The sequence below is a fragment of the Pongo abelii genome, chromosome 11 (assembly GCF_028885655.2).
Source record: "Pongo abelii isolate AG06213 chromosome 11, NHGRI_mPonAbe1-v2.0_pri, whole genome shotgun sequence".
Taxonomy (NCBI): domain Eukaryota; kingdom Metazoa; phylum Chordata; class Mammalia; order Primates; family Hominidae; genus Pongo; species Pongo abelii.
This window is the reverse complement of record NC_071996.2, coordinates 28,891,403-28,962,354: the sequence shown is the minus strand read 5'-3', so window position 1 is coordinate 28,962,354 and position 70,952 is coordinate 28,891,403. Positions and strand designations below refer to the sequence as shown.

The window sequence follows — 70,952 nt, the reverse complement described above, 5'->3', positions numbered from 1 at the left end:
AAGCCCTGGCCATGGTCCATGAGAAACCAAGGGAAAAGGTAGGGTCTGAGAACAACTTATATGTTAATGGGAAAGGAGCAGGGCAGGATGGTCCTATGGTAAGGTTTCAGCTAAGAAGCAGACAGTATTCAGTAACATCTACTGTGAGCAACAGATTCTGACTGGATGGGCTGCACCAGCAAGAGAACGTACGTGCAACTGATGTGTTCCAGCAGCTCACAAGAGGGCTCTACCATGTCCTGATGACTCCAGCGTAGCTTTCTCTGTCCTTTCATCTCACTAACCATACAGAAAGCCACTAATGTGTGTACACAAGCATATTGCTTTCATTTTTTAGTTGCATGACATGTGTTTTAATAGACATGAAATGCAGATGGGATGAGGAAAAACTGCTTCTGTAAAAATTCCTCCTTTCTCCATTACTGGCTTGCTTACTCAACTTGCATCTCTATTTCTAGTAAATTGTTTTGCTCTGTGTTTAACAAAAAAATTCCTTTCTTATCATGTTTGGAGAATTGCAATGGTTTTCATTTTTTGTAAAACCAAGGACACTCTTATAATTCATTTTGCATGTAGCTGCTTCATGTATGACAATCTGTCTTTAGGGAGGGATACAGCACTTTAAATAGAGTTTTCCCTTCAAGTCAAGCATCTAGTTATTTAAAGAAAGTTATTGATTCTGGGGATTTAGGTTCTGTGGCTCGGGGGGAGGCCCTGGCACCTGTATTTTGAACAAGTGAGTTAAGTGAGTGCAATGCCGCAGACACCCACGAGCCTTTGGGACACACGGTTCTCATCTAGAATGGAGAAACTGAGTGGCAATCTTGCATGTTTGACCGAACTTGGGAGGCTTCATTTTGGGGTGCCCCAACTTGTTTTTTTAGAGAAATAGAAAATGTTTTAAACACCAGCAGGCATCTAATACAGCTTGCAGACAAGAAGTTACAAGGAAAGTCAAAAGCACAGCTTCTGCTTTGATGCATTTTGCAATCCAGGGTGGGGAGGGTGCAGAATGGGAGCTTAGGCTGAGTGCCTGTGGGGGTCGGGGGTGGGGCTGAGGTCAAAGTCCAGGCCTGAAGCTGCTGAGAGGCACATCTGATTGGCATTTTGACTCAACACTATGGAGTTTTTGCTGAAGGATTTGCGGGGACAGGGAAGGGATGGCTCCCTCCATCCTCCCCTCACCCCCTCCACCAGAAAACCAGTTCTTCACCTCAGGGCTCTGTCTTAGACAATCATCACTCCAACTTTCTGCCCATCAGGGTGCAAGGAGGAGCTTGGTTTGGTGGGTGTGCTGAGGGTTGAATGGGAGGATGTAAATTGCAGCGACCAAGACATGGATGGATGCTCTTGCAGGCAAAAACATGTGGTCTTCACACTTTCCCCCTCCTCCAGCCTCCCACTGCCTGAGGACCAGCCTCATCATCCCAGACCCTGGCAGAACCAGGATCCTTCCCTGGCCAGTGCCCCCAACTTGGAAAGACACTGGGGTCCTGGGTTTGACATTCTGTGACTTGAGACTGCCCTCCTGTCTTCCATCTCCTCCGGCCCCAGAGAAGATTCAGATTCTTTTTCCTCTCTCTGTTCAGGATACAAAGGCTTTTCCATTGTCATGGGTAATTTTGAGCTCTTTTCAACTGTAAGTTTCTCATCAGCCCTAAGCCTGACATCCTTCCTTGCCTGGCTCGGCAGATTACTCAGAAAGCAGGATGCCGGACAACAATAGCCCCGGGAACAATTCCACTCCTTCCAGGCAGGGATCCATTTTCCAATTATTTCTTTATCCTATTTACTTAATGACCAAATCTAGTGTCATCCCATGTTTCACAGCCACGAGCAGCCCCATGATGAGGGGAAATGGTTCACACCACTGCCAATGCGGAGCCCTGCCTCTGCCAGCCTAGAGGGACCCAGGGAGGCTTCCAGGCTCTCCTCTCCATGCACCTGGGCATGGGCCACTGCTTCCAGCAGCAGCTTTCCCCTTCCCATGTTCAAACCTGCCCTGCCTACTCCTGAGCTCCTGCCTCCATAGCAGACCCAACACAGTGGTCCCAGCCTTACAAAGCCCTTCTCATTCTGGCCCCTTTCCCTCACCTGCACGGGGCTTTCCCCTGCAGTCACACCTGTTGCCGGTGGCTGGCACTCCCCACAGCAAGCTGAAAAGTTCTGTGCCAAGCATTTTCCCAAGGATTGTGTCCTTTAGTCCTTACAGCAACCACAGAGATCAGAGAGGTTAAATGACCTCTCTGAGACCACACAGAATCTACAGCACAAACTCAGCTCAGATTATAAAACTTGCACTCTCAATGACTGCCCTGGCCAGCCCCACCGAGGTCATGAGGGGCCTCCCAGAGCCAAGTGCAACGGCTTCTCTTGGCCTCTGCCTCCTTGACCTGCAAGCAATATTTGACCCCACTTCCCTTCCCGTCTCACACCCTCCTGACCTCCTCAGCTCTCCTTCTTGGTCTCTCTTCCCCTCTCCTCACACCTCCAATTGGATCTTCAGCCTTCCTCTCCTCTCACTCCACATTTTTCAGCTGGATTCCTGTGGTTTTCACTCTTATCTCTCCCTATGCCTGCCAAATCTGTGTGTTCAGCTGTCCGAACTTCTCAGCTCCACATGTGTGTTTGCAAAGGCTTCACCATCCTCCCCACACTTCCTCTACCGAGGCTGCACCATGGGTCACTGGGCCTCAATCTTTCTGCCCACTCAGGTGGAGGCTCTAGGGTCAGCTTTGCCTCCTGCCGGACCCTGCACTGCTGGAATCAGCTGCCCACACTTCTCTTCTTTTGTATCGTGTCCTCACTGAAACTTGGGAGGTGTCCCTTGGAGTGCCTTGAGAGCTGATGATTGCCACCCTCTCTAAGAGCCTACAGACCCCTGATGGATATGTGTCCTGGAGCCCCTCACACAAGCCCAGCCCTCTGTGTTAGCTAGCCAGTCAAGTGGGTGCACACAGGGCTAGCACCACCGCGGCTCAGAAGCCGCCTTCCCCTGGAAGCTACTCCTTATATCTGGGCACTTTCTCCTCCGGACTACCCTTGCATTGTGTTGTTCTATAGTAGGTGCTGGAGACAGTGATAAGAACCAATGGCCCCTGCCCTCAAAAAGTTCTCCAGTTTTATTGGTGGGAGCAAACAAGTAAACAGACAGACATGGAGAAAATGCATCAGGTCGGGTTTGCGTGCAGGAAGTTGTCACTTGCGAGGGAATGACAGAAGCATAAGTGGGCAGAGGGAGAAGTTAAACCAAGGTGCAGTCCCACCAGAGGCCTCAGAAGAACCCATGAGAAGCTCTGAAACTGGATGGGCTTTCAGACTTGTACCAAATGGAGGCAAGAGGACTGGCCTCCACCCCTGTCTCATCCACTAGAATGTGGGCTGCTCCCAGAGAGGGTGTGAGTGAGTTTGGGCAATACATCTGCCTTCAATGGAAAACAATTAATTCCCAGAAAGGGTTGCAGCCATTGCTCCTCCAGCAGCCAGGGATATGAGTACCTGTGTGCAGATGGGGACCTGGGCAACATGCCACACACAGCACCCACGACACGGCATAGACAGGGATGCCCAAAGTGGGGGCTGGCCAAGTCAAAGATGGGGGAAGTAATGAGGTGATCATCAGATCTTCCCATTTCACCTGGGCATTGACCCTACATGTAGGTGTTTTTCAAGTGGACAATCTTTAGTTCCCTCAGCTCCTCATCATACAAATGTACCAGCAATGGCTAATGTTATCTTTGCACTTGCTGCATGCCCAGCCATGTCTTAGCTCTTCACATGCATAGCTTATTTAATATTCACAAGAATCCTATGAATTAAGTAATACTGGCCAGGCACAGTGGGTCATGCCTGAAATCCCAGCACTTTGGAAGGCCAAGTTTGGAGAATTGCTAGAGCCCAGGAGTTCAAGACCAACCTGGGCAACATGGTGAAACCTCATCTCTACAAAAAATACAAAAAATTAGCTTAGCATGATGGCAGACGCCTATAGTACCAGCTACTCAGGACCCTGAGGTGGGAAGATCACTTGAGCCTGGGAGGCAGAGTCTACAGTGAGCCAGGATCGCACCACTGCACTCCATCCAGCCTGGGTGACAGAATGAGATCCTGTCTCAAAATAATAAATAAATAAGTGGGCCAGGCACGGTGGCTCATGCCTATAATCCCAGCACTTTGGGAGGCCAAGGCGGGTAGATCACTTGAGGTCAGGAGTTCAAGACCAGCCTGGCCAACATGGTGAAACCCCATCTCAACTAAAAAGACAAAAACTAGCCAGGCATGGTGGCACACTTCTTTAATCCCAACTACTTGGGAGGCTGAGACAGGAGAATCACTTGAACCTGGGAGGCGGAGGTTGCAGTGAGCTGAGATCATGCCACTGCACTCCAGCCTGGGCAACAGAGCAAGACTTCATCTGAATAAATAAGTAAACAAGTAAATAAATATATAAATAAATAAATAAAACTATTGCCCCTATCTTATGTAAATGGAACATGAGGCTTAGAGAGGTAAAATGACTCAAGGTCACACAGTAAGTCAAAGGCTAAGCTATCTCTGCCCTTTCTTCTTCCTGGTGTACACCTTTCATCCTGCAAAGCTCAGTGCCTACCTTACTTGCTCTATCAAGCCTTCCCCATTTCCCTCAGAAAGACCAAGTCCCCCTCCTGGTCTCTAGAGAACAAGCTGCCCTGGACCACACACCTTGGCTTCCAGCCCCTTCACCATCCTAGACAAGGTCACCTAGAAGGTTCCATCCAGACTGTGAATGTCTCTCTTTAACTACAGTCTCCAGTGAACCCACAACCTCAGGGACCTATGACCTTGGAGGGTTCAGTGGGATTTCATTTCCCTGATTCTGGACCTGGGCTTTGCTAGCATGCCTTTTCCACTATGATGGCATTCGCTTAAGGCAACTGAGCCCCATCAGGGGCTCCCTGAGCTTGTGGTCAGCTCAAGCCAACATGTCTTTCTCATCTGTGCTCTGAGAAGCTGCCTCCGTTTGGTCTACATAGCTGAGACAATGGAGCCTGGGTGGGCTCAGGGGCCCCTTCTGCTGGGAACCTGCTTTGAAACAACATATTCATTGCATTCACTGGAGGAGCATCAGAAGTAGACAGCAATTTGTTCTTTTTCTTCACTGGATGCCCTAGGGTGGGTTCCCCCGAAGCAGACCCTGAGATGGGCATTTATGTGACTGATTGAGGATGTGCCCAGGAGAACCCAATAAGGGACCCAGAGTGGGAGGGAAGAAACTAAGAAAATCATGCACCAGGCAAGGTCCCACCCTCAGCTTGATATAAATTACACTGACTTGAGGCAAGGGAGCTGGGCTCTCACACCCCGGCTCCAGTCAGCCACTGTTTCAGCGCTGCCCCAGGAGGACACCAGCTCCCAGCACTCTTGCCGTCTGTGCATGCATTCAGCACACTGGCACCCCCTCAAAGGCCAGCCATTTAAGAGGGGCACAGGTGCTGGGGCCACAAAGCACCCAGAGCCCAGCGATGGGTGCACAGGCACCGTAAAAGGGATATGAGGGCCGGGTGCAGTGGCTCATGCCTGTAATCCCAGCACTTTGGGAGGCTGAGGCAGGTGGATCACCAGGTCAGGAGATTGAGACTATTCTGGTTAACGCAGTGAAACCCTGTCTCTACTAAAAATACAAAAAATTAGCTGGGTGTGGTGGCACAGGCCTGTAGTCCCAGCTACTCGGGAGGCTGAGGCAGGAGAATCACTTGAACTCGGGAGGCGGAGGTTGCAGTGAGCTGAGATTGCACCACCTCACTCCAGCCTGGGTGACAGAGTGAGACTCTGTCTCAAAACAAAAGAAAAGAAAACAAAATAAAACAAAAAAAGGGATATGAGAGGACCAGAGCAGCGTCCCCTGTGCTACTGGAGGTGTTTTTGCCTCCTGTTACCAAGAAAGTACCAAGCCGTTGTTCCCTCAGGTTGCTCCCCATGACATGTTGCTCAGCCAGCCAAAATCAGAAGTTGCCAAGGCATCCAGGGAAACAAAGCACCCACCGAAGCTCTTGTTTTCAAAAGTTTGAGCTAATTAAAGTTGATGGAGCTGGATTTCCCCAGAAGGAAAGGATACCAATGTCTGGGAAGGTTAGGATCCAGAGAAAGAAGCATTTGAAATCTTTCCCAGGGCCTAGAAATTAAAGTTTAGAGATTTGGGAGGGTCTCTAGAAGGGCAGGAACCCAGGCTTTCACCGGAACCACTTCCTAAGCAGATAGCCAACCTCATATTGGAGGTTCCTAAAGGGGCTGACATCAAATCCTGAGGCTCCATAGTGAAGACCCCAAGCTGCAGCCTCGCCTGGAAGCAGAGTGACACACCCACTAGAATAGGAACTTATCAGAGTATCCAATGACAGGAGAAGTCCAGAGGGCTCTACCCTGAATGTTCACCGTGGATGAGTCCTGCCCCAAACCTTACAGATACAGATTTCTCATCTGTCTTGACAAATGGGAACTTGCAGTCAGTTTAATTTGACTTAAAGAAAATAAAATAATGTGACATTCCTTCACCCCCAGCAAGAACTAATCCCTTTCTCCAGTGCTCCTACAACGGGGAGGACATTTCCCTGATATTGATTTTTCATGACTGTCCTTCCTCCCTAGGAGACCCTGATCTCCTTAGGGAAGAGGTGGTGCTTTTTAAACCATTTCTGCAGCCCAGGTGCCTATCAAGGCCCCAGCATCCAGTGGGTCTCAATAAATGGGACCTATCATAATTAACATTCCCCCACCCCAGCACATGACTCATCAAAGTATTACATGTTGTTTGCACTTCTCTACCCCCTCCCCATTCCCATCACCTCAAAGCTCTCCAAGCACACATGAGCCACTGCTCATAAATGTTGAATGAAAGAAGGGGCAGATGGATGGATGGATGGATGGATGGACAGACAGATGGCCTGATGGATGAGGCTGGTGAGCAAGTGAAGGAGTGCTTGTTTTAGAATAAGCTATTTAGGCCACTGCCATTTCCTGTTGGCTGAGCAATGAGCATGCCACAGGGCCAATCAGCTCTAAATGCAAGGCGGTGCATGGCCAGAGGAGAGTTCCTGCTGTCTCTCCTTCACCCTGACAGCCATGGCCCCAAGGGCTAACAGAGGCCCTTGAGATCAATTCTGCCATCAGGAAGGAAAAGCCCTGCCAAAACATTTGCATTCAGAAAATTAGCATTTATAACACAGCCAGGGAACTATGAAATATCTTCCAGGCCAAGCACTGGGCAATGCCGTGTTGGTGGGTTCTGATGAGCCCTGGGAAACTTACTTGCACCTTTTCAGCCCCTAACCCTATTACACAGGCCCCTGCGTGGAACAAACGCCCTCATCCTCACATGTTGCTATTGGGAGTGCACTTTGATACGGCCTCTACTCAAGAGCAATTTGGGAATACCTATAGACATTTTATTAACAAATGTGCACGCCGTTTGACCCAGGAATTCTACTCCCAGGAATTAATCCTGCACATACACTCACGTATATATACAAAACCCCCATAGACAATGTTTGTAAAAAGCACGGCATGAAAGCCATCTAACACTTCATCAGAGGGGCTGGGTAAATAAAGGATGTTCTGCAGCCATCAAAAAGAATGAAAGTTCTACATGTTCTGATATGGAACAATCCCCAAAATATATTGCTAAGAAGGAAAAAACAAGGTGCAGATCAGTGTGCATCATTTACTACCATTTGTGGTGGTCTTATATAGCACAGATCAGCTCTGGAAGGACCCATAAGAATGGGTCCCAGGGGCCGGGTGCGATGCCTCATGCCTGGAATCCCAGCACTCTGGGAGGCCTTGGCGGGCAGATCACCTGGGGTTGGGAGTTTGAGACCAGCCTGACCAACATGGAGATATCTCGTCTCTACTAAAAATACAAAATTAGCCGGGCCTGGTGGCACATGCCTGTGGTCCCAGCTACTCAGGAGGCTGAGGCAGGAGAATTGCTTGAACCTGGGAGGCAGAGGTTGCAGTGAGCCAAGATCGAGCCATTGCACTCCAGCCTGGGCAACAAGAGTGAAACTCGGTCTCAAAAAAAAAAAAAAAAGAAGAAGAAGAATAGGTCCCAGGAGTTGCCTCCAAGGAACGGCCCATGGGGACTGGGGACTGGGAGACAAGAGTAGAGAAATGCTTCTCGTGTTGCACAATTTTGAATTTTTTTTGTATCATGTGTATGTATTACTTATGTGTAATCAAATACTCAATTTTAATATTAATTTAAAAAAATAATAATATCCCCATCCACCCAGCCAGGTGCCATAGTGTCTGACATTCTGCCAATAGGGAAGGTTAAAGTCTTAGATTGAACATTGTTTCAACATTGTTTCTCACTGGAAGCTGTTTATAATGCAAGCCTTACTAGAAATGGTCTAAGTGTGATCCAACCTATCAGACCAACTTTCCTCTTTCAGGCATACAAAAAACTTCACTGGGCATTGACTTTGTCCTACACACTTGCCCAGGCACTGGAGAGACAGGGAGAACAGGGCTGACCTCACAGTCAGCCAGGTGGACAGCTGCACGCACAGAGTGGTGGCAGTGCACAGGGAGTGGTGGCTCTGCACGTGGACTGTGGGCCCTGCATGGGACTGGTGGCACTGCGTACAGAGTGATGGCCCTGTACAAGGAGTGGCAGCCCTGCACAGGGACCTGTGGCCCTGTACAGGGAGTTGTGGCCTTGCATGAGGCCGGTGGCGGCCCTGCACGGGACTGGTGGCACTGCACAGAGAGTGTGGCCCTGCACAAGGAGTGGCGGCCCTGCACAGGGATGGGACAGATATACCCTGACATTTGAGGAGACTGAGGCAAGAATAGAAGTGGGAGAGAGTTAGAATTTAGAATTCTCAGACTCCTTGGGTTTCACACTGGAACATGCTGGCATGAGAGAGCCAGGCCTTGGTCTGTGGCCCAGCTCCCTCCTCTTCCCACCCCCTGCCCTGTCCCACCCCATGAGAGGCTTGCACACACACACAGAGACCCTTCAGCCCTCATAGCCAAGCTCCTTGCACGCAGACTCTTTCCACAGTCAGTGCCCTTACCTCCTCTTAAGCCTCCAGGTGCACACAAACCTGTGTCTCTGCTCGCCTGCAGAAGGAAGGACCCAGCCAAGTGTCCTAATAGGGCCTGGAAGCGATCTTGATGCCACCCGGGAAGAAAATCCCAGATGGAGTACAGCCGGATAAAGATCTAGAAGGGAGAGCCCAGGTTTCAGGTTGGCATGTTCCTCGGGTTCTGCAGATCCCTCGGGCCCTGGAGAAGGTGATGGCCAGAGGAGGATAGCAAGGCCTTCCAAAGTGCAATCCCGGGTCACAGCCCACTTGCCTGGATCTAAGGACTGTGTGCTGAGGCTCTGGCAGTGGGAGATTGCAAGACACGGTGAAGGCCTGAAGGAGGGGGTGGCCCTTGCTAAGACCTGTGGCTGGCTGAGAGGGCTTCCTGGCACTCTGTCAGTTAGGCCCTTCCAGGAAGAGGGAGTGGCTGGACAAGAAGCTGTGTGTGGAGCAAAGGGAAGAAGGGAGAGAGGGGGCTGGTAACCCAATTCCTCTTCCTGCCTCCCTACTTCAGCATCGGCCCTGCTCACGCCCCTTGCAGATCTCCCACAGTGCTCCCTGTGTACACCTTTGCTGCTCAAAGGGTCTGCACTAGCCAAGCACAGTGGCTTTTGCAAAGGTAGGAAGATGTCTTGAGGCCAGGAGTTTGAGACCACCCTAGGCAACATAGTGAGACTCTGTCTCTATTAAAAATAATAATAATTTTTTTTTTGGAGACAGAGTCTGCTCTGTCACCCAGGCTGGAGTGCAGTGGCGTGATCTCAGCTCACTGCAACCTCCCCTTCCCCAGTTCAAGCTATTCCCCTGCCTCAGCCTCCCTGGTAGCTGGGATTACAGGCGCCCGCCATCACACCCAGCTAATTTTTGTATTTTTAGTGGAGACAGGGTTTCACCATGTTGCCCAGGCTGGTCTCCAACTCCTGACCCCAAGCAATTCACCCACCTCGGCCTCCCAAAGTGTGGGTGGCGTGAGCCACCACAACCAGCCAATAATAAAAATTGTTTAAAGGGTGATCTAAGATCAGCAGCATGGCCTGGGAAACTGGAAATGCAGACCCTCTGGCCCCACCTCAGAACAACTGAATTAGAATTTATATTTGGATAAAAGTCCCAGGTGAGTTCTGCAGACTTTGTAATTTGAGAAGCACTGGTCTACACCACACTCCAGCACCTTAACAGAGCTCCATTTAGCAGTGGTAGACATTCTGCAGTGCATGGTTCCTTCTTGAGTGCAGCTTATGGAAGGAGGGGGAGGGACGGGACTGAACTTATTGTTCAAATCCCCTTGTGGTCTTGGGGTTCTTGGTTGCTCACAGCAGAGTTTATAGGTGAAATGAGTAGCTGTCCTCACCTCTCCAGCACCCTTGGAATGGAAGAGGCTTCCCTGAGCTGGGCTGGCGTCTCCTGGGTCCTCAGTCTCAAGCCACTTTCTGATGTCAGTGAGCTCTTTGAAGTCAGGTCCGCATCCTACACAGGGTAGGTACAGGGGGCCGGGAAGGTATAGAATACACATTAGGTTGGATCTAGCATCTGATCCACCTCCCCATGTTTCAGGAATGGGCCAGCGGGTGAGTCTTAGGGAGGGCTAGGCCCTGCCTCTTTGAGGAAGGCTTAAAAGGCCCCAACCTACTCTTCTTGGCCTAGTCAGCTGGAGGCAGGCAGATGCCCCAAGTTCAGACAGTCAGATACTCCCACCAGGGATTTGGGTCTATGGTAAGTGACATCTAGAAGCAGGGCCAGCCAGAAGTCCTTCTGGGGGCTGGGCACAGTGATTCGTGCCTGTAATCCCAGCACTTTGAGGGGCTAAGGCAGGAGGATTGCTTGAAGCTAGGAGTTTGAGACCAGCCTGGACAACATAGCAAGACCCTCATATCCACAAAAGTAAAAATAATAATAATAATAATAATAATAATAATAATAACCAGCCATATTAGAGCATGCCTATAGTTCAAGCAACTCAAGAGGCTGAGGTGGGAGGACCACTGGAGCCCACGAGGTCAAGGCTGCAGTGAGCTATGATTGCACTCCTGCAGCCCAGCAATTGCACACCTAACCCCATATACACATAATCAAATAGAGATTATACATTCACGATTGAAGCAAAAGTGTTATGACACAAAACTTACCCTTAGGACATGTCATAAGATCTAATATTTTAAATTTTTATTCTTTTTTGTTAAAGAAAGAGCTTGTTGATCCAACCCTCTAATAAAGCTGAAAGCCAGCATTTGCAAACATTGGCAGGTGGCTGCGTGTCAGGGTGAGGTGTCACTGAACAGGGTAATAAAGCAAGATCTTGTCTCTAAAATAAATAATATAATATAATAAATATAATATAATATAATATAATATAATATAATATAATTAAGTAGAATAATAAAATATCCTGCTGGCCAAGGTGGCATCCCCGCCCCCAGCAGCAAAGTCAGCAGGGTCAGTGGTGGCACCTGGTGTCCACACCAATGGCCACAGTGTCATGTCCAGGCAATCTCTGCCCTATGACCTCAGCTGCCTTTCCAGCTGTCTTTGGTTTCTGCCTGTTTCCCTTCAGCCTCCCTAGATTCTGGGAGGGGCCAGTGTCCTGCTCCAGGCAGGCAGAGTCCAAGTCTGTTGTGGGCAGAACTCTGATGATCATTGCAGGGTGGGAGGAGGGATGGAGGGAGCATGATGCTGGCAGAACCTCCATGGCATCTGGGGAATTGAAGGCTGTTTTTTGCTCAGTTCTCACCATCCAAAGCAGCATGAACAGTTTTCACCATGCCTCTCTTGTGGATGCTTGCGTTCCTGGTACACACCTCTGCTACGACACTTATCACCTGGTATTAGTTAAGCATCTGCCTCCTTCATTCGCTGTGGGTATTTAGAAAGCAATCCATATTTCCTCTCTGTATGCCTTAATTTCTCCACCTTTATTAGAGGAGACTGGATAAGATTATTTCTGAGGCTGCTTCCATCAGTGGTTCTGTGAGCTGGCCCATGCATTCAGCCAGTCAGTTGGCCATCAAGCATGCATCTATGCAAGGCACTAGGAGGGTTACATACAATGGGAAACTGAGGCCCAGAGAGAGGAAAGATGAAGTGCCCAAATTTAAGGAGATATAAGCAGAAGTGCAGGTAAGAGAAGGAGTATTCATATCACTGCAGGAATCCAAATTCTACAAGAACATATGCTTGTTCTTTAAAGGGAGCCCTCGCTTTAAGCATTATTTGCCGATCAATACCCATTAATAATTACAGGACATGGGCAAATATTCTAGCAAAAGTCCTGAGGTCTTCCTAGATGTGCCCAAAATAACAAGGACTCCCCCCGCAGGTGGCACCAAAAGTCAGAGGAGGTGTTGGAAGCTGACCTTCCCCACCTGTCCCTGCCTCACCCACAGTCACCCACCCCTCTAGGATGTAATGGTGAATCATTCAACACATGGGCCACCTTGGGAAGTCGCTTAACCTCTCTCCTTTTTCACGTTATAAAATGGGCATAGTCATTACACAAATGCATAAATCAACCTCAATTTTCTCATCTCTAAGTGAGAAGGTTGGACTAGAATTCACAAGAGGATCCTTGAAGTTCTTTCGAGCTCTGACATCCTCATCCATTGCAAAGCGGCTGTGAAACTGGATTATGTAAGGTCCTGTGGCCTCACCAATTGTTTGGCACATCCTGTCTTTTTCCCTAGCTAGATAATGATGTGGCTGAGGGCAGGGACTGTGCCCACACTCACCAGGTGCATGTGACTCAGCGTCTGGATTGTGTGGCCCCGCTGGGGCTGGCCTGGCTATATCACATGCCTCTTGTGCCCATCTCATACCCCTCAGCCACACTCTGACCACAGCATTGCCCGGCATGCCCCCTGCAGGCTTTTATTCTCCTGCAGCCCCAGGGCCTCTTCGACACTATGATGTCAGTCACCTGAGAAGCCCAGTCCCACAGGCATGCACAGCTCAGGAGTGCAGGACATGTCAAGGACCCTCAGCCATGTGGTAGGTATGTGGGGTGCAGGGTGGGGAGGCAGTGGCATACACATTCCCCAGAAGCTTCCAGTGGGATGGAGATCAGCTCAACAACATACTTTTGACTTGACTTCCCCTCCTTCTCCACTTCACTCCCCCAGCCTCTCACCCTGCTCCCTGAGCTCTCCTCCCAAATAAACTGCATGCATGCAGGCACACATGACCAGGCTGTGGCTCTGCTCTTAGTGGGACACCAGGCAAAGACACCTGCCCTAGGGATTGGAGCCTAAGCCAGAGGAGGCAGGAGGGTTTAGGGCGCCAGCCAAGAAGTGCTTTCCAGATGCTGAGTGGGATCCCGAGTAGGGGAAAGGGCATCTAACATAGAATGAGGAGGATATAACACAAGGGTAGAAATAACCAAGAAAGGGGATTTCTCTCAGATGGCTTTAGAGGTGCTCCCAGCCATCGCTGGGCTCACATGGCTCACATGTCATAATTTTTGCCAAGGCGGTTTCGCTGCCACCCACCCCCCGCCCCAGCCTCCAGTGGCTTGTCCACCCATAGCTGTGGCCTCTGACTGGGCAGAATTTTATAGTCTAGGAAGAAAAGTGGGGAAGGTTAAGGGAGACGGAAGTCAAGTTCAACTTGGAACCATCCCAGAATGTCCAGCAGGAAATGCCCATGGATGTTATAGGCTACAACCCTCTCAGTGCTCAGAGGAGGAACTAGGGGCAGAGAGGGTGACTAAGTTAAAGGCACCCAGACCTCGTAGGGAGCCCTGTGTCCCTGCAGGATGCAGAATGGATGCTTCTGAACCCTGCCACACCCTCAGGGTACATGTCATAGCAGGTGTGTGGCTGGGACAATCCTCCATCTATGTTCCTCACTTACACTGGCTCCAGTTTAGGAAGCCCAAAAGGCTACAACCAACCCACCACCACAGTGACCACAATGTACTTGGTGACACCTCACCTTGACACGCAGCCACCTGCCAGTGTTCACAAATGTTGGTTTTCAGCTTTATGAGAGGGTAGGATCAACAAGCTCATTCTTCAATGAAAAAGAATGAAATTGTAAAATATCAGATCTTATTACATGTCCTAAGGGTAACTTTTGTCTCATAACACTTTTGCTTCAATCATGAGTGTATAATTTCTATTTGATTTTGCGTCTATGGGGTTAGGTGTGCAATGTGGAAAAGCTTGAAAACAATTGCCTTATACCCATTTGACAAACAAACCACCCAACAAAGGCTTGAAAACATGAATATTTGCCAACCAAAAGGAGAACTCTTGGGCCTGGAAGAAACATCACGATTCAAGTGCTGCAGCATGAAAGAAGTTGAGGCTGGATTTGTATTCAGCTTGATTGTTTGTAAAGTGCCATGCCATGCACCATGCAATTGCCTTCAGTTCTTTTTCTTTTTCTTTTTCTTTTTTTTTTTTTTGTTTTTGTTTTTGAGACGGAGTTTCGCTCTTGTCGCCCAGGCTGGAGTGCAATGGCACAATCTCGGCTCACTGCAAACTCCACCTCCCAGGTTCAAGCGATTCTGCTGCCTTAGCCTCCCGAGTAGCTGGGACTGCAGGTGCCTGCCACCAAGCCTCGCTAATTTTTGTATTTTTAGTAGAGACGGGGTTTCGCCATGTTGGCCAGGCTGGTCTCAAACTCCTGACCTCAGGTAATCCACCTGCTTCGGCCTCCCAAAGTGCTGGGATTACAGGCATGAGTCACCGTGCCCAGCCTGCCTTCAGTTCTTACCACTAAAGGATTCGTGTTCTCAACTGAGAAACAGCCATATGGAGGGGCTTCCTGCAAGGGCACTGAAGATGTCAGAGATGATGCCTGTGGAACACCTGGCACACAGGAGCTGCCCTGCAGACTGCAGCACAGCCAGTTCACAGGGGTGAGCCCTGGCATCAGCTGAGGGAGCACCCAGTCTTGCAGCTTCTCCCCCTAGCACACTCTCCCGCCTCTGCTCGTGCAGGACCTCTGTCCAGGAGTGCTTGCTACAAGCCTTCTGCCTCAAAAACAGGGCTTTTGGGGCTGACCGGGAGTGTAAGGGTAAAAGGAAAGTTTCCACTAGGCCCCCCTGATTGTTCGCTGGAAATGAAGGGACAATAGGATATTGATAGGAGAAAAAGGCATACAAATGTATTAGCATACATAAACACAGGAGCCATGCAAAATGTGAGGCTCAAAGAAGAGCCAGATGACTGAAGTCTAAATAGCACCCTTTTCATAGGACAGAGGGAAATGGGGGGTAGGTAATTTTCAAGGTTAGTAAATAATTCTGAAGGAAATCAAATGGACCCAGAAGGCAGACATTTTCCTGTAAATGTCCTCTTAGGAAGCTGAATGGGATTGCAATTTAAGAGAAAGTGAGGGACAAAACTGCACTGTGAACAAAGGTTGTCTTATTATGAGGTAAAGTCTGCCTAGCAATCTCTCAAAGCTGACCTCAGAAGAATAGATGAAAAGTCTGGGCTTGGTGACAGCTTTTAGTCTTTTCTCCTTGCAGGTGGTTGGTTAATCTTTCCTGGTTATTTGATGAGATTTCTAGGGATGGGGCCTTAAGACAGTTGCATTTCTTTTGGAAAGAAGTTTCCTTAGTCAGATAAGGAAATTCTTGAGAGCCCCTTTTTCCTGCACTTGGGGAGGGGGCAGAGGAGAAACAAGAGAAGATTAGAAAATTCTTGGTTCTGAGGCAGCTTCTAAGGACTTGCATTTTCCTTTAATTCAAAGTGCTCAGCCTGCCAACGCTTCCTACTTTGGGGTATCATTCTCCGTGACCCCACAGGGGAATGGGGTCTGTCTTCAGAGCGGTGGGGAGGACCTCAAGGCAGCAGGGCAGAACCCCAGGGTGAGGGTCTAAGATGGTTTCCCGGACCTGAGACTCTAGTGGGGTTCATGCTAGAGTCACCCCAGTCTTCAGGCTCACTGCCCAAACACGCACTTGAGGAAGTCTGTGGGGGCAGCTCCTTGTTTTGCTCCTCACTGTCGTTTTCCAAAAGGTAGACAAGCCCTGGCTGCCTTATGCCCAGGGCTCAGTCCACACCATGCTACATGAGCACCTGAGGGGAGGCTCCTCTCCAAAGTGCATTACCGGGGCCTGTGCTAAATTTTTCAGCAGCCTCTTGTCTCACTAATGGTCCCGGGAAATAGACTGAGCCTCCAGCCCCAACTAAGTGCTCAGGCCTCCCCCACCTCTGTCCTGCCTGGGCAAGAAGCCCAGCACCGCCCCACAGCCCAGCTCTCCATGCAGCCTCAGCTCCCAGTGGCCCTCTGCCAAGGACTTGGGCCTCTGCTGTGGGATGTAGTGCCTCATTTTACCCAAAATTGTACGTGGTCCCTGTGTGATGTCCGGGGACGTGAAAAGTTGTGTCTCATTTCATTTGGGATGCAGTTAAATTCCCAAATGCTGCCACTGAGCAGGAATCTCAGTGCTCAGAGGCTAGCAGTAGGAGGAGTCTGGCTGCTGGGCCTGGACACCAGGCCTCTCCAGCCTCTAACCAGCTCTGGCCATTGGTCACCACCCTAGCTTTGTTGGGTATTAATCCACCACACTCTGCCTGGCTGATCCCTGAGTCAGAGCCAGGCTGGGATATGTGGGTCTCTGAGCCCACCAGCCTGTGACTCCCCAAAAGAGAGCACCCTTGCTACTTGGGAGGCTTGCCACCATGCCTAGCCAGCACTCTTGCTTTCTAAGCTGAGATCATTATAACATAGTCCCCTACTACCTTCTACCCAGAAATGTATCCCCTCACAAAGTATACATTCCCATCCTATCCCAATCCTACCATTGTGATTTCTGAGTACTTTCCAGAAAACTGTCTCCACTGGCTCCCAAGGGCAGAGCACTTCCTCCAGCCTCTGGAATCTCCATCATGTTGATGGTGCATGGATGCTAATGACCCCATGGATGAACTCTCTCCAGTGGGATCACGAAGGGAGAATGGGATCCCTGACTCCCCACAGAACAGCTAGGCCCAGCTGTGAGCTTGAGCAAATACACTCAAAGCTCAGCGTTAACCCAAGTCCAGCACTCTCAGCTTACACAGGTGGCAGCCCAATCTTAGTGCTCCACTCAACCCATGTCTATGTCTACTTAATTCTCTGGAACTAAAATGGGGAATAGGGCCAGGCGCTGCGAGTCAAGCCTATAATCCCAGCAATTTGAGAGGCCAAGGTGAGTGGATCACCTAAGGTCAGGAGTTTGAGACCAGCCTGGCCAACATGGTAAAACCCCATCTTTACTAAACATACAAAATTAGGCGGGCGTGGTGATGGGCGCCTGTAATCCCAGCTACTTGGGAGGCTAAGGGAGGAGAATCACTTGAACCCGGGAGGTGGAAATTGCAGTGAGGCGAGATCGAGCCATTGCACTCCAGCCTAGGTGACAAGAGGAAAACTCTATCTTAAAAAATAAAAATAAAATAAAATGTTTTTTTTTTGTTAAAGGCCTGGGGGACTAGGATGGGAGCGGGAAGGAGGGAGGTTCCAGCTCAATCCTCACCAGCAGATATTCTTGCATCCTCCATACTTGAGCCTCCAATGCTCCCCAGGCCCAAAGGGGACCTCCCTTTCAAGTATAAGGCTCCCCTAATTCCTCACCTTAGGATCTTTAAGGTAGGTGACTGCCTTAAAGAACATATATTCCTTGCATCAGGAAAACCCAACTCCCAACTCCCAACTCCCCCACAGAGTGTAGTCTGGCCTGGACAAGTCTGCCCTAAGAAAAAAGCGACAAAGACCCTTAGTAATTGAAATAGACTTTAAGTACCATAAAGATGAGCTTTCAAGCATTAAAAAAAAAAAAAGTTTACTGAGCCAGGCACCGGGCCTAGGAACAGAGAGGTGCATCCAGGCTGCCATGTTAGGTGGGCCTGGGCCGCATTGCTGGGGTCAGGAGGTATTAGAAACGGTCTGGTCTGCTGGGCGTGGTGGTTCACACCTGTAATCCCAGCACTTAGGGAGGCCAAGGCGGGCAGATCACCTGAGGTCCGCAGTTCGAGACAAGCCTGGCCAACATGGTGAAACCCCGTCTCTACTAAAAATACAAAAATTAGTTGGGCATAGTGATGGGCACCTGTAATCCCAGCTACTCAGGAGGCTGAGGCAGGAGCATTGCCTGAACCCGGGAGGTGGAGGTTGCAGTGAGCCAAGAACGCGCCACTGCACTCCAGCCTGGACAACAGAGTAAGAGTCCATCTCAAAAAAATAAAGAAAGGGTCTGGAAGCTCTAGGTGATCTCATGCTCACATCTATACGCACACCTTGGTACATTATTTATTGATCAGGTGGCACAGCACTGCAGGCAGCAGCATGGCAAAGACAGTGTGGAATCAGAGTCGGGCAGCCTTGGATGAGATTCTGGTTCTGCCACCACTGGCTGTGTGATGGAAATCTACCACATCTCTCCAAGCCTTGCTGTCCTGTTTTATCAAATGAGGACATTGTACTGAATCACACGGTCTGCACAATGCCCGTGCATGTGCGTGAAATCTTCCCCTCTGGTGTCCCCTCAATGCCCACGGTGCTTCCTGCACAGGGTGTACCACAGTTGCTTGCTGTCTCCTGCTGAAGCCTGCTGTGAAGAGGGACTGTGTGGAGGGAAGGCAGTGGGCCTCTCCCTGTGAGGTCCTCAGGGGGCTGAAGGCAAAGTCAGAAGTAAAAAAAGAGGGGGGCCCCCCATCCCCAACCAGCTGCCATCCCAGGGCACTCAGCCTAAGGCCACTGCATTTGCATGTTATTTACATAAATCTGCATATACACTGTATTCCCACTCTGTCTTGTAGGCAATTATTGCATTTAGGCAGCTCTGCATTCCAGGAAGGGGCACAAGCAGAGATGTGACCTCCTGAACTTCATGACAAGAAGGTACTCGAAGCTCCTCTCCCACCTCCAGCAGCAAATGTCTCCCTTGGGGCTGTCCTGTGTTGTGTTTGAACCCTGCTCTGGGGCTCGTGCCCACCGCCTGTAGTGGCTACCATCAGAAGTTCCTGTTAATTGGGGACGGCAGAGTCACGACATCTCTACTCCTTTCCCACTTCTCAGCAGTTCTAATTTAAACCAGGTTAGAATCTTCCCACTTGGTAGTCTGGTAGGGAAATTATAGCTAACAATAATTTATTATATAAGTCAAAATAGCCAGAAAAGAAGAACTGTAATGTTCCCAACACACACAAAAAAGATAAATGTTTGAAGTGAAGCATTGAAGTGATGCTCCAATTATCCTGATTTGATCATTACATATTGTATGCAAGTACCAAAAGATTGCATGTACCCAAAAATATATACAACTATGATATATCAATTAATTTTTTTAATTGAGTTTTTTTTTCTTCTTTTCCTGTGTAGTGGCAGAATCACAGCTCACTGCAGCCTCAACTTCCTGGGGTTCAAACAGTCCTCCTAACTCAACCTCCTGAGTAGCTGGGACTATAGGCCCTCACCACCATGCCCAGCTAATTTTTTGTGTGTTTTTGTGGAGATGGGGGTCTCATTTTGTTACCCAGCTGGCCTGTAACTCCCGGGCTCAAGGGATTCTCTTGCCTCAGCCTCCCAAAATGATGAGATTACAAGTGTGAGCCGCCGACTCTGGCTGATATATCAATTTTTTTAAAAAAGGATCTTCTCCAGGCTTCAATGCAACTTCACCTATATCAGGTGTGAGCGGCCCTCATGTCCAGGTGGGTGGGGCCAGGCATCTGCAGGGACCTCAGGCTTCTTGGATTGTTTGGGATGGAGGCCCAAGGAGGGGGAAGGTCTGGGGTCTCACCCAAGCTGGCTCTCCCCGGGGAATAAGAGTAATCACATGGGCCTGGAGCAGAAAAGGGAAGAGAAGGGTCCCCAAGAATGATGATTTCTGGGGCTTCAGGAAAGAGTGTGGAACTGAATGGCAGAGCTAAGGGAAGACTAGGACCTGCAACCACCAAAATCAGGCCCTCCAGCTGGGTTCGGGACCGAGGGAGAGTGCAGCCTGGCTTCTGCCATTCTCCTTTCATCCCCCTGGAGCTTCTGAAATCCACAGAATTGTGGTAAAGGACAAGGAGCCAAGGGCTCATAGGCAAGGGAAGGCAGGGAATTCAATGTGTTCAAGGCCTACATTGCACATCTGCCCTTGGTTTACTCTACCTAATGTTCCCATTTGACCGGTAAGAAAGCTGAGGCTCAAGATTCAAACCCAGGTCCTTGTAACTGCAAAAAACTTGTTCTTTCTAGGTGTCAAAGTCAATAGATGGGCCACGGGGCTAGCAGTCACTTCTCTTCCTGGACTTGGCAGTCAAGGGATAGGACCTGAACTAAATTGCCTTTCTGCAGAATTTTCAGCCCCAACCAGAGGCCTGCTGCAGGTAGTTGTTTGAACTCCTTGATTAAATGTTGAGCCCCTGGCCTGGGCGGCAGGCTCCCAACACACAAGACTTACTGAGTCCCCCAAATAGACTTCAAAACACAGTCCTGAGACTCTGCCTGCCAGTTACCCATTAAGCTCATTCCCAGCCTGGCATCTTCCTTTGCTGGTCCACTCTCCCTATGGCTACCAGGGAGAAAGTCTTTTCAGAGATGAATAAGGGCGTCCAGACAACAGAGATGTAGTAGTAGGAGGTGGAACCGAAACAGAACCAGGGGTCTGAATCCTGGCTCTGCCACTTTCTGAGCTATGTCACATCAGACAGGTGACTTAACCTCCTGTGTCTCAGTTTCCAAATTCAAAAACAGAAAATGTATTATGACAATCAGATGAGTTAATACAGTCAAAATGCTTCTTAGAACAGCATCTGGGATGTAGCAAGCTCTCAAAAACATATTAGCTATTACGATCACACAGAGACGCATACCTCCTAAAATCTTCCTGGGCTCCCACTGCCAGCATGATAAAGCCTCACTTCTCACCAAAGGCAAACCAGGCCTCTCGTCATCTGCCTCCTCCCTCCCCAGCCCCATCTCCTGAAGCGCCTCTCAGGGAACCTCCGCCCTTGCACAGGGCAGGGCCTGATCCTAGCAACTCTCAAAGTAGCAGGGGAAGTTTCCAACACCAAGATCTCAGACATCTCAAGCTGGCAGGAGTGTGAGGTCCAACAAGAAGAGATTTTATGAATCAGCCAGCCATGGGGGTGGGGCATGGCCAGGTTTCCTGATTCCCAGACCAGGGTGCCAACAACACCTACTGTTCATGTGAGAAGAGGAGAAAGAGGAGGAGGGGCCACTGGCATCATTTGCCCACCTGGGGTTCCTCGCTGTGGGAGAGGGGGAGGCCAGAGGACAGCAAATTCCCTGAGAGCTTCTCAGAGAAGAGGAGGGTTTAGATCATCACACAGGATGAGGAAGAAGACCTTTCCCAAGGGAGTGGAGCAGAGCCTGCCTGGAGGTAAATTTCCTTTGGGAACTGGCTTCTTCAGTATTTCCCTTCCTCTCTGAACACCCTTTCTTTTCCTTTCAGATTATCTGACAGCCTTTTAATGAACACCTACTAAGTGCCCAGCACTTTCCTGGGAACTTAATTCTTACAACCTGTTGAGAGATCTATACACTCATTTTACAGTGAAGGAAATGGAGGCTTAGCGGAGATGTGAAATTTGAACCAGGTCCATGTGGTTTCAAAGCCTGTGCGTGTTCCTTTACACTATGGAAGCCTCCAGAAGGCAAGGTTTCATCTCCCCTCTTCCCTGGAGGCCCCAAACCTGGGTAGCTGTGCCCCTAGACCTTTGAGGGAGGGTCTCAAGCCATTATCTCCCTTATCTTTTCTTGCAGTGACTTGGCTTCTCCCAGGCTGCCGTAACCAGCAAACGCCTAAAGATGGCTCTGAGATGATGGCCCTCTGTGTGTGTGTCCATGAAATCAGGTAGCACACCACACGAAACAGACTCTCAGTGACATGCCTGATATTCCACAGACCTGCATCTGGCTGTGCAGATCTCAGGTAGACACAACCAGTGGTTGGGGATAGCTGGTAGGATCTTGCCTAGGCAGGCTGGGGAGCTCTGTGAGGAGTGTTTGGGAGAAAATCCCCCAGGTTCATCTCCCTGCATGGACTGCCCCTGCTGGGCCCTCACACTAAGCTAGTCCTAGTCCTCAGTACTGAGGGATCACCACAGGTGTGTAGGCCACAGCTCACAGGAGCCCTCCACCTAGCGGGTCAAAGGTAGTGGAAGATCTGAGAGTCAGGCAGACCTGGTCCAAATCCCGGATCTGCCATTTCCTCACTGCATGATGCTAAAAAAGTCACTTCTTCATCTGAAAAATGGGGTGGATCCCACCCATTCTGCAGGGTCTCAGTGGGGGTTGAAGGGGGCTGACCTCAATGTAGCACGATGCCTGCCCCAGGTGGGACTTCAGCAAACTCCCTTCCTTTCCCTTCCCTCCCCTTGAGGGCCAAGACCAAGGAAACAGAATTGGGCATGCCGGAACATATCCCAGCCCTGTGGGGTGGATTTATCTCCACTTCTGATCACAGTGTGTTTGCGTATGACCTTGAGGCCAGTGACTTTTACACCTTGCCTATGCTGGGCTGGGCTGTGACCTGGCTGTGACTTGCCTGCCCTGAAGCCAAACCTCAGCTGACATGTGTCTTTCCACCACCCCTGCTGTGCTGAGTGAGCACCAGCCACCTGTCCCATTGTTCCTGCCCCAGGCTGTGTGTGGAGAGTGGTCTGACAGGGCAGACAGCACCCTACGCTCCAGATGTATTGAGGTGGGCTCTGGGGGTCAAGAAAGAAGCAAGAAGGGGCATGGTGTGAACATCCTGTGCAGATTTCCCCCCAACTGGCCCCCCAACTGGTTAGGTTTTCTTTTCTCAGTAACTCCTGGCAGAAGTCCAAGGAGGCCTCCTTCTCCCAAACCCTCTGTCCTTGGCTCAAAAATCCAGCAGAGGACGTGCCACGACTACGAAAGGTGACAGCAGTCAAGGGGAAAGAGGGCTCCCTTACTGGAGTGCACAGAAGTTTCCTATTTATTTTGCTTACACGGTTGACTTTTTCCAAAGGTTGCTTGGGACGGCTTACACCGAAAAGCTTAGCAATAAGGCTAGTAGTAAATCAGACAAAAAAATCATGGATGGGGGGAAAGAAAGTAGCATTTAAATATATTTAATAAGGATGATATAGTCGTGAACATGTGCCTGAGTATCCTGGCTTCCACAGTAAAAGGGGAAATACGATCAGTTATGGGAAAAGAGTAAAAATACTAATCATGATTTTTTTTTCATGGAGCTTTGTGTAATAGGCACTGAGTGCTGAAAAGGGTAGAGTTATTTTTCCATATTTGTAGAAATTCAGAAGATTATCAGACTATTTGCCTCACAAGGACTTTTAAGCAAGCAAAGAGTATGATATGGTCATGCACCCTGGTGAGAGGAAGTGTCGTCCAGTTCTAGGTTTCTGTGAATCTACCTTGATGCAGGTGTTCAGGGAGTAGTGAGTTTCCTCGGTTGTAATGTAGACCAGCGCTTCTCAAACTTAGACATGTATACGATCTCCTAGGGGGTCTTGTTAAATGCCATTCTACTTTGGGAGCTTTGGGGTGGGCCTGACACTCTGCCATTCTAAAACCCTCCCAGGCCATCACGATCACCACCTTCCGAGCAGCAAGGGGTTAAAACCCAGGCATCTCCCATGATCTAGTAGTGAGTGCCTTTCTAATCTCCCCCAGCTGAAAGGCAATGCAATGTTATCATAGACAGGCAAGAAGAATCTCTTCCTTGGCTCTGTAAATGCTTCCGGGATATGCTGGGTCAGCCTCCCTCCATTCTGGTTGGCGATCTTGGTCTAGTCACAAGCCAAGACCGTTGATCATACACAAAAGTTTAAGCACGTACTATGTGCCAGGAAGCTCCCTCGGAAAGACGGTTCGTCCTGCTCCCCCACCCACCCTCCACCCTGGCATCTTTTATCCAGTCTTCCTTCAGCAACTGCCTTTATCAATGCTCCCTTGAGCCAAAATAAACAAATAAAAAGCAACTTCCTTTGGAACCTACTCCATACTCTTGTGCTGGCCACAGTTACATCTCCCTACAGATACACAGATTCTCATGACACAGAGCTCAGACAGCACTTCCTCTCTGGAGGGCTCATGTTTCGAGAGAAGACTGGAAGGAGGACAACATTATGCTCCAGTAGAATTCCAAATTCTGGGGTGCAGGGATATTTGGTGTGTTTATGTGAGGGTGGGTGTCCTAATGCCCTGTAAGCCACACTATATAATGCTGTACAATATTGGGTCACCGTCATGGGCCATGGAAAGCGGAATCTGTGAGGTTCAGTCCCAGGCTCCAGCACCCCTTTGTCAGCTGGCCTCCCCGCTCAGTGCCCTCTCCCACTACCTGCCCTGCCTCAGCTCTGACTGCTGCTGATGTGCCTCCACCCATCAGGTCATTGTGATGGCAAAGACAATGCCTCCATTTGCCTTGAATGCAGCCTCACATAGGAAAGAGCTTCCTGTGCTCCAGAACTTGGAGGAGCCCTGCAGCTCCTGGTCTAGTGGGGAGAGCATCAGTGGGGAGCGGCACCTTTCCTGCGGCCACAGCCCACTGGGCAGGACCAGATCCAAGTTGCCTGGCTTCTGGCTAGGGTGTCAGAGTACATTGGGGCACACAGCTTCCCGTGGCCATCTCGTTTTCATGGAGGATTTATTTTGTGAAGTGGATCTGCTCTGTCCCATCCTATAAATGCTGGATTAATCCAAGAAGCTGAGGGTGAACAATATCCCTCTCCTTCCTGATCAAATAAGAAATAAATCTAGATTTTCTCCTAGATGCTATTCTCTTCTTAGCCAAACGGCTAACCTTGTCTTCAAGGAAAAGGGCAATCCCAGGGGCTCTGTAAATTGAATATTCAGCAACTCCAGGGGCAGACATCCCTAAGTGCAGAAGTGGAGCACCCCTCTGAATCAACATCACACCAGCTGGGGGGCATAAAAAGGAGGACAGCAGAGTGGGCAGGAGCTGTGGGGACATTTCCGAGATACTAAAAGAAGCGAGGAAGGCTGAGGAAGGGTGTGCATTTGTGCAACAGGTATTTACTGAGCACCTACTATGAGCCAGGCAGTGCTGTAGCCATTAGAGATACAGAACTGAATAAAACATAAAAATCCCTGCCCAGGAGGAGCTCACATTTCTATGGGAGAAGACAGTTACTGAAAAACAGTCCGAAAAACTCTATTTTATAGTGTGTTCAAAGGTAATACAGGCTATGGGGGGAAAAAGAAAGCAAGCAGGTACATGGATGAGGAATGGGGGTGATCCTGGTGGGCCTCACAGAAGTGATGACCTTTCAGCAAAGACTTGAAGGAGGTAGGGAGGGTCCCTGGGGATGCCTAGGGTCCAGGCAAGGGGAACGGCAAAGGTCAGGATCCTGTCAGATCTATCTGAGGTGGGACTGAATGTGAGCAGAGAGAGAGAGACAGGATGAGGGCTGAGAGGGAGACAGAGGATGAGGACGGAGAGAAGGCCAATCACACTGGGCCACGGCTATTGCAAGGACTTTACTTTTGCTGGGGGAGGGGGGAGAGTTTTGAGCAGAGGAGAAACGTGATCTGGCAAACATCTTGCAAGGATGGCTCTGACTGTTCTGTCCTTGGCAGAGGACACCAACAAGAGTCTGGCCCATAGAAGGTGCTCAACAAAGCTCAGCACACTGCACTCCTCCCTGGAGTAGGAAAGGGCTCGTCTGCTTTGGGAAATTTGGCCCTCAAGCTTCTGGAAACACCTGACCCCATGCCAGGTGAGACAAGCTCACACTCAAGGCCCCCTTAGTCCAGGTGTCAGTGGACAGAACAAACACCAAAGGTCAATGGCGTGGGTGGTGGCCTCTCTGCCAAGTTGTGTGGGCCCAATTAGGGCATTCACCTCCCTCCCTCTCTGTGAGAAATTTCAGACCCCTCTATTTTTTCCAGCAGGAGTTCATGTTCCTTTTAAGATAATCCTCTATAGACCTCTGCCAGCCCAGCCTTCAAAATGTCTCCCCCTCTCTCTCTTACTCATGGAGAGCCCCGCTCCCCCTCCTCAAAAAAAAAGTCTCCCTCTCTCTTACTCATGCATGGAGAGCCCCACAAAAAGACACTGGTTCCCAGGGATTCTTCCAAAGATGCTGGAAGACCTCTCAGTGTTTGCATTTCCCAAGCTTGGTTTCCTTGTGCTGTCCCTGGGCATTAAAGGAAGGATATTCAGCCATCCCCATCAGCAGGAGCAGACATCAAAAGAACAGCTACTGCGGGGGGAGCATATTAGGGGCACTAGAGGGGGCTAGGAACTGGGTCTTGCCTTCTCAAAGTTTACAACCCACTGCAGGGGCCACTCATCAGCCAGGGTACCCTAAGGGCAGGAACCTCCATTGGGCACCTGTGTCTCCAGCACTGGGAGCACTGTCTGGCACCTGGGGCACTGTGAGTGTTGAATGGATAAAGGACCTGTGAGAATTGCCACAAGAGGTGTTGCCCTGGGGCAAGGTGGGACAGGAAAGCTCTTGCAAGAGAAAGGAGAGGCTCTGGCCTTGGGCCCTGGCTGCGCAGAGAGCTGGGAGGTGGGTGTTCAGGCAGGAGGAAAGCTGTGGAGGGGGAAAGCAGGCAGGAGGAAAGCTGTGAAGGGGGAAAGCAAACGGCCTGCGGGTGGGTCTCCCGTGGGTCTCCGCGGGAGTTGGGGGTGGAGGGAAAGGCCCTTACAGCAGCACTCCCTCCACAGGGAGACCAGAGCTCTGCCTCTTCCTCCCCACCGTGCCCTTTGGGGTCCAGTTGTGGGGCCTTCCTTGAGGCCCAGCTCCTGCCTCTGGCCTCTGGAGGCTTATCTCCCCAACAGAGGCTGGCTCCCCAGAAAACAGGATTTTTAGACTTCCTAAAAATAACCTGAAGCTCCTTATCAGAGGCTAATAGTATATGCCTCCCGGGAATACTCTAGAAAGAGTACCAGGGGTCAGGAACCCCCACTCAGCCTCCACGAATCTGAGTGGAAAAGCCCGGGTCTCCTCACCTTTAAAGAGAATAACTGCAGCCGGCAACTGTGACCATAGGTGAGAAAGGGCTTCGGACCAGGGTTCACACCTCTAGAAAGGTGCCCACAGACAGCCTCACCTTACTTAGGCCCTGCCTCACTGCTATGCTGTGAAGCCATCGGCATTGGAAGTGCGGAGGGCAGCAGGCAGTGCCCCCGGGGGAGGGTGGGACGGGAAGGGTTTCAGAGCCCAGAAGGCCTAGACAGGGAGGCAGCCCCGGGAGAACGGTGCCCGCCATCCCACCGGTCTTGGAACCTGAGGACTGCTGGGAAGAGTCAAAAGTCTGCCCCAAGGGTGGACAAGGGACAGAGATGGGGGAGGACCACAAAGGCCTGGGTGCAACCTTGTTGAGAGGGAAGGGATCCGGACCCAATCTGGCGCCCTGGTCTCTTCCCACCTGCAACCATGGCTGCCACTTGGCCTCGGTTATAAAATGGACAAGGATTGGAGGTGCTCCTCAGGTTAAGAGAGCGGGGCCTAGAGGTCACCCTGGCCTCGGTGCCCTCGGTGGCCGGGTTAAGAGGCGGTCCCGGAGTTCTGCTCACTTCAGCCGTGTGCCGGGCACTGCAAATCAGGAAGTGTTGGAGCCGGCTGGCGGCCTCCCGCCTGGGGCCAGGGGAGGAGGGTGGTTGGACGCTGCCACCGCTGCCTGGGCTGCAGGACTGGGCGGGGAGCGAGGACCCGGCGGCTCCTGATTGCGGCCCCGGGGGAGGTGGCCTAGCCGGATAAGCTGCGGCGGGCTGGAGGGCGGCCACCTCCCCTGCAGGTCCGGCCCTCCCGGGCGGGTGGGGCGCGGGAGAGGAGGAGCCTCGGGCCGAGCCACCGCCTTCGCCGCGGACCTTCTGCTGCGGCGGTTGCTCCGAGCGGCGGGCCGCAAAGGTGAGTGAACCCTCCCCCGGTCTCCGCGGGGCTGCGTGCTGCGCCCGGTCCCCGAGACGCCTGCCCGGTTGCACCCTGCGCCATCGCCGCGCGGACCTCTGGTGCCGCCACACGTCTGGAGGCGACCTCTGTCCCCTGGGACCGAGCCACGTGCGCCCGGCGGCAGAGAAACCGGGTTCCGGGGCCCCCACCCCATGTGCCTTCCTTCCCTAGGCGTGGAAGCCGCTTGCGCCGAGCGGGTTAGGCAGGGCCGGCGGCGACAGTGGCGGGGAGCAGGCTCTGGAGACCCGGGTGCAGATGTGGGCGCCCCTCCGGGTGACCCCGGCTGAGTCCACAGGTCCCGTGTGCCCCACGGCTGGGGCTGTGGCCAGCGGTCCCAAAGGAGGGCTGGTAGCTGTGGGCGGGAACTTCCAGGCTCTTCCTCGCCAGATCTCCCAGTCCCTTCGCAGCCGAACAGGGCAGGGGCAGGGGCTGGGCAGGGGCGCCCGACCTTGGTCCCCAGGAGGAGGCTGGCCTGACCAGTGCCCGCCTCTGCCCGCGGAGCCCTTGCCTGGCAAAGTTCCCCCTCCTGCCCGGCAAAGTTCCCCCTCCTGCCCACTTCCCCGAAATTTGGGGACAGGCTGCCCGGAGAGGTGTGGTTGGAACTTTGGTCACTCTGGGTAAATGAAGGGGAGGGTGTGCCCAGATAATATGCCGTTTGGGCCCAGAAAGCCGGATCCGTGGGGAGAAGCAAGAAGGTCCTGCTGGAACCCTGGCGGAGGGCACGGAGAGGCCTCCCAGGTATCCAGGGCCACCCCAGAGATGAGCTCCAGAAGTGGGGATTCTGGAAATACCCCCAGGGAGGTATTTCTGTCCATCAGAGTGCAGCCATAATATAATTAACAGCAGATATTCCCATTTATGTGTGCCAGGCATCTTGCTAAGGGCTTTGTGCACAATATCCCAGTTAATCCTCACAAAAGGAAGGCACCATTATCTCTTGTTAAAAATGGGGAAACAGCCTCAGAGAGTCCACATATTTTGCAAGGATACACAGCTAGCAAGTTGCAGAAGTAGAATTTGAACCCAGAGTTATCTGACTTGGAGCCCAGAAGAACCTACCACTGGGGCGAAAAAGGCTGTGTCCTCAAGAGGATTCTGGCAGCCCCAAGAATACAGTGCTGAGAGCCAGAAGGTCCGCAAAACCAAAGGGTCTCACCTGGGTGTGTCCTCTCAGTCACCTGCAAGGCTTGTTAAAAACATAGATCCCCAAGTCCCATCCGAAGCTGACTGAATCAGCTAGGAGGACCCAGACTGTGTCTTATTCATCTCTGTCCCTGGTGGCCTGCAGAGGGGCTGGCAGGGAGCAGGTGCTTAGTCAATGTCTGACGGGTAAGTGGGCGGGGTGGGGTAGATGGTGTCACTAGTGCCCTGAAGGGGGCTTAAATGGAGCAGGTGACCTCAGCCAGGCAATCTGGCAGCATGTATGGAACTGACACAGTCTAATGCTGGCCTCAGAGCCAGCAGGGAGCTCAGGCTGGGCCACTTGTCCACCTGGGGGGTTGGACAGCCTACCCCAGGTTTGCTGAGGTCCCCAGGACCAGGCCAGGTCAAGCTGGGATCACACATGTTCCCTCTCCAGCCTAGTGACATCAAACAGGTAGATTCCTCTCCCATTCATATCTCCTATCCTTGGCCCACAGCCCTTCCCTCCTTGGACTTATCCGAGACCAGGGTGCTGGGCAGGACTTCAGGTGGTTAAAAAGTTCTTGAGTGAAGTCCAAAGGCGCACACCTGAGAGCTGGGTGGGGAAAAGGTCGCTGGCTGAGTGCTGGGGAAAGTCTGGCTTTGGAGTCAGATGGATGAGTCCAAATCTCAGCTCCTTACCCCATGACATGAAGCCCTCAGCTCTCTGAGCCTCTGTTCATTTGCAAAACCTTGCCAAGGGCTTCAAACAGGATATCCTCATAAAACAAGGATGCCTATCTGGGGAACTCAGTGTGTGAAGTGTTGAGTTTTAGGAGTGCAGTAAATATCGGATCCCTCCTTCTTCACCTCAGGTTTGCGAGTTAACCAGTGAGGGGCCTTCCAGGCCCAGTGCTCTTCTAGACCGAACCACTAGCTTTCCTAGAGAAGGTAACTGAGGCCCAGAGAGTGGCCTCCAGGTTCCGTGCTCTGTGGCAGAGCTGGCCTTGGCTCCAAGCCCCAGGGTGCCCAGCTCAGTCTCAGCTGATGCCTCCCAGCCTGGCAGTCTGCGCTGCCTGCTGCATTCCCTGTCCAGCTGCAAATGAACAACTGAGAGGGCTGGGGTGAGATTCAGGCAGGCTGGGGCAGGGGAAGGAAGCAGGTCATTTGGGGAGTCAGGCTCCCTGGTCTTCCAGCTGAGGCTGGATCCGCTCTTTCCTGTCCATCCACGGTGCATAGAGGCCAGGTCTTCCTGGGCTGGGCAGGCCTGAGCTGAGCAGGTTGAGCACTATGAAACTGCTTTCTAGCATCTAGACCAGGGAGGTGCCTCTTGATTTAAAATGACGATGTTTACCAGTTTAAGTAGTTATTAAAACCTAAGGCCAAGCTGGCGCCTTTCCTCCCTCTAGGAGTTGGAGGGTGTGTGCTTTTTTCCTCTCCTACCCCACCCCTGCCAACCCGTCCCAATTTGAGAGGCTGTAGAGATTACAGAACTTGGAGAGGAGAGGGGCAGGAGTCAGGATGGGAGACTAGGTGGTCTTCAAACATTGGGCTACAGAAGTCCCGCTTCCTCCCATCTGTCTCCTGCAGCTGGGTCCACCCACCTGTCCAACACAGCCTCCCACGGGTCCCGGGCCTCTGAGTGCTCCAACCATCACATCCTTGGCATGCCACACACCACCACCATCCCGCCTGAAATGCCAGTCCTCATCACTGACATTCAGCCTCCCATGTGCCGGCTCCCGGGCCAAACACTTTATCTACAGGAGCTCATTTGTACCTAGAGACTCTTAGGAGGTCGATAATGTTATTCTCCCAGCCATGTGACTTTCCAACTACATATGGACCCCAACCTCTTTTTTTCCCACCCCTAACCTGAGACTCCTAGCCACTAACTAACTGCCACATTCTCCTGTCCAAATTCTGCCTCGTCGGTTATTCATTCAACAAACACTGAGCACTAACTTTGAGCCAGGCACTCTAAGACCAGCTGAGTTCCACTTCTGGCAGGGTGAGCGTTGTTGTCATTAACCACCCCACAAACACCCACGCCCTCTGCGTACTTGTGAATCTGAGTGAGGAGACACGGTGGCGGTGAGGCTCAGGACCTATAGCTCATGTGAGTGAGCCAGGATGCAAAACCAGAGACACCCCCTCCCCTCACCCACTGAGCTGGAGGGATCAACCACTGTGCCTGCCGTCAGGGCTGATGGGCGACTGCTTGTGGATCAGAAACTCTTGTCGTCACTTCAACCCAGGGGCAGAGTGTGTTCATCTTCAGGTGTGGCCTGGTCTCATGAGCACTGCACTGAATGGGCCAGGCGTTCGTTGCTTCAGCACCGTAAGAACACTGTCACTGGAGAATTGTTCGATACTCGACTCTTCCCAGTCAGTCTGTCTTCTGCATGCCCACAGTTACCGGACAGCATGGGCAACAAGTGAGCACTGATGGTTCCGCAATCAGGCTGTGACTTACTCCATCTCCGTCTTCTGCTTAATGAGAGCCAGCTGGGAGTTCAGCAAAGCTCGCATGTTTAAGCCTTCTTATTAAACACGTAAAAAAAAGTACTGCCCCAAGATTATAAAGCCGACTTCGGTACATGTAAAGAGATTTGGGGTTGGTGAATGCGCCCACTAAGCTTTATTTGGTGGTGTCAGCTGTCTTGGTTCATGTGTAGACAGCAGGGCTCCCAAAGCCAGCATGCTGGGGTCTATGAGGGAACAAACTTCCCATTTCTTGTATTTATTTATTTATGTAATTTTTTTTTTTTTTTTGGAGACAGAATCTCGCTCTGTCACCTAGGCTGGAGTGCAGTGTTGCCATCTTGGCTCACTCTGCCTCCTGATTTCAAGCAATTCTCCTGCCTCAGCCTCCTGAGCAGCTGGGATTACAGGTGTGCTCCACCACACCCAGCTAATTTTTGTATTATTAGTAGAGACAGGGTTTGCCATGTTGGCCAGGCTGGTTTTGAACTCCTGACCTCAGGTGATCCACCTGCCTCGGCTTCCCAAAGTGCTGGGATTACAGGTGTGAGCCACCACGCCCGGCTGCTTCCCATTTCTATAAGCATCCGACTGGTGGGGTGACCAGTAGGCTGTGGGGAGACCAGTAGGCTGTGGGGAGTGGTGCATGATTTTCCTGGTGGGCTTGAGAGGGTAACAGTATACTCCCAGTCAGGGCGAGGGTCTCTCTGAAGGTGAACTCTGGGTGCACAGCTAGAGGATACGGTGGCTGTGAGCTGGGCCCTCCAGGTGAGGTCTGTCCTGCACATTGCCACAGTGGGCTTGCTGGCATCCAAGGGGGCTTTCTGGGTGACCGCCCAGGCCTGCACATGGGTCAGTAGCACACTGAATGCAGTGGAATTTGAGGGGACCCACCACTGTCCATCAAATCGCCCCAACCTGGGTGTAAGGCCAGAGCAGCTGTGGGAAGTGACACCAGGCCCTCTGGAGATGACCCTCTGGCCCTTGGAGATGTCTCTGGACTGGCCAGAAAGAAGGTGGTGCCTGGAACTGGAAGGGATGGAAGCAAGACAGTGCTGGGCCCAGCAGCCAGAAATCAGGGTGATGGGCAGGTGGAGGGGGGGCATCTGGGAAAGCCCTGCCCTCCTGGTGTTCCCAGATCTGAAGGCTGGAGGCTGGAAACCTTGTGTCACCCGTGCTGGTGTGAGTTCCAGTAGGGCTGCTGCTTACCCTCCCGTGACCTTTAACATCTGGCGTGGCTGTGTGGTGGGTGCTGAGAGCAGGGGAAGTCCCAAGGTTGAGGGAGCTCAGGGTAGAGCCAAGGTCTCAGTGAGAACCCCAGAGGGCAGCTGTCACAGCTGACCTGGAGCCCTCCAGGAACGGGTACTCTCCAGCTCCTGTACTCTCAAAAGCAACAGAAAGGTTTGCTTTCCTGAGGTGCGGTTTCCTCACAGTGCAGCTTCTCCAAAGAGATCTGGAGACCCTCCCCCACCCCAGCAGCTTTGATAGGAAAATAGAGTCCTATCCACCCCACACCAACACACTGAACTAGAGACTCTGGGCCTGGGGCTGCCCAGAAACCCACCCGCTTAAACTGCCCGGGCGATTCTGGTGTTCACGAATATTTGAAAGCACTGCCTGACACCTGCTGGCTCAACAGGTGTCCACCTAGGCTGGAGTACAGTCGTGCCATCTCAGCTCACTGCAACCTCTGCCTCCCGATTTCAAGCAATTCTCCTGCCTCAGCCTCCCGAGCAGCTGGGATTACAGGTGTGTTCCACCACACCTGGCTAATTTTTGTATTATTAGTTCACCTAAGCAGAGTGTGATGTGAGTGGCTGTGAGGATGTGCAGGGGTGGAGGGCACATAGGTCCCTCCCTTAGCTGACCATAGAGCACCCAGAGTGGCAGAGGGGCCACGTGCAGTGAGTGTGGCCACAGCAGAGCAAGGAAAGGTGCACACAAGAGTAGTCCTAAGGAAGACATGTGTTCAGGGGTTTCATATTCACTGTTTAATCATCAGGACAGAGAGGGAAAGCAACCTGCCCAACGTCACACAGCTAGCACATGGCTGGACCACAATTCACACACAGCTCTGTCCAGCTAGGTCCACCAACTAACACAGCTGCCTCTCTGAATTCAAAACCGGGAGAGATTGTCAGGGGTGGGCGTTGGGGGAGATGGCAGGTGCCTTAAGTGCCCAAGGCCTTGGGCTGGATCTTCGAGGAAGGGGGATTGGGATGGGCCAGGATGTTGTCAAGATTTGAGATGAAAGGAATGCCACTGGCTGTGGTGGGGGGTGGAGTGGGCAGGGACTGGAAGGAGGGGTAGTGGAAGTCAGTCCCTGTCTACCGGCCTGTGCTGGACTCTGCGGAGATTCAGGAATCTAGCCCTGCCCACAGGAGCTTTCACTCCAGTAGGAGAGAGGAGACCCAGGGGGCCACAGCAGTCAGAGAACAATGAGGCCTTGGCTTGGTGTTTGGTGATGATAGAGGAAACCTGCCCAGAACCTGTTTATCAGATGCTCGGGGATCTGATAAACAGGTTCTGCACGTGGGCTTGAGATAAAGATGCCAGGGATACTTAGATGTGCCCTATTCCAAGATCACTAGGTTCCAAACAAGTTGAAAACAATAGAATACACTTATCCCTAAGAATGGGCTTGCACATAATTCACTTCAACAATGCAAAAGCTTCCAAACCTCCAGCCTCCTTTGGGCTGCCGATGTGGCCTCCAAGATCCACTGAAAAGCCATCCCCAGCCAGCAGAAACATGCCTGTGTCTTCTTCAGCCCCCATCCATGCTTTGCCCTGGAGACAAGTGCTGTCATCTGTTTGTGGGTCTGTCTGTCTGTCTGTCTTTCTCTCCACTGTGAGCACTGACAAGCAAGTAAAGATGACAATGAAGTCTTTGTGGGCACGAAATGCTGAGAGCATTATCACTAAGCCAGTGGCAGCCATGGTGACTGCAATAAATTTCCCCCGCAGAAATTGATAAATCGCCACTTTCTGCAGCCATTATGTTTGCCTTTGAACGCCTCTTGAATGCCTTTGAACGCCTCTCTCTTGAAACGCCTCTCTCCCTTTCTTTCTCTCTCTCACATGTGTGTGCGCGCGTTAGATGACATTTATTCATTTTATGCATCCTGGGTTCTACTGGTCATCCCACCTCAGTTCCTGTAGCAAAGAGACTTGAGTCTGAGCCACTAATTATCACCAGTGAGGTTTCCTCCCCAAGCAGGAAGCAGCAGGCCAGAGCTGCGCTCTCTCAGTGCACTCTCCAACCAAGCATCAGTCACCACTCCCGGTCTAGTCCCTGTGGCCAAGAGCTGGCGTGCAGGCTGGGGGAGGCAGCTGGCTGTGCAAGCCCCTGGCAGGCCCCTCGCCTCCTGAGAAACCAAGAGTCAGAACCAAAGCCAGGCTGTCCTGGTTGGAGACTGAGCCAGAAAGGGTGGCTCACCTCACGGTGTGGCTGTCGAGTGACCTGAGAGCCTCAGACCCTCACATCAGCCAGATGTCGCACCAGCCTGCTATTGGTAAGTCTGGCTAGGACACAGATCCAAGGTGGCATGAGTCCTGTGCAAACCCCTCCCACCAGCTCCCCAACCCCCTGACCCCTGGCTTGCTGTAGGGTGCCCCTTGAATCTCCAGGAGGTCTGAGGAACTCGACACCTCCCAGAGATCTGTACTGCCTTGGAACAGGCTGCAAAAAGTGCACTATAAAATGGGAAATATGTATCATCTGCACATTTTCATGGCCCCCTTTGGAGGAAAGGGAGTCCAGGTTATTAAGTCAGGAGGCTTTTAAAATTCAAGGGTTCAAGGATTTATCACACACAGTTGCGTGTGTGTGTGTGTGTGTGTGTAAGGATGTTAATGTTTATGATGCATTTCTGTGGAATGCAGGCCCATTGGGAATTGTAAATTTTTCTTATTGGTAACCATTTCTGCATTGGTTTAGCACGGAACTGCTGCTGCAAGTAATTGAACCGGATTTTTCTAGAATGATTCGAAAATCTAGATGTTTGTAAAAAGCTCTCTAAATTATTCATTCACTTTTATTTTGCAAAGTGGTATGATGATAAACTCTTTTCCATCAGACCAAACTTGCGCACATGTGTATTTCTGTGAGGATTGGCTTGAGTGTGCTTGAGCTTTCTGTATTCTCTTTTGTAGGAACTTCTCAGCCTTCCTTTTAAAAATATAATAATTTTTTAATGATGTCTAAATAATGATTCCAGGCAGTATTACAAGAAATATAACAGTAAAATGTTTGTAAGAGTCCATCAGAAAGGGAAAATGCCCACAGAGAAAATAGAAATATAGTAATTAGATGTGTGTGGCTATAACCGAGCTTTTAAACCATGATTTGAGACTGGCATCCTCTGGCCTCTGTCCCCTCAGGTCAGCTGTGGGAGGCTAGGGGTGGGATAGCAAAAGGGACATGGGATCAGGTGGGGCCTCCTGGACCCCAGGCCCAGTGAGAATGAAGCCTGGGAGTTCTGGGATATGGGGCAGCACTGGATTTGCAGAAACAGCCTGAGAATGAGGGGCTGGAAAGTATGAGTTGGAGCAGCTCAATGAGGGGACAGAAAACCGAAGAGGAAGAAAGCAGAAGACACCAGAGTCTGGTGCTGACTAGGTGACTGGCTGTTACTCACATCCTGAGCAATGAGCCGCAGACTCTCCCCACCTCAGAGGCAGCTTGAATGCAGGGACTGGATGGGCCCAGGGCACAGTGGATCTGGGGCAGGCAAGAGCCAACTCGGGGCCCGGAGGAGGTCCTTTAACCTGTCTGGGCCTCAGTTTTCTTTTCTGCAAAGTAGAAGGAATTATAGCCTTCTGCAGGTCAAACCCTGTGCCCACATCTGCAGGCACAATCCCCGACTTCGCCTCGCTGGCACTTCTCTGCATTTGACTCCTGGTTATTGCAGCTGTGCCCATGCCAGGCATTTGTTAGGTGCTGGGATGTGCCTGCCCAGCTCCTCTCTGTTGGGGAAGACGGAATTCATGCTGTAGGGGAGGCCCAGAGTTTCTACATGGGGCAGTCACAGGGTAGGGGACTTCCCTGAAAACTTCTTATTTGCATAAAATGTGCCCTGCTTTTGACTTATATTGTAAATTTCAGATCCATAAAATGGGAAAGACTTTGCAGAAGCTGTTCTTCACTTTACCTGACTGGGAGATGTAGATTGTTCATATCCAAGGGTGTTAGTTTTAATACTAACATTAGCATGTGGGGAGGGGTGATCGAGATGATGGGGAGTAGGGCCCCCCACCACTACCCCTGGGACCTCTAAGGGAAAGTACACACCACTGTATGCTAGTTGCATCCTGTTACCTGTGCTGCAGAGCCAAGGGGCCAGAGGCAGGGAAATTAATTCTGCCTTGTAAAGGCACTGGGCCTTCCTGTTGAATTTTGCTACTTGGGGGGAAGGCACTTCCCACGCAAAAAGAATAAGCCTATAACCTAAGCAGAAAGCAAGCAAGAGCTCTGGGTGGGAAGTGGCCAGAGATATGGACCAGGCAGACCCAGGTTTGGAAGGGCCAAGGAGACAGCACATCTGCCAATGGCAGCAGCTGGGCCTCACCTGCCCTGACACCCCCACCTAATGGAGACTGGGCAGACCCCTCCAAATGGTTGCCATGCCCTGGCCCAGGAGCCTCCAAAAACCCTGAAGCCATTGACTCGGCATCCCTGAAGCCTCCTTCCATGAGTACCCCCATACCAGGCTGCACCTCAATACACCTTAGATCTGGTGTTTGATTTTCACTTTGACCAGATCTGCAGCAGTCTCTTTGTTAATATTTATTTCCAGTGTTTAAATTCATCTTTGCATAAGTCCTCAGTGTTACTAAGTTTATCAAATAGCAAAATGCTTGGCCAGGTCTAACAATGTCACCAAGCTGCAAAAGCGATTAGAAACTCATAGTATTATTATTTCATCACCACTGAGTACAAGAGAGCCCCAGCTAGGTTCTGGGGAGAACAGCTATGACTCACAAATACTCCCCTCCCAACTCACAAATACTACCCTCAGAATCTAGTCCTTAAATCATTCAAACCACAAAAATGTATTGAGCACTTACTGTGTGCCAGGCCCCGGTAGGTGTTAGAGGCACAGAAATGAGTTTTTTATTGGCCCCCATCCAATGAGGTGACAGACAAGAGAACCAGTGTGTGCAGCCAATGTCAATGTGACAAAGAGTGCAGAGTTAGTCCCAGAGCGTGAAGTCCTCCCTGTCCTAGGCCCAGGTGGAAGCCAGGAGCTGCTCCCCGGGCTGCCTGGACCAGCCTTTTGAGCTCTTGGGACTCTGGTGAACATCAAAGCTGTTGCAAAAGTCAGAGCTCTTGCAAAAGTTGGAGCTGGCCCATGGCAGGTGGTTGGGAAGTGGCTGCATGACTCTTCCCATGCAGAGCGGTTAGAGGGTGGAGGCCGATTTCCAGTATCCCTGGGAATCCAAAGAAAGAGGCCACTGAGGGGCAGGGGAGGGCCCCTCAGAGGCTTCCAGAAAAAGGCAGTGCAACAGCTGGACAAACCAGGATAAGGCATGCATCCCTAAGCCCAAAAATCAGGTGATGTGAGGCAGGCCGAGCTCCATGGCAGACACGTTGAGCTGCCTCTGTGTGTCTTGGCTAACTCTGCCCCTTCTTTACCCCCACAGCTCACCCTGCCCAGGAGCAGGGATGAGGCCCATCCCTGATTCAGCAAATCCTGTGCCACAACAAGGGGAGGGGTGGGGGCAGCCATGGCCCACAAGACCCACCAGTCCCAGGGTTTGTGCAGCTCCAGGTCTCCCTGGAAAACAAGAAACCACCCAGCTCCAGACGCTGAGGCTGCAGATTCAGCTGCCACTGCCTGATGGTCTCCAACCTGGCTGGATTAACCGGCCCATAGGGACCCTAGGGCTTAAGCATGCCCCACCCACCTCCGCTGCTTCAAGCCCCTGGCCTTGGTGCTGACTGTTGGGCTTTCCTCTTCCCCTTCCCAACCAGCACTGAACATCATCCTTCCCATACACTGGCAATGGGTAGTAATGAACTGTCCCAATGAGCAGTTCTCCCAGGCTAGGCTGTCAAAGCACTCTAGTGAGAGATTCCTGGATGGCAGGCAGGCCATCTCGATTCTTGGTCAGCCAGGTAACTCTGTCCTCTGGGAATATCCTCCCAGTCAGGGTGTTAGGGGGCTCCTGGATCCCCAAGATCTTTATGGTCCCCTAGAACTGCTCCTCTCCCCAGCCTGCAGTAGGCCTAATGACCCACATGTAGCCAAGGAGTGGTCCCCACGGGGTTTGTTTTATTGACTCAGCTAACAATGCCACGATGACTCTGATCGCCTTCTTCTCACCTGAGAGACCCAGCTCTGGGCAGCCAAGGGGTGTGTAGGGACAGGGCATATACATGTGAACCTCAAGACCTAGAGGAGCTCAGAGACAGCATGGATACTCAAAGCCCCCGTGAGCAGGGAGGACTTTCTGGACCAAGTGGGCTGGGAGCTGGGCCAACTGTAAAGACCCAGGGGAAAAAAAAGTCAAAACTAAGTTGCTCTTGCATGCGAGTGAGTGGTTAGTTCCTTCACCCCTTCCACAGCCCTTTCCTGAGCACCTACTGCAGTGGTTTTCAAAGTGTGGTCCCCACACCAGCAGCACCAGCAATTCTGGATGTGGAGCCCAGCAATATGTTTTCATCAGTCCTCCAGGTGACCCTGATGCAGCTCAAGTTTGACCTGATGTGTCCTAAGTGCTGGGGTTTGCAAAAGTGAGTTTTACTTAGTTCTCACCTTGAGGAGCTTGGAGTGGGGGAGAAGATAGACAGGAAAGAAAACAGTACTGTCCAGTGCGACGTATTGCTCTGGAGGGCCATGGAAGCAGAGGAGCAGTTGGTATGGGCTTGATCCTTGCAAGGGTAAGTGGTCTGGAGACCCCAGTGGCATGACTGTCCCTGGCAGACAGCCAGATGTTGGGACCAGCATCCCCTAGAGGGCTCAAGGAGCCCAGTGCCGACCCCAGTGCCCCAGTGCCCAGCCACCAGGGCTGTGGCCCTGGGCAGCAGGCCCTCCTACTCTTCCCTCCACCCCAGATCTCCTGCTCTGCTCTTCCCACTCCTGAGTCCCAAATAGCAGCAGGTCTTTTCCTCCAATTGTCTTGGGGAGAAATGGGTATGTACCTCCAGGCCATTATCTTAGAGCACATTTTTAGAAGATTTTAAAGTACATTTTTCCATTAGGCAGAGAACACCATATATTGATTTGGGTGCATCTATTTCTGCTTTACCCAGACAAAAAGATTTACAAAATATCCTAGAGAGGAATAAAATTAAAAATGAGTAAATTTAACAGGCCCAGAGCATAGCACTTTATTTGTCTCATATAATCCTTACTACACCTCATTAAAGTGAGGAACATCACCCCATAGTGCAGATGAGGAAATGGGGCTCAGGAAGGTGAAGTGACTTGGCCGGGCCACCAGCTAGCAAGTGGTATGGTGGGATATGAAAATCCATCCCTCTGCTGGGCCCTTGCTGGCTGACCTTGCGGTTTACTAAGGTGACTGATCCTGAATAAATCCAGAGTGTTCTAACGTTTTCCTGAGCCCGAGTCCTGTTGGCTGCATTGTGGGGAGTGGCCTGGCCTGGCTAGGGAAGCTCTCAGTGACCAACTGTGGCTTCAGCTGTGTTATTCAGAGAGTCCCGGGGGCTGAAATGATCCTCTGCCTGGTTAGGGAAGGGATGACTTTAGGAGGAAGAGGGACCTAATGCCCCACTTAGCAGATTTGCAGTTGTGTGCATGCTTCCACCTGCATATCCTTCTATAAACCCTCAGCCATGTGGGTGAGTAGCAGACAGTGCCTCCCCCACTCCCCCTGGAACACATCTGCCCTGTTCACTGACCTGGGAGCTGGTGGGGTGGACCTCAGACCCCAGCACTTGGCACACACACATCATCCCCTGGGCCCTGGAATGGCTCTCTGCTTGCATGGATGGCAGAGAAGTAGCTGTGTGAGCAAAGGCCAAGAGGACAGTTTAGCCCAAGGCACCATTTTTACAACAACAGGTAATGGTACTGATTATATAAGCCTCACTTGTCCAGAGGTCATGGGGCTTAGGAACCTCAATTATGTGGAAAACAAATACAACATAACTTCAGAAGGCTGCAGAGCCACTGTGTTAGTGTGGTCTTTGTGTTGCTGTAAAGGAATATCTGAGGCTGGGGAATTTGTAAAGAGAAAAGGTTTTTTTCAAAAGGAAGACAAACATTTGAACGCTCTGGATTTATTCAGGATCAGTCACCTTAGTAACCTGCAAGGTCAGCCAGCAAGGGCCCAGCAGAGGAGTGGATTCATATCCTACCTGATCACTTGCTAGCTGGTGGCCTGGGCAAGTCACTTCACCTTCCTGAGCCCCATTTCCTCATCTGCACCATGTGTGCAGAGATCACCTGGGGAGAGAGGAAGTAAGAGAGAGAGAGGGGAGGGAGGTATCAGGCTCTTTTTAACAAGCTGCTCTCAAGGAAACTAATACAATGAGAACTAACAAGGAACTTACTTGCTCCTCTGCCCACCCGCCAGCCAGGGAGGGAATCCACCCCCATGGCCCAAACACCTCTTATCAGGTGCACCTCCAGTATTGGAGATCAGATTTCAACATGAGGTTTTTGGGGGACAAACCTCCAAACCACAGCAGCCACCAACATTGGTGTTACAAAATCCATCCAATGACATAGGCTCATGGAGCGTGCTTAAGCTGTCGTCCAAAACATGTTTACTCTTGGTTTACACACACTGGTAGCAGTCTGCCGTATCTCAGTTTCCTTTTTTATTTTAAGTAACAACTTTTTAAATAACTTTATTGAGCTATACCTCACATTACCATGCAACTCACCATTTGAATGGGTGGATTGCATGGTAATGTGAGGTATAGCTCAATAAAGTTATTTAAAAAGTAAATAAAACAATTCAATAGTTTTTAGTGTATTCAGAGTTATGTAATCATCACTAGAATCGTAGAATATTTCTATCACCCCAAAAAGAAACTGTGTACCCGTGAGCAGTCACTCCCCGTTTTCTCCAAATCCCCCATTCTGAAAACCACTAATCTACTTTCTGTCTCTATTGATTTGCTTATTCTAGACATTTATATAAGTGTAATTATGTAATGTCTGGCCTTTTGCAACTGGCTTCTTTCACTTAATGCTTTCAAGGTTCATCCCTGTTGGAACATCGATGTATACTTAGTTTCTCTTTATGGCTGAATATTAATCCACTGGATGGATAGGCCACATTTTGTTTAACCATTCCTTAGTTGATGGACGTTTGAATTGTTTCCACTTTTTGGGTATTATGAATAATGGGTGAAAATGCTTTTGTGTGGATATACGTTTTTCCTTCTCTTGGATATATAGCTAGGAGTGGAGTTGCTGGGTCATATAGAAACTCTGCTTAACGTTTTGAAGAATTCCCAGGCTGTTCTCCCCGGTGCCTGCACCATTTTACAATCCCAGCAGCAGTGTAGGAGGGTTCTGATTTCTCCACATCCTCCCTGTCTTTTAAAAAAATATATCATTGTAGCCATCCTAGTGGGTGTGAAGTGGTATCTCATTGTGGTTTTCATTTGCATTTCCCTGAGGGCTAATGATGCTGAACATCTTTTCATGTGCATTTGTATATCTTTCCTGGAGAAGTGTCTTTTCCAGTCTTTTGCCCACTTTATGTAGGATGTTTGTCTTTTTAATACCGAGGTGTAAGAGTTCTTCAGATATTTAGAAACAGGTCCCCTTATCAGTTATATGATTTGCCAAACTTTTCTCCATTCTGAGTTGGCTTTTCACTTTCTCGATGCTGTGCTCTTTCGATTTCGTCAGCAGCGAATTAGCAGGACCTGGGGGGCTTTAAGAGGTGAGCAGGCAGACAGACAGCGCCCACAAAGTCCTGAGGATGAGAGAAGAGGCAGAGCTTACACAAAGGCTCTGTGAAAACTGAAGATGAACCCCAGGCAGGTTGGGGTGATCCCTGAGGTGCTGGATGAGGATCTGATTTTGTACTGCGTTTTGGAAGGATTTCTGCCCCCAGAGGCTACATAGGCTCCAGTGGTGTGTGCAGTCAGGCAGAGAGATGCACAGAACCTCTACAGTGTGCCAGGCATGGTGCGGGGTTCTGGGTGCATGTGGAAAAAAACACAGCAATCTTGCCCTCCCAAAGCTCAGGGAAGTGGGGGCGGGGGGTGGACAATGAGCACATGAAAAAAAGACCACAGGAGAAGAACTCCCAGAAACATCCCAGCCACAGAACAATGCCCCAGGTGTATATGGCCCTTGGCTACTTTATGCCCTTGAGGGAAAATCGGTATTTCTATTTTACACATGAGGAAACAGGTTAGAGAAAGGACTGATGTGTCTAGTACCTCCCAGGGAGAAGATACTCAGGGTAGACCCCAGATCCAGGTCCTTCCTCTTTCCCTCTCTACACATTTTCAGTCTAGAAAAGAGTTATGTGCAAGAATTTGTTTTTTGTTTTTGTTTGTTTGTTTTTTTGTTTGAGACGGAGTCTCACTCTGTCGCTTAGGCTGGAGTGCAGTGGCGCGATCTCGGCTCACTGCAACCTCCGCCTCCCAGGTTCAAGCCATTCTCCTGCTTCAGCCTCGGGAGTAGCTGGGATTACAGGCACGCGCCACCACACCCAGGTAATTTTTGTATTTTTAGTAGAGATGGTGTATCACCATGTTGGCCAGCCTGTGTGCAAGAATTTATGTTTTCACTTGTGGCTTGCTGAGCCCTGCTGCTGGCTGTGGGCACATACTCATTCACCCAGGGACACGCACTGTTGATGGGTCCTTGCACTCTGGGCTATCTTGGGCCCCCTTTGCTCAATGCAGGCCCCTCTTTCTGAAGTGCTTTTCTTGGGCTCACTCTCAATTCGTCAAAGCTCAGCTCAGGCCCACCTCCTGCAGGAAGCCTCCCAGTCCCCGCTGCCCGAAGTCAGTGCCCTTGTCAGGAGACCTTGAACACTTTAGTCCACTGCCTGGCCCTCCCATGGGGCAAAGGTCTCCAGGGTGTGTGTGCACTTCCTCGGGGCTTGTTAAGGCTCATTCCCTGGGAGCAGGGAGGACATACAGAGCCTCCCTTGCACCTACATTTGTTTACGTATTACTTATACCACATACAACATTATAGGGCACTGCTGCATAAGTGTACATTTTAAATGTATTTTACTTATAAAGAAATAGAGCAGTAATAGGAACATGTGCCCCCAAATGTAATTTTACTGACCAGATCAAAAAAAAGATTTTTAATTGAAAATAAGTAGCTGGATATGGTAGCATGCACCTGTAGTCGCAGCTACTCAGACTCAGAAGTCTGAGACAGGAGAATTGCTTGAACCTGGGAGGCAGAGGTTGCAGTGAGTCGAGATCGCGCCACTGCACTCCAGCCTGGAGACAGAGCGAGGCTCCGTCTCAATAAATAAATAAATAAATAAATAATAAATAAACAAAAATTAAAAAAAAAATTGAAGATAACTGTGGGCTGCTTGAGGACAAGAACAGTCAGTCCCCACAAGGGAGGCGTGGGAGGCACCCCGTTCTTGGCCTGCAGGCTGCCCGTCCTCCATCTGGCTGTAGGGTGCCACAGCCAGCCTCTGATTGCCGGTGGCCCCAGCACCTCAATCCATACTGACCTCACAGCAAACCCTCTGTGGCCACAGCCCGCCCTGGCCACTCATGTCTGAAAGGTGATCAGTGTCCATGAAGAAGAGGCCACGGGGCTGTGGATGTCATGCCGCCAACTGTTAGTGGCCTGCGCAAGAGCAGACAGGAGCTGGCAGGCAGGCCCATGGGCCAGGCGTGGCTCCCAGCCATAAACACAGGCTGTAGCCCCGCTGGGAAGAAGGAGGGGACAGACAAGCCTGGGCAGAGACCCAGAGGGGACCAGGACACCCGATCCTCTATGCCAGTTCTGTCCACAGCTTGGGAGGAGAGGTGGGCAGGTCTGCATGCAGGAGACAGGCCTCGGCCCACAGAGCTGCAATCTGATCCCGTCTGCTCCCTCTCCAGTTCTATAAATAGAACCCCCAGGGAACCAGGGCCCAGACAGGATTAGTCACACCCTCACCTCAGGCCGCAGGGACAGGCCTCTGGGACTTCCGGGACATGTACCACCTGTCCTGCCCGCAACCCCTGCCAGCCTTCAGCAGGAGGGTTCATGCTGAGCATCAGGAGGGGGCAGAAGAACATAGCCACTGTCGGTGAAGAAGTTAGAGAAGGGTGCACACAACACACATGCACACAGGAATAGGACACGCGCACACACACACGCGCATACAAGATTAGGAAACACAAGTGCACATACAACCAGTCAGAAAAGAGCTCTGAGCTTTTACACATATTAACTCATTTCATCCTCAAACAGCGTGGAGAGAGGTATAATTAGTGTTCCCATTTTAAAGGTGAGGGAACTAAGGCACAGAGGAGCTATGTAACTCACCCAAAGGCACCCAGCTACTGGCATATGAGGCCATGATTTCTCCCCAGCAGCCCCGCCCACAGCCCGTGCCTTTAACCACCTGCCTGACTCCTCCCAGCCAAGTGGCTCTGTCCCTGCATCAGAAAGGTCAAGGAAGAGGCCGCCTAGGGAGCAGTACAAGGCGGCATTACAACGTGGCGTTTTCCTGTCGCAGACTGCATTTTGGTGGCAAGAGAAGCTTTAGAGGTGCTTAACGTTTAGTTTGCATTTATCTTACCACTGAAAAGCAGGGCCCCTTAGGACCATAAGTCTAGGACTTTTCCTAGCACCCTAGACTGCTGGGGATGAAAGGGGCTTGGAGCTGAGCTGGTGCAGCAGCTCCTGTTAGAGAAGCCACCCAGAGAGGCCCAGGGACCTCCTATGTCCCAGCGCCAGTTAGGGGCAGAGGTGGGACCAGCTCCCCTCGGCTGCAGCGGCCTCCATATCAGCCCCCTGGAAGGGAGCAGATGCCGAGTCAGGTTCTGAGCAACACCCTCAAGGCCCAGCCCCGGGAATCCCTTCCCACCTGTGATTAGGTTTGGGGTTCAACAAAAATAGGACTCAAAATCTGGATCTTCTCGTCTTGCTTCACTTTGGGCTGGTTCAGTTTTGTTTCGAGGTAAATCATTCGAGGTTTTTCAGGGATCCTCAGATGCATGTCTGCATGAAGCCGTCCTGGCTTCCCCTTCGGCTGCCCCCTGGGCAAGAGCCTGGGCCATACCTGTGCCATTCCTGAGCTCTGTCTCTAGCTGCCCCATGTCCAGTCATTGGTGGTGGGTCTTATTCAAGCCCCTTTTCCCCCAACACACACTAGATTGTAAGCCCTCAGGGTGGGGACCACTTCTCACTCATCCTTATATGCTTAGGAGTGTTCAGCACAGTCACTCAGGAGATGGGAGGGAGAGGGGAGAGAGAGGGCAGAGACAGAGGAGAGGCTTCCGTCCAGAGGGGTCCTACTTAGGATCATCCAAATCATTAGCAAATGTTGGAAAGATGGTCTGGAGGCCTCAGGGTCGCTACTCTTCCTCCCCATCAGGGCAAAACTCCCCGGGGCTTGTGTCTCCCTGTGGTTGGGGACAGGCCTGGGTGTATCTGTCCCAGCCTTGACTGACCACAAGGGGAGCCTTGGCCCTCCCGACCACGGGAGAAGAGGGATTTGAATTCACCTCGGCCCAAATTGCAGACGCTGGCCTGTGAGCCCTGAGGCCATCTGCACGGCTCTTGGGCTGACATAACTGTCACCCATCTCTTCATCCTCCTTCCCCGGAGCCGAAGGGGTGCCCGCAGGGTCTTCTGACCTCCCTCCGCCTGGGCCCTGCTGCTGGCACAGAGCTTCATTTCTGTTAGCAGCCAGTGTTTGCTTAGTGATTACTGAATGTCGTTTGCTGGGTGCTTATGATGTGCCCAGCACTGTTCTAAGTGCTTTACACAATTGACTTATTTACTCCTACAACCTGCCCATAAGGAAAGTGCTGCGATGGTCTCCCTTTTATAGCTGAGAAAACTGAGGCACAGATAGGTCCACGGTCACACAGTTAACATAAGGCAGAGTCAGGACCAGAATCCAGGCGGTCTGGCTCCAGAGCCCGGCTCCTGGACTGAGAAGCCTTGAGTAGGGGCCTGGTGCAGACCCGCCTGCCGTGGACTCACTATAGGATGGGTCAGGAGGCCCATTGTCACCTACAAAATGTAGCCCACCACCCAGGAAATGCTCCCAGAACCAGGCAGAAAATACTGTCTCCTAGTCTCAGGGTGGCTGTGCCCGGCATGAGTGTCTTGGCAGGTGCCTGCATGTCGGTACAGGTGTGCCACCCCCATCTGTGGACTCAGAAAGCATGATCCCCACAAAAGCAACCCCTCAGTGTCTCAGCTCAGCCAATCGCTGCTATCCTGTGACAGGCAGGGCCATGTTTCAAAACCACGTTAAAGATGCGCAAGAGGCTAAGGGAGTTTCCCACGCTGGCAGAGCCAGGACAGGAACACATGTCCCCTGACTCTTGACATTGAGAATGCACCCCCTTCCACCCACCTGTCCTCTCGTCCCAGCCAGTGTGGTCCCAGCTCTGTAGCTCTCTGGGACATCTCTGGAAAGCTCGTTGTTCTCTGTCTGGGCAGTAGGACGGAGTAAAGCTCTGACTGCCGAGGCAGACAGACTTGCCTCCTGCTCTTCCTCCCCTCAATTATTTGTGCTGCCTGAAACAAGTTCCTGAGCCTCCCTGAGCCTCAGTTCCCTCTTCTGTAAAGTGGGAATGATAACTGAATCTACTTCCTGGGGTTCTTGTGAGGACCGGAGGCCCATCACCCGAGGAAAGGCCTGACAGCAGCAATGGGTGTATGGTAGGCATCCATTAATAGGAGCTGCTGCTGCTGCTGCTGCTGCTGCTGCTGCCTTGTAAAAGGAACAATCACAGTTTTGAAAACCTCTTAAGATTGCATTATTTGTCATCTGAGAGCAGAGATTGTGATCTCCATTGACAAAGATGGAAGCTGGGGCCCAGGGAGGCACACAGACTTGTCTGAAGACACACAGCTGCTTCATAGCAGAGCCGGGCCCAGCCTCCTGGTCCCCCTGCCCCATCTTTGTGTCAGTGCCTGGACCCACTCCCTCACCTGGTTAGGTGTCCAGAGGTTCCAGGAGAGTGTTGTGGAAACGTGGGAAGAGGCAGACGCCCATGCAGGGTGTTGAAAGCCACCCCAGCTGCTCTGCTGCTTCAGGGCAGGGGTTCTTAAGCCCTGTGGAACTGTAGGCTAGTGAAGCTTGTGGACTTCTGCTCAGAATAATGTTCTTACATGCACCAAATAAAATAGCTTAGGGTTACAAATGTAACCTATGTACATACAAATGTAATATTTTTATATATGTAACAAATACATACATACAAATATTATATGGAAACACAGTGAAAATATTTTTTAAAAAAGACTACAGTAGCATTATGCATGCTTCTTTATTAGCACATTAAATGACAAGCTCTAGTGGCAGATCTAATGTCTACCATAATTTTATTTTTACTTTATTATTATTATTATTATTATTATTATTTTGAGACAGTCTTGCTCTGTCACCCAAACTGGAGTTCAGTGGTGCGATCACTTCAGTCTTCAACTCCTGGGCTCAAGTGATCCTCCTGCCTCAGTGTCCTGAGTAGCTGGGACGACAGGCATGTGCCACTGTGCCTGACTAATTTTTTATTTTTTTATTTTTTTAGAGATGGGACCTCCCTATGTGGCCCAGGCTGGTCTTGAACTCCTGACCTCAAGCGATTCTCCTGCCTTGACCCCCTAAAGTGCTAAGATTATAGGTGTGAGCCACTGCACCTGGCTAGCATAGTTTTAAATTTGTGCTCAATTTAAATGGTATTAGGATAAATTATTTACAGGTAAATTTATGATATGATCTTGGTCAGCATTAATGAAAAATTATGTTGCCTACCTTCATACTTAAAGGAAATAGCAAATTTTAGTTAGAAGTTGGTGACAATTAATATATAATAATTTTTCCATCCAAGTTTACTGTAGACTGCTGGCCCGAGTTCAGGGTTTCCTCCACATCCACTCATATCTTGGGCTCAGCAAAGAAGATCACAGGGCACCCACTCTACCTTAGGGGCCCATTCACTTGTCTCTCAGTCCTGCCCTCAGAGATCAGGGTTTGGTATTCATTCATTCATTCATTCAGCAAACACTGAGCACTGCCTCCGTGCCAGGATATGATACCCAGTGAGCTCCAAGGTCAGATGAGATGAGGTCCTGCCCTCAAGCTGTTCACCATGCTTCAGGGAGTGCATAAGAAGAACCGCTCCAAGATGCAAAATGTAGACAAGCATAGGGACATGCTCACGCTTCCTGGTCATCAAACACCCAGCGATGGTGAGGTTGGGGTTAGATGGTCACTCCTGGCTAGTGACACTGTCGATTGCCTAATCCTTTTGAAAAGAAGTATGGCACTGCATCACATTGGTCATGGAAATTCCAGAGTCCCCTTTCCCAGCACTCTCACTCTGCCAGTTTTTCCCAAGGAAATAATTCAGCAGGAGGGACAAAGGGTGGAGGGCAGAAGTCCTCCCTGCTCTTCCTGAGTCTGTGCTCTCCCCAGGGAAGGGGCTGTGTTGTGCTCAGCTTGTTCCCCTGGTGCTGACACGTGGTAGCACTCGGTGAACACCTGCTGGGTGAATGTCTGACTGCCATGTAGTTACGATGTATAAGAGGAGGGAGGTGGCAGAAAGGGCAGTCCAGGAGCCCTCCACTGACCAGGTTCCTGACTTCTCTTGCAGCCACCAAAATGCCAGAAGAGATGGACAAGCCACTGATCAGCCTCCACCTGGTGGACAGCGATAGCAGCCTTGCCAAGGTCCCCGATGAGGCCCCCAAAGTGGGCATCCTGGGTAGCGGGGACTTTGCCCGCTCCCTGGCCACACGCCTGGTGGGCTCTGGCTTCAAAGTGGTGGTGGGGAGCCGCAACCCCAAACGCACAGCCGGGCTGTTCCCCTCAGCGGCCCAAGTGACTTTCCAGGAGGAGGCAGTGAGCTCCCCGGAGGTCATCTTTGTGGCTGTGTTCCGGGAGCACTACTCTTCACTGTGCAGTCTCAGTGACCAGCTGGCGGGCAAGATCCTGGTGGATGTGAGCAACCCTACAGAGCAAGAGCACCTTCAGCATCGTGAGTCCAATGCTGAGTACCTGGCCTCCCTCTTCCCCACCTGCACAGTGGTCAAGGCCTTCAATGTCATCTCCGCCTGGACCCTGCAGGCTGGCCCGAGGGATGGTAACAGGCAGGTAGGTTCTGGGGGAATAATATCCATCATAACAATAAATATAAATGGCAAATTTTCATTGAGTGCTGCCAACATGCTTTTTTTGATATGTTATCATAGCTAATCCTGCATCACTGCAAAATTCCATTTTACAGAACAGGAAATTGAGGCTCAAAGATATTAATGATCTTACTCAAAATCCCATAGCTGGTAAGTTGGGATTTGAACCCAATTCCTATGGATCTGAAACCCATGTTCTTTCTGCTATGGTAACAGGGTTTCCTAGAGGGCAAGGAGGAAAAGGTTGATGGCTTTTTGCTATTTGGAGCCAAGAAGGAGAGAAACTTGGCTTTTAGAATCGGACTCAGAAGGAGGAAAGTAACACACTTATGTACCGGGCCCTGAGGAAGGCAGGCATGTCTCAAATTTTATCTTATTTATTCTAAGGGCTTCCAAGAACTGATTTCTCAGAAAAGTCAACAGCAGGTTTTTCTGGGGCTAGATAATGGCTCCACGGAACAGCTAGAGCTGCATACATTTCTTGTCACGAGGAGCTCTTACCAAGACAAGGTGGTTTTTAATGCCACCTTGGTTTTTAATGCCACCTTGGTTTTTAATGCATTTTCTTGGCGAAAGAATGCCAGACTCCATGTGTGAGAACTTCCACCAGTGAGTCGAGCCCAGGTGCCAGGCTCTGTAGGACAGTTTAAAGGTGCCCAGCCATACCTGACTACAGCACCTTAAATGCAGGCTGCATCATGGGACTCCCAGGTATGGACCAGGAGGAACAGTGGAGGGTGTTGAGTGCAGGGCCTGGAGGGAACAGAGCAAGCAAGCAAGCTGGCTGGAGAAGACTTGGAGGAGGGCTTTGACCTGGGCCCACCCCATGCTGTCAGGCTCAGGGAGCAGGGAGTGCATTCCAGTCTGAGGGAACAATATGAAAAGGCACAGAGATAAGAAACAATGCTCCTAGACCTCAGTTTTCTCACCTGAAAAATGAAGACAGTAGTACCTACCTGCGGGCTCATGGCAAGGCTGAGAGATCATATATGTAAAGCTCAGCATAGAGTAGGTGTTCAGTCCGTGTTTCGAGACTAGACTGACCAATGCAGTGTCAACAAGGCCCACGGGGTGCTTTGGGATCTGAGGACTCCAATGTGCCTGCAGGGGGACTTCATGGGTCAGAGCAGTGGGCTTCAAGGCAGAGAGGGCAGGCTGGAGCTGGCTTATGGAAGGCCTTATGTGCTGGCTGAGGGCACTACTGAGCCGAGGGACATCATCAAGGGGGGCGATTCTGAACTGAGGGATGGAGCTGCAGTCACAGCTGCCCATTCTGCACTATATGCAAAACTCTTTTGCTGGGCGGCTCCCAGGGCAGGCCGCAGCCTTGGAGACAGCCATGTCAGGGGCCCATGGGGACTGCCTGGATGAGCATTTTGCTTGTGGTTGCTGATGTCCACGAGCTGGGCAAGACGCTTACTGTTCGCAGCTTCTCTCCTTGAGTAGTTGGTCTGGCTGGGCAGTTGGGCCAGAGGCTGGGAGGCCTGGGCAGCAGAGAAAAGACCCCTGGCCTGGGAGCTAGAACCCCATTGGCTCCCACCTGTACCATTGACTGGCTGCTCATTTGGACAAGTCCCTGCCCCTCTGGCCCTCGGTTTCCTCAGCTGCTCAGTGAGGCCCTACCCACTCCTGTGGCCTGTGGACCCCGTCTGACTGCCCCGCTTTTCTCCCGCAGGTGCCCATCTGCAGTGACCAGCCAGAAGCCAAGCGTGCTGTCTCGGAGATGGCACTCGCTATGGGCTTCATGCCCGTGGACATGGGATCCCTGGCATCAGCCCGGGAGGTGGAGGCCATGCCCCTGCGCCTCCTCCCGGCCTGGAAGGTGCCCACCCTGCTGGCCCTGGGGCTCTTCGTCTGCTTCTATGCCTACAACTTCATCCGGGATGTTCTGCAGCCCTATGTGCAGGAGAGCCAGAACAAGTTCTTCAAGCTGCCTGTGTCCGTGGTCAACACCACACTGCCGTGCGTGGCCTATGTACTGCTGTCGCTAGTGTACTTGCCCGGCGTGCTGGCGGCTGCCCTGCAGCTGCGGCGCGGCACCAAGTACCAGCGCTTCCCCGACTGGCTGGACCACTGGCTGCAGCACCGCAAGCAGATCGGGCTGCTCAGCTTCTTCTGCGCCGCCCTGCACGCCCTCTACAGCTTCTGCTTGCCGCTGCGCCGCGCCCACCGCTACGACCTGGTCAACCTGGCAGTCAAGCAGGTACCCACCCCATGCCCTTCCTCCCTCTGGCAACTCAGCACATGCTTGTCCAGTGCCCTCCACCAACCAGGTGCAGCCGATACCCACGGGTGCAGCCTTACCAGGTGCCAACTGCAGATTCTGTTCCGATGGGGCCGCAACCACATCCTCCTGCCCAAGACTTTGAGTATCAGTGAACAAAGCAGATGAAAATTCCTGCCCCCATGGGTAGAGCCCAGTTGGGGCAGACTTAAACAAAACACAGCAGTGAGTTATAGTGGGCGTGGAGAGGATCGGGAGTGCTAAGGCGCAAAGGAAAGCAGGGGTGGGCGGTGGGGGTGCAGTTTTGAAGATGGTCCGGGAGGCCTTGCAGAGTGAGTGCTATGTGAGCAGAGCTGGAAGGAGGGGAGAGGGGCCGGTGGCCTGCTGGGGTGGTGTTGCAGGCCACGGGGCATAGTCCTTGGGCAGAAGTGTGCCTGGTACGTTGGAGGAGCAGCCAGGAGGCCCACGTGGCTGGAGCTGAACAAGGAGGGGGTGGCAGGCGAGGCCTGAGAGGAAGAGCTTCAGCCTTAGGCTCTGAGTGAAATAGGGAGCTGGTGAATGTTTGAATTTAGGTGTTGATCTGCCTGACATTTTAAGTGGTTCTCTCTGGTTTTTGGCTGAGAACAGACTGTAGGAGGTCAAAGGCAGCTAGCTGCTGGGGCCAGCGAGGAGGCCATGCATATGCCCAGATTTGAGGCAGTGGAGGCTGGAGGCAGTGGGAGCAGTGGAGGAGCAAGGAGATCCTGAAGGCACATGTGAAGCTGGAGTGCATGGAATTGCTGCTGGAATGGGCCCAGGGTTTCGTGGGTGATCAAGGATGACTCTGGGGTTTGGGTCTGAGCACCTGAAAGAGAGAGTTGCCATCAGCTGAGATGGGGAAGGCTGCAGGAGTGAGCGTTCCAGGTTTGGGTGTGTTGTTGTTATTGTTGTTGTTGTTTTTACTGGGGGTGGCATTAATCATTCATTTAGAAAATCCATATGGTGCTTGGTTGCCAGCAGGATTCCTGGGAAGTGGAGGGCCTTCAGGCCACACCAGGTGGGGACCCAGGCATCAGCTGGCACCTGTGCCCACAGAAACAGGCCCCTGATGCTCCCTCCTGGTCCACAAGCTCACGGGGCTTGATTCTTAGTCCCAAGCTCACATCTTCAAGCAACACTGTCTGTCTTTATTTTCTCCAAATTAATTCCACCTCCAGTGCCCAGCCCCAGGGCTGGTTGATGCATAGGTCCTGCCCACTCCAGGATGCTAGTCACCCAACAGGGTTTGGCCCAGGTGCTGGTGAGACACTTCTCATCCACCCCTCATTCCAGCCTGGTGGCCCCTGCAGCTCCTGCTCCTGCTCAGGATGCAGGGACCTTGGTGAGGCTGGGCCCTCCCCTAAACACCTAGCACAGGACCATCCCCTCCGAGGATGGGAGATTGGCAGGACTGGGAAGCAGGGCTGGGCACCTCCTGAGAACCACAGACCTCAGCCCCTACTCACTGTCAGGGTTGCTGCTTCTCTGCCAGCAGCTACTCGACTGCCCTCGTCCTTTGCCACCCACAGATACCGGCATCATTGCATCTGTGGGCTCAGAATTTCCTAAGACAAAGGAAGAACCCCAGACTTCAGGCAGAAAAGCAAGATGCTTGATGGAAATGAGAGGAAGGGAAGAAATCAGTCATGAACCCTTAACAAGAGCTCGCTGTGTTCCAGGAACCATTCTAAGAGCTTCAAACACCACTGTGAATTCATTTAACCCCATCTCATCCCTGTAGGCCAGGTGCTATTATATCCTTATTTCATAGATGACAAATCTGAGGCACAGAGGGGTTAAGTAACTTGGCCAAAGTCACACAGCCAGTAAGTAGCAGAGCTGGGATTCAGATCCAGCTATTTTCCAGATCCATGCTTATACTCATGCTGCTTTCTACAGGCAAACCAAATTCACAGTTGAGTAAATGATTTCAGAACTAGGTCATTCATTCACTCATTCACTGAGCACCTACTCTGCCAGGCCCTGGGGACACAGAAAGGAGTAAGAAAGACACAGACTATCTGGCTCCTTGCCTCAGCTGGTGTGGGGCGGTGTGGAGGCCTGAAGGCTAGAGCCTGGACTCCTGCTCTCCAGCATCGCTGACTGGAACAAAGATCTTGACCTTGAGCAAGTCACCACCCCTCTTTTGTCCTCGAGGCCCTGATGTGTAGATCAAGCTCTCTCCTAGTGCTAATGTTTTTGATGCTCTTTGATAATATTTTCTTACTGACTTCTACAAAGCACCAGCCCCTTGGCAGGAGGCTCTGCGGGGCTCCCTGGGGACTAGTACAATGTTGCTGCCCAGGAGGGGGCAGATCTGCGTGGAGGAGCCCACTCCCTCTTCCCTGAGCTGGCAGGTATTTCCAGCAGCAGTGGGAAAGACGATGACAGTGCCCACTACCCCCCAGGGCAAAAGACACACCACTGCTCCCTCCCTCCCCTGTCACCCTTCAACTGCCTTTGTCTAAACTCTCTGCCCTGCCAAGGCTCTCCCTGATATTCTGTTAACCCAATTCTGCCCTGATGCAAATACCAGGGTACAGAGGGGCGCATGCAAGGTAATTTTCCCTGCGTCCCAAAAATCTTTAGGGCTGCAGGCCCTGGTGAGGTTGCCAGGCAACCATCCCTCCCGCAGGACGAGATGTCAGAGACACCGAAGGCCTCTCACGCAAAGCGGCTTAAACTTGTTCTGCAGAGTTCTTAAGGGCAAAACCAGGGCTGATGTGGGTATATCAGGGTGGATGGTCAGAGGGATGGTCAGAGGGAGGCAAGGGCTTGACACACAGCAGCCCAGATGTGGGGAGGTGCCCAAGTCTGGACACATCCAAGCAGATTCTGGATGGTCCATGGTAAGCCATGCCTGTGGTTCTGGGCCAGGGCACCTGAGGCTGTTCTGCCTTCAGCCCCAAACAGCAGGGCCTCCTGGGTGGCTCAGGCTTGATGTGTGGCTTCTGCCGCCAGCCCGTGGGCACCTCAGCACAGGGTCCCCACATGGCCACTCACCACCCCAACTGCCCACTAGGCCCTTGGGTCAAGGGAGCACATTAGTCTAGGCACAAGAAACTCCTCCAAGATTTCCTTACAGCCCTGAGTCTGCAGATTAGGAGGCAAAGCTGTATGCCAGCTGTAGAGAAAACCTTTGAGACCATTTTTACAGACAGTATTATTACCAACAATAACTGATATTTGTCCAGGGCATTTGGATTTGCTTGTGTATTTCCCTGGAAACACACATTTCAAGATCAAAATCAAAGATCAAGATCAAAGAAATGTTTAACCTGCACACTGTTCTCCTATTACCTTCACCCCAAGCTACATCTGCACATGGCTGGCATACGATGGTCTGAACCTCTCATCTGACCATGTCACTGCTGAAAAGATTCAGTGACTCCAATGTCCTTGGGATAATGGTAGACCCCTCACTATGCAGCTAGACTCCCTCCTCAGCCTCATCTCCCCTTCTCCTGTGACGTGTCAACACTTGGGTCCCATACTGTCCTCTAAATGGGCAAAGCTCATTCCTCTTGGCTTGGAATGCCCACCCCGGGACACCTTGACAGCCTACACACTCCTATTCCTCCTTCAAAACCCTACCTCTGTTAAGCTCCCCCAGCCTATCCCCTTACTTCCCCATACCTGCCTCTGTAATCTGTTGTATTTTGTAAATACTTCTATTCTTTTTCTTACACACTACTTCATATCTGACTCAGAGGTCCATGACTGGGTCTTCCACACCTTGGGGTCCATGGTTCCTAACACGGGTTCACAGTGCATGTTCACTGAGTGACTGATTTTTAAATTGGCCACCACAAAGCCATTATCAGGCATCTTAAGAGGAGTGCACATAGAGCTTGGAGCAAGAACTAGTCTAACTGCCTTGTTGCCACTAAGAACAACAGCCATTTATTACATTAAGTGCCCACTGTGTGCCTGTCCCATGCTACTCATTCCACAAACGTAATGCTTTTAGTCCTGCAGTAACACAGCAAGATACAATGATGCTATGAGCCAGGAAAGGGACTGCCCAGGGTCTCATGACTGCCCACCAGTGGCAGAGTCGGTGTCAGAATCCAGGCCTGTGGTCTCTATGCCCCCAGGTTGCCCTTCCACACCCTGCCGCCCCCTCCTCCTCTGAGTCTGGCAGGCAGTGGGTCGGTACCACTCTCTTCCCATCCATCACCCACTGTGAAGACATGGAGAGGGGCTAATGCTGCAGCCTCACTGGTCCTTCAGCGTCTGACCTGCAACCTAGAGGGAAATCCCACACCTGAATGCTGTCTTTCCATCTCTTGTTAATGACCACTCTCCTTGGCCTTCTCAAGGTGGCGAATTTGATCATCTCTAAACATAGAGACTTACTAGGGGAGCTGTTACACCTGTGTTCCAGTTAGCCATGTGCGCCACTGGTCACTGGGGAGCTCTGAGCACAGCACTGTGGTTTAATAGGCTGGCTGAGAATCTCATGGACTCCTAAGGCTGGCTTAGGTTCAGTCCTCATGCGGGTCTTCGCCATCCGCTGCTCCCTTGCCCACCTCATCCCTCCCTTCCCAGCGTCACTGCAGAGTGGAAATGTTAGAAGAAAAAAACAAGATATTTTGCAAGCCAATGTGGTATATGTGTGTGTAATCATCCAAACTCTGACTTGTGACATTAACTGCCTGATCTTCCCGAGACGCAGAGAGGAATGACTAATGAAGCAGAGTTAAAGAACAAACAACTTCCAGCGAGGAGATGACTTACTCAATTCATGCTGTGAGGTGTGAGTAAGACTTCTCTGGGCAGAGGTACGGAGGAGACCTCTCTGCCCTCTGCACGCCTTTCCAGTTAACAGTGACTTCAACCACAGCAGGCACACAAGCAAAATCAAGAGAATTTCAGACATGACCTCATCCAAACCTCCTAGGTTGAGAAACTGAGGCCCAGAGACAGACTTGCCAGAGTTACATGCCACTGGTGGTCAGGACAAGAGGCTGGGTCCCCAGACTCCTGGTCCCTTAGTAGCTTAAAGTCACCAAAGTGAGCCAGGCCTGTCCTAAAATAGAACAGAGGCAATCATTTTTCACCAATTGCAGGAAAAGTGCTCAATGGATGGCATTTTCTCTGTTTCTTTAAACTTTCTCTTATAAGCTGTACAACCATTTTGCTCAGCCCAGTGGATTCACTTTTAATATTTTATCTGGTAACTGAGCTCACGTTATTTTTTTTTTCTGCTGAAATTGTTTCTCAAAAAACCTGTATGAGTCATTCTGTTTTGAGAGGCTGCCTATTAAAGTGTAGTCACATCTTCTAATGGAAATACTGTTCTTTGTACTGCTGACATTATAGAATAAAAGTACCAGCATTTCACAGTGTTTCACAGAGAACACCTTGACTTCCAGGTGCTACCTGGTCTAGTTGCACCTTGATAAAAGTTCTTCCTCATGAGGGCACTATGCGAGTGAGTGTTGGCTGGGCTAGGAGGGGGCTCAGTGGCAAGGTGGGGAGAGAAGGGTCAGAAATCTCCAGGTTCATAGGGGCTCCCCAATTTACATGTCCTGGAACTTGGTGGGGGGGGCCAGATCTCTGTGAGGGCAGGGTAAGGGCAGGTATCTTTATTTTCTGCAGCCCAGGGCCTGGCACACAGTAGGTGCTTTGTAAGTGGTCACTGAACTGCTTGGTGAATGGCCATCAGTCTCTCTTGGTTGGCAAAGTTGAGCCAAGGCTGTGTGCCTCAGGCAGAAGTAGAGAACTGGGTAGGAAGAAGGGAGGCTGAGAGCTTTGAGTCAGGGAGTATTGGGGGCTCAGTGTCTGCGTGTGTCTTTGTATGTCCTGAGTGTGAGCCAGTGATGGGGGCAGTGTGGGGGTCCAGGAAAACAGAGGGCTCAGGGTGAGACAGGCTGGGAAGGGAAGCAGCCAGTAAGGTGTGAGCTCATTGGCTGAGGGGATTCAGAGCTAGGAGAGCTCCTCACTCCTGTCCTGGGATTCTAGGGCCAGAAAACCCTGAGATGGAGCCATGCTTAAGGGCTGTATTTCTGGTTGACTCCTTACTCTGCTGATGTGACTGTTCTGATTGGCTGCCCCGGGGCAGATATGTGAAAGCCCCAGGAGCCCCGGTCATTGGCACCAGACTGCGTGGGTCCTGATCCCAGCTCTGCATCTGTTAGCTACATGTGACCTTGGGAAAGTGATCTGATCTTTGTGCCTCATTTCCTCCATCTCTAAAATGGGCTAACAGTGATCTCTACTTCGTGGGGTGGTTTTGAGGACTCGATGAGTTAATGCCTGAGAAATGCTTATCACAGAGCCAGGTTGTGTCAGGTGCAGTGTGAGCGCCCGCCGTATTGTCTTTCTTGTGTCCTTCATCATTGCCCTCCCAGGGCACCAGCCTTTGCCACAGTGTTCATGGTTTTCCTTCCATCCATGTCAGGTCTTGGCCAACAAGAGCCACCTCTGGGTGGAGGAGGAAGTCTGGCGGATGGAGATCTACCTCTCCCTGGGAGTGCTGGCCCTCGGCACGCTGTCCCTGCTGGCCGTGACCTCACTGCCGTCCATTGCAAACTCGCTCAACTGGAGGGAGTTCAGCTTCGTTCAGGTAAAGTAGTCTCTCGTCTGCCAGCCAGCTTCAGCGTGGCCCTGGCCCACCTCTCATGAGTAAGTGCTCTGCCTTCAAGAACTGCCTGGGCTCTGATCATCTGCACAGCAGGACCACTCAGTGAGATGCCAGGCCTTCCTGACCCAGAGGGCCCATCCAAGCCTCTTGATAGGGGCTGCCTGCTACAAGCTTAACCTCCCAACACACGAGGAAGCCAGACACAGGCATGTGAAAAAATTACAGACCAGGACACTGAGCCCTGGGTCCACCATTCTCAGCTTCTAGAATTCTTGAGCTTTCCAAACAAAATTGAATGACATGAAGTCATTGGACATTTTGCTGGTCTAGGTAGGAGTCAGTGGGCTAGGGAGTGAGCGAGCCTAGCCCACCACCCTCCACCCCTCATCTCAACCTGGCTCTGTTGTTCCCCTTAACCCCTTGATTTATGCAGCGTGGATGGGAGACAAGCATTAGGACCCCAGTTTACAGGGGATGCGACACAGCTTTTTCCCAAGGATGCCATTCCTATGAAAAAATCCAGAAAAAGGAGGTCTGTCATCAAATGAATTTGAGAAAAGATTTACTTCCCCCTAAGAGATCACAATGCACTTTGGCACATCAAAGATTCTAATAACATCTACAACAAACAAACCTTTGTCAATCAGACTTATTGGAGCGTTAGCACCCTCCCCCTCCTTTTTTCCAAATAACAGCTATCAGCATTCCACAAGCTGGGCACTGTGACATGTGGCTGGGATCCCAGCTACTAACAGAGGCTGAGGTGGGAGAATCACTTGAGCTTGAGTGATCCTTCCAGGAGTTATAAGTTCAAGTGTCCAGCCTGGACATCATAGCAAGACCTCGTCTCTTAAAAAAAAATAAAAAAATAAAAAAATAAAAATACTCCACAGAACATACTCTGAGAAATGCTGCTAGTGGCAAAAGTTTCTTTTTGCATTTGTTCATTCAACAAACATTTGTTGAGCACTTACTGCAGGCCAGGCATCCTGCTAGGCCTGTGATGCAATAGAGAAGAAGACAGGCAGAGCCATCTTTCCGTGATAAAGGAAACGGAGGCAGGGACATTGTTTACATTTCTTTGGCATCTCCTACTGTTCTCCACACAGAATCTGCGGTCAGTGTTGGCGGATTAACTCCTCCCCTCCCATGAGTGGGAGCTGACTAATGCTGTATCCTGCCATTGTATCAGGGCAGAGAACAGCCATCCTATCCACCCCCACTATCAACAGAAATCTGTGCAGGGAGGACGTGGTACAGGACTCAGGGACAGTGACAGCGTAATGCTCTTATGTAATCCAAATTAATTGCTCCTGACCAGGGTTGCTTCACATCCATTGGAACAACACAGAGTTGTAGCCGTGTGTTTTTAAAAGTGTGTCTGCCTCTGAATCTCCCTGGCTCTGCTCATGTCGGAAGGTCCCTGGAGGAGGGCTCATGGCTGACACATGTTAGCATACGAAAAAGGGAAGAATTTTATTTATCTGCCACTAATCCCCATGCGTCTCATACCCAAATCTAGGATTTTCCTCTTCCCACCTGGAGTATCCGGCGTGCATGGTTTATCCACAATTAAAACGGACTGCAGGCTGCTCCCCTCACCAGAAAGCTGCTCCCTTAAGCAGCCATAGATTACATGCCCTGGCTCTGGCTGCCAGAGAAAGCCGGTGGATTTGATTTTGTTAGCAAGAGCTGACTGAGACCCTAGCAGCCGCGTTCTACTTTACATATTAAAGAGTGGAAATACAAATAGGACAGTCCTTTTGCCACTGCAAGAGCAGGGGGGTTAGGTGGGTAGAAAGGCAGGATTTTACTTGTGGAAATCAATGCCTGCCTTCCATCCACAAAAACCAGATGTCAATATGGAGGAGGCACATGTCAGCGCCGCCTGGAAAGCCTGGGTTCCAGCTTTCCCTCCCCACAACCCTGCTCTGTAACTGTGGGCAGAGCATGTCTGCTCCAAGAGCCTCAGTTTACACCCCTGAAAAATGGAGTTAATGCCCTACAGGGATTTTACGAGCCACAGTGAGAGATTATGTGTGAAAGAAAAATAAAAAGCATTTTGCTATTATTCTTAGGGTATCTGGCCACATTTCCATTATCCCTGACTAAGCTACCAACCATCCATTTCTGAGTTCAGTAGTAAATAGTGAGACAGAGGCCAAAGAACCCCAACCCTGGGCCTAAAAGTGGTCCAGGTCAGTGTTTGCAAACTGGCGGACACTCACTAGTGGGTCATGCAATTGATTCCATGGATCACAAGCAGCATTTTAAAAATGAAATAAAATAGAATGACAAAGAAAACAGTGGAGTGTTTTGCATGGTGTCAGGATACTTTTTCAGTTATATGGATTTGCTAGTTATATTTGCAAATGTAGCATACCTTGCTGTCTACCGGACAGTAGAGTAAAACATGATTCTTGCTGTGAGTCCCTGTCAAATAGGTTGAAGCCAGAGCACTCTTGGAGAAATAGAGATAACCCAGGCCTGCCTCCCATCCATGGACTCAGATGCTGAGGGATGGCTCTGGCAGTCTATTTTTGCAGCTCCCTAAGTGACTGATAGGTGCGCACGCCGCAGTGTGTGGCAACTTCCAGTGCAGGGAACACAGGCAGTGGAACCAGAAGACCTGAATCTCAGTCCCAAGACCCCCGCTTACCTGCCCTGCATCATCAGACAAGTTTCCTAGGCTCTTGGAGCTTCTGCTGCTCGCTTGTGCCTGTGTCCACCCCATATGGCCATCAAGAGGATTTGAGCTGGACACGTTAAATGCAGGATGCGTGCAGCCAACAGTGGCATGCTGGCTTTTGAGGTAAGCTGCAACCTTCTCCTTTAAAGTTAGCACGGCTAGTGAGAAGTTACCTGAGCCCCATCACCCTCCCCTACACACATGTCCACAGCAGACACCAGGCTATGGGGACAGCCGTGGTTCTTGAGGGGCCTTGGCTGACCCCTAGGTCTGTAATGCTTTTGTTACCGGAAAAGGGTCCCGATCCAGACCCCAAGAGAGGGTTATTGGACCTCACGTGAGAAAGAATTCAGGGCCTGTCCATAGAGTAAGGTGAAAGCAAGTTTATTAAGAAAGCAAAGGAATAAAAGAATGGCTACTCCATAGTCAGAGCAGCGGCACGGCTGCTCAGCTGCTTATATTTATTGTTACTTCTTGATTATATGCTGAACGAGGGGTGGATTATTCATGAGTTTTCCAGGAAAGGGATGGCAATTCCCAGAACTAAGGGTTCCTTACCTTTTTAGACCATATAGGGTAACTTCCTGACATTGCCATGGCATTTGTAAACTGTCATGGCGCTAGTGGGAGTGTCTTTTAACATGTGAATGCATTATAATTAGTGTATAATGAGCAATGAGGATGACCAGAGGTCACTCTCGTTGCCATGTTGGTTTTGGTGCTTTTGGCTGGCTTCTTTACCGCAACCTGTTTTATCAGCAAGGTATTTATGACCTGTATCCTGAGCCGACCTCCTATGTCATCCCGTGACTAGCAACGTTTAACCTCCTGGGAATGCAGCCCAGTAGGTCTCAGGCTTATTTTACCCAGCCCCCCATTCAAGGTGAAGTCTCTCTGGTTTGAACACCTCAGACACTTTGTTTAGCTAAAAACCATTGAAACAGTGTATTGATTCCACAAAGAGGTGACTTGTGCTTGCATTTATCCTTTTGTTCCCAAAGCTGTTTTCAAAGCTTTACATTTTGTTTTGTGTTCCGTTGGGTATATATATATATATATTTTTTTTGAGACAGAGTCTCACTCCGTCACCCAGGCTGGAGTGCAGTGGCACGATCTCGGCTCACTGCAACCTCTGCCTCCCGGGTTCATGCCATTCTCCTGCCTCAGCCTCCCGAGTAGCTGGGACTACAGGCGCCCGCCACCGCCTGGCTAATTTTTTTTTTTTTTTTTTTTTTTGTATTTTTAGTAGAGATGGGGTTTCACCGTGTTAGGCAGGATGGTCTCAATCTCCTGACCTCATGATCCACCCACCTCGGCCTTCCAAAGTGCTGGGATTACAGGCGTGAGCCACCGCACCCGGCCTTCCTTTGGGTATTTTTTTGTTATTGTTTTGGTTTCGTTTGGGTTGTGCTAAGTGTTTCAATTCAGCCAGTTAAACATTGTTAGATATTAGACTGCAAAATACTCCAGTCAGAGCAGCTCACCTGCACAGAAAAATGGGGGTTCAGCTTTTAGAACCTAAGTTCTCTCCCAGAGTTAGAGGAACTGCCTGTGACCTTGCCCACTCCAGCTACCTGCCTGAAATAATGACAAGACCAGCCTGACCCCAGCTTCGTGAGCGACTGTCCAAAGCCCCTTCGTGCCATAGTAATTGAGCACCAGCAGGAGCTACAACGACCTGGCTGTTTCTTTTTTGCTAACAAGCTTACGTATAATAAAAATGGCCCTAGCTTGGGGATCTTATTAATTGCCTCATGACAATCCCTCTCCTTTTGGGCTTCTTTGGGTTCTGGGATTTTTAAATTGTTCCCAAGGAGAGTTTTCGGGAAACAAACTCCCTGGAATCATGCAGGCTTCCCACTGGGACAGGAAAGTTAAAGGCCCTTTGTTATTGTCTGGCCTTTGGCTGTCAGCCCTCGGTATGAACCACTAGCCTGAGGCTGGAGCTTCCTGCTGTCTGCACCATGGGATTTTGAATGGCACAAGCATGAGGATATATGAACAGGAGGAGCTGACTGCCGCTGGTGGGCCTGGGAGCAGCGTCTCCACACTGTCCCTGTGCAGAGCCCAGAGTGCCCAGCAAAATTCATCACTCTCCAGATCAAGAGCTGGGGACAGTGGCCCACACAGACCAAACCCTGGAGCTACAGGGCATGTCGCCCAAGGGAGATGCAAAGACCTCAGTGGGGCTACTAAGGCTGGCTTTCCAGGCCTGGATGGGCTCCTATTGCTGCATCTTCTGGGAAAGCCCACAACACAGAGGTGGGTGCCAAAAGGCTCTCAATGGGGCTTTGTCTAAGAAACAGATAGGTCCAGGTCTTCCCCAATCAAGTGACCTGAGCAGAGGGGCCCGTGTGGACTTTTCACCCTGAAGCTAGAAGGGTGTGGTGACGACAGTCTCCTAAACGAGTGGCTTAGTCCTAGCTGCCGATCAGCCTCATCTGCCGAATCTTAAAAAACAACAGATGCCTACGTCCCGCCCCAAACCAATTTAATCTGAATTTCTGGAAGTGGGGTTTGGGCACTAGTATTTTACCCAAGTTCCCCGGGTGATTCTAATGTGTAGCAAGGTTTGAAAACCACAGTCTGAAAGCCACAGACTGATAAACTCTTGGGGATAAAGGGCATCACTCAGCCATCTTGGCAACACCAATAAGTCCACAATGAGGAGGGGTGGGAGGGCCCACAGTTAGTTAGGGCTGGGCACCTGGCTGGGGAACATCAGGGTGATTGACTTCAAGACTTACTCTTTTTTTTTTTTTTTTTTTTTGAGACGGAATTTCACTCTTGTTGCCCAGGCTGGAGTGCAATGGCGTGATTTCGGCTCACTGCAGCATCCACCTCCTGGGTTCAAGCGAGTAGCTGGGATTACAGGCATGCGCCACCACACCTGGCTAATTTTGTATTTTTAGTAGAGACGGGGTTTCTCCATATTGGTCAGGCTGGTCTTGAACTCCCAACCTCAGGTGATCCGCCCACCTCAGCCTCCCAAAGTGCTGGGATTACAGGCATGAGCCACCGCACCCAGCCAAGACTTATTCTTGATGGTCAGTGCTGGGGACCTTTTTAACCACAGTCTTCCACACCAAGAGATTAGAATTTAGAAAAGTTGGGGTGGCTCAGAAGTTGCAGGGGATTTGGAATTCTTGTTAGACACTTCTGGAAGTGGCAAGGATTTGCTTACGTGCAACTGACAGTCAAGGAGGCTTCTCTTTGGGAGGTGACCACATTAAAATGATAGGAATTCACTGTGGGTGACAGCACAAAGCCAATCGTGGCATTCTCACTCTTCATGGTGAGCCAGAAGTTGTTAAAGACTGGGCCAAGAAGATTCTAGAAATGGACACAAAGCCAAGAAGAACCAGAGAGGGTGAGGAAGGATAGAAAAGGTTTTATTTGGTTATTTTACTTGGGCCCAAGAATGTTGAACATGAGAACCTGTCTGTGAAATTGTAGTGTGCAGCCATTGGAAAATGTTTATTATTATCTTTAGCAAAAGCTTTACAAGCAATTCTCCCACACCATGTTCTTTTACTCACTGACGTTCACTGTCCTGGTGTCTGTCCTGGAGCAGGTGCAAACGAAGGGACACAGACACACACACCCACCAGGGAAGAGCAAGAACAGGGCCCAATGTGGAATCAGACCCACTTAGAAACACTTCTGAGGGGAGTGCAAATGAGAAGCGTCTGTCAGCAGAGGCTCTGGATTGATGCCAACAAGCTGGGCTAGAAGGGAATCCAGGAGGCTCAGTCCATGCAGACCACCCAGAGGTCTCAGTGTGCCGCCACACTTAAATTACACCCTCGCAATGTCTCCTTGGAGAAAATGCATATGTGTTCATTGCTTGATGGGTCATTGCTATTTCCATCCCTGTGTAATAGACGTGGGAGGTCTCTCCCAAAGCTCTCAGTGGTTCACCAGTGCTAGCAGAATTCAGTCAGAGCACCCCTGTGCCACTACTCCCTCGCTCTCGGTGCCCTCTGCTGTGTCACTGCCTGCCCTGTCTAGGGGACTAGACGGAGGCTACTGCACCTACTCAGCGCTTCCCCCTCTGACTTTAGCTTTGGAAATTACTTATCTCCCACTGAAGTTGATTAAGTGGCCTGCCCAGGGTTCATATCAGTTGAACCAGCACCAACAGTAGAACCTGGATCTCTTCCTTCATGTCCATGAGAACTCATACATGCCAAGAGGCTGGAGTCATACAGCAGCACTTCCCAGCCATTTTCACATTGCAGCTCCTATAGAAAGTCATGCTTTGGGTGGTGGATCAGCCACTCTTGGCTGGAAGTGACCCACAGAAGCCCACACATGGTTCAAGGGGTGCGAAGCTCCCTTGTAAAATGGCCGGGACCATTTCCATTTGGAGTTGGGATGGTCTTTTCTCCCCATGGTCACTAATCTCCTCCAGATGGAAGAGTAGGCCCAGCAGGGTTTCCACCCGGGGTGTTTATAACCCAGCGTGGGGCAGGAGGTGAAGGTCTAGCATGCACAGAGGGCATCTGTGTGGTGTTCTGGGGCTTCCTATATGGTGCCAGGTCACCCAGACCACAGGCCCCGGGAGTCCTCTTCACTACTGGTGCCAAATCCACGTGCCATCTGTAAATTATTTACTCTGCATTTATCTTCAAGCTAATTTAAAATCAATCCACTTTTTATCTGATCTTAACTTAGGCCAAATGTTATCTGTGAAATTATGATTTTCGTATGCAAGCAGACACTTGTTACTCTAATATACATTAAAATATACACATAACTAGTAAAATTTATACACACACAGATATACATGTATATGTATATATATATTTAGAGACAGGGTCTTGCTCTGTCAGCCAGGCTGGAGTGCAGTAGTGCAGTAGTGCAGTGGCACAATCTTGGCTCACTGCAGCCTTGACCTCTTGGGCTCAAGTGATCCTCGCATCTCAGCCTCCCAAGTAGCTGGGAAAACAGGCACATGCTGCCACAGCGTGGCTAATTTTTTTGTATTTTTTGTAGAAACAGGGTCTCACTATGTTGCCCAGGCTGGTCTCGAACCCCTAGACTCAAGCAGTCCACCCACTTAGGCCTCCCAAAGTGTTGGGATTACAGGCGAGAGCCACCGCAGCAGGACTTAAATGCTTTTTAAACTTCTTTGAACTTAATTCCATCTGAAATCATCCAGCAGCCTCCAGAGATACAAATAACAAAGTTAAGGAAAAAGCATGGTCATATAGTTATTGTACAGAATCCGTGTGAATTGGTCAGTCCTTAGACACCTTCAGCACAGAAGTATTATTCCCATTTTCCTGTTGTGGAAGCTGAGGCACAGAGAGTTGAGAGTTATCATAAGATCACACTAAGAGAGTGATAGGACTGGGGTTCCAACCCATAACGGTGAGTACTAAAGCCACCCTCCTTCCCCTCCGCCAGGCCAGCAGATGAGTCGTTGCCAGGATCACTGCATCTGTCATCCCCTCGCCCTCACTCCAGCCTTTTTTTCCCTCCACAGTCCTCTCTGGGCTTTGTGGCCCTGGTGCTGAGCACACTGCACACGCTCACCTATGGCTGGACCCGCGCCTTCGAGGAGAGCCGCTACAAGTTCTACCTGCCTCCCACCTTCACGCTCACACTGCTGGTGCCCTGCGTCGTCATCCTGGCCAAAACCCTGTTTCTCCTGCCCTGCATCAGCCGCAGACTCGCCAGGATCCGGAGAGGCTGGGAGAGGGACGGCGCCATCAAGTTCACGCTGCCCACAGACCACGCCCTGGCCGAGAAGACGAGCCACGTATGAGGTGCCTGCCCTGGGCTCTGGACACCAGGCACATGAGGGACGGTGCCCTGGGCCTGTTAGGTTTTCTTTTCTTAGTGGTGCAGAGCGGTATAACTGTGTGCAAATAGGAGGTTTGAGGTCCAAATTCCTGGGACTCCAATGTATGCAATACTATTCAGAATGATATACACACATATGTGTATATGTATTTACATATATTCCACATATATAACAGGATTTGCAATTATACATAGCTAGCTAAAAAGTTGGGTCTCTGCGATTTCAACTTGTAGATTTAAAAGCAAGTGCCGTACGTTAAGAGAAGAGCAGATTATGCTACTGTGACATTTGCAGAGATATACACACACTTTTTGTACAGAAGAGGCTTGTGCTGTGGTGGGTTCGATTTATCCCTGCCCACCCCACCCCCACAACTTCCCTTTTGCTACTTCCCCAAGGCTCTTGCAGAGCTGGGGCTCTAAGGGGGAGGGAAGGCAACAGCTCTGCCCAGAGCCACCCCCGGAGCATGTGAGCAGGGGCTGGTCTCTTCCCTCCACCTGGGGCAGCAGCAGGAGGCCTGGGGAGGAGCAAAATCAGGCAGTCGGCCTGGAGTCTGTGCCTGGTCCTTTGCCCGGTGGTGGGAGGATGGAGGGATTGGGCTGAAGCTGCTCCACTTCATCCTTGCTGAGTTGGGGAGACATTTTCCCTGAAAGTCAGAAGTCACCATGGAGCCTGCAAATGGATCCTCCTGTGAGAGTGAAGTCACCTCCTTGCCAGAGCCATTAGTGAACCTGGCCTGAGAACAAGTGTAATTTCCTTCCCTCCTTTAACCTGGTGATGAGCATCCTTTAAACCACTGTGCCTTCTCACCCTTTCCATCTTTAGTTTGAACAACTCCCAGGAAGGCCTAGAGCAGATCCTTTAGAAATCAGCCCAAGGTGGAGAGCGAGAGAAAACACTCTAGGGAGTAAAGCTCCCCGGGCGTCAGGGTTGAGCCCTGCCTGGGCTGAAGGACTGTCTTCATTAAGTCGGTCCTGAGGAAAAATACTGGGGACTCCAAATGTCCTCTGGCAGAGGACCCAGAAAACCACACTGGCTCCAACTTCCTCCTCATGGGGCATTACACTTCAAAACAGTGGGGAGCAACTTTTTCACCAAAGCTACAAACCTAAAATGCTGCTGCCCCAAAGCACAAGAGGGAAGAGTACCGCCGGGGCCACAGGACATCTGTCCTCCAGTCACAGTCCATCCTTGCTGCTTCCTCCTGACTCTAGCTTACTTCCCCTGTGAAGAAACAGGTATTCTCGGCTGAGCCCCCAACCCTCTGCAGAACCAGGGTGATCTGCCACCAAAAAAGCATCTTTGAAGACAAAGAGGGTGAGGTCTTCATGACTCTCCATCAGAGGCCATCTTCTGATGGAAGGAAGAGAGTAGGGCTGGTGAAGGCTGCCCAGAGAGAATGTCACAGATGAGGCTGCCCCTGTCCCCTAGGGAGGCTTCATGAGCTCATGTCTATGCAGCACATGAGGGTTCTTCAGTGAAAAGCGGGAGAAAAGCCCACTGCAAGGATAGCTCATTAGGCACATGACTGATGCAGGGAAGGCCATGCCGGGGAAGCTCTTCCTGCAGGTATTTTCCATCTGCCTTGCCAAAGCTGAGCGGCAGAAACTTGTCTCGTAAATTGGCACTGATGGAGCATCAGCTGTGGCCCACAGAGAGCCTTGCTGAGAAGGGGGCAGGTAAAGCAGAGATTTTAGCATTGCCTTGGCATAACGAGGGCCCATCGATTCCCTACTAACGAGAGGCAGGGAAAGCATGGGCAATGAAGACCCACCAATGATCCCCAACCCCGGTGGGTACTGGCTGCCTGCCCTGGGCCAGGGAATGGCTCCTTATACCACAGATGCTGGCACATAGCAGAACCCAGTGCACGTCCTCCGCTTCCCACCTACCTCTGGCTGAAGGTGCTCATCAAGAGGGAAGCAATTCTAAGGTGGGTGGCAAGAGGGAACAGGTACCACCTGCTGGACAATCAGCACACAAAAGGCAGGCGGGCTGTGTACTGGGCCCTGACTGTGTGTCCACTGCTGTCTTCCCTACCTCACCAGGCTACTGGCAGCAGCATCCTGAGAGCACATCATCCCTACAGCCTGATAAATTCCATGTGCCTCTGGGTACAAAAGTGCCTCAACGACATGCTCTGGAAATCCCAAATGCCACAGTCTGAGGTTGACATCTAAAATCTATGCCTTCAAAAGAGTATGTGTATTTTTTTTTAACCTGGTAGACAGTCTAAAAAGCAGTGCAAATAAACACCTAACCTTCTGCAAACTTCAGGCTTTTATTTCTGCCATGTAGATCATGTATCCATAAGTCCACTGACTCGAGAAGCCTTCAGCTTGGAGCCCGCTCTCAGGCAGGCAGTGCGCAAGGACTTGGGACTGCCAAGGTGAACACAGTGATCTGTGCTAGAGCTGGCCAATGAGGAATGGCAGATGTGCAGACCTAAGGGACTAAGGGACATGCCAGGGAGGAAATGGGCAAGATCCAGGTGACAGAGTGTTGGGTGGGGGCGTCGGGATGTGAAAAGAAGGCTTCCTGGAGTGGTCTGAAGGCTGAGGCCTCGAGTGCAGGTAAAAGCAGCAGAGCTTCTTGAATTATAATGTGCCTGGGAGTCACCTAGGAATGTGATTCAAATGCAGGTTCTGATTCGTGGTCTGGGATGAGGCATGAGGTTGTACATTTCTAATAAGCTCCTGGGTGACCTGGATGGTGATGATCCGAGCAACAAGAGCTTAGATGGCATTCTTTGCCTCTGCCGTGCTGTAGTCTATGGCACACTAATCAGTACACACACATCTCTGTCCCCTCAATCCTCCCCATAAGCCTGCATTCCCCTGGCAGCCCCAGCAAGGTACACGTCTGCACAATGCTATGACCCCCGTGTTCTCTTAAAGGCAGAGGAGAAACACTCTGTCCTGGAGCCACAGCCTCGCACTTTGTGCTTCACAGGGGCTGTGGCACTTTGGCCCTGGGTCCATCAGGAAAACAAAAGGAGCTCTCTTCAAAGACCACCCAACTGTCATGCAGCAGAGCCTTCCTGCTGAAGCAACTAGACTGCCTTATGGTACAGGGCGAGGGGACAAGAAACCCAGTGCAGAAAGTGGTCTAGTGGCTATAAACCATTTCTTGGGAACAATAACCAAAATACAGCCCTGCCATTTTGAGTTTGTGATAAGGATTTTCCAAAGAAAGAACCATAGCCAGGAAATACATTCACGACAAACAATTTTCAAGGTGAAAAGCATCTTGCACTTGGAAGTTTACTTTTCTCCTCTGTGTCCTCCCATGCATAAAGCTGGGAGAGTTAACTTTACAAAGAAGTAATCAAATAGATGAAAAATACCCACTACCAAGGTAGCCCATGTAAGAACTAAGGAACCACCAAAATCACGCATATAAGTTCAGGAGAGAAAGTTATCATTCAGCCGTTTGACACATTGAATCTTTGCCAAAAGCAATGAAGCTGGCTCTTAGAGTGCAGGAGCTCTCTTGTGCTGGGCCACTTCCTTGGTCTCAACCAACAGAGAGTTGGCTCCACTAGAGCAGAAATTCCCAGTCCCATCCACAATCACTGACTTCTTCTAACAAATCTTCTGAAAATCTCTTTACTAATTTCTGAAATGAAATTCAGAAATAATATAACCTACCTATGCACATAATTTTTAAAATCAATGTAAGGTCTAAATTGAAACATAAAGTAGAAATAATTTATACTAATACATATATAACAGTAATAATGAATAATTATTATATTAAGTCTTACAATAAATAAATTGGTTTTTAAATACAGTGTATTCAACTAAACACT

The 70,952-nt window shown here is 50.8% G+C and overlaps 1 protein-coding gene across 2 annotated transcripts; it reads left to right on the top strand.

Moving 5' to 3' along the window:
- Positions 1-27,714: 27,714 nt before the first annotated feature.
- Positions 27,715-69,412, top strand: STEAP3 (STEAP3 metalloreductase). Of its 2 annotated transcripts, none has more exons than XM_002812415.5 (5): positions 27,715-27,877; positions 49,272-49,771; positions 51,485-52,012; positions 58,458-58,622; positions 66,821-69,412. In XM_002812415.5, exons 2-5 carry the CDS (start codon positions 49,280-49,282, stop codon positions 67,100-67,102), a joined length of 1,467 nt encoding a protein of 488 aa, XP_002812461.1. In that variant the 5' UTR covers positions 27,715-27,877; positions 49,272-49,279; the 3' UTR covers positions 67,103-69,412. The 2 variants fall into 2 exon arrangements, with proteins under 2 accessions (XP_002812461.1, XP_054405219.1); XM_054549244.2 differs by lacking the exon at positions 27,715-27,877 and adding an exon at positions 34,745-35,040.
- The last annotated feature ends 1,540 nt before the right edge of the window (positions 69,413-70,952 follow it).

Coding starts and splice junctions, on each gene's coding strand:
- STEAP3 (XM_054549244.2), top strand. CDS start 35,019: ATGTCGCACCAGCCTGCTATTG. Junction 49,772..51,484: donor CGAGGGATGGTAACAGGCAG/GTAGGTTCTGGG, acceptor TTTCTCCCGCAG/GTGCCCATCTGCAGTGACCA. Junction 52,013..58,457: donor TCAACCTGGCAGTCAAGCAG/GTACCCACCCCA, acceptor CATCCATGTCAG/GTCTTGGCCAACAAGAGCCA.